Source organism: Ornithorhynchus anatinus, chromosome X1 (assembly GCF_004115215.2).
Source record: "Ornithorhynchus anatinus isolate Pmale09 chromosome X1, mOrnAna1.pri.v4, whole genome shotgun sequence".
Lineage (NCBI taxonomy): Eukaryota > Metazoa > Chordata > Mammalia > Monotremata > Ornithorhynchidae > Ornithorhynchus > Ornithorhynchus anatinus.
In genome coordinates this window covers 6,477,460-6,549,548 of record NC_041749.1, presented here as the reverse complement: position 1 = coordinate 6,549,548, position 72,089 = coordinate 6,477,460, and the positions used below count along the sequence as shown (strand labels likewise).

Sequence of the window (72,089 nt, the reverse complement as noted above, 5' to 3'; positions counted from 1 at the left end):
ATGGAGAGTTTGGCTACGCATAGAAGATTTCTGAGCCTAGACGAAAAACCACCTAAAAAGGAAAATTTATTTTTGAAAGAAAGACGGTTTCACCTGAGCGACCATCAATTTTCTATTTATTCTTCATATTGTACACACTTTGCAATTCAATAAGCTTGGGTGAATAGTGTTAATGGTTCTCATTTGTGCATCCTGAATCCCCGACTGTGGAAATAATCCTTCCAGAGCTCCTGAGCATCTTGTTGAGGGTAGTGTTATTTCATAGGAGGAGATGAAATTTTCTATTCCAGTCCTCTTCCCCCACCCCCGGTCTTCACCCCCTTTCCTACCACATTCCCACAGTTTAAGGCTTATTTTAAACTTTCTTTCTTTCCCACGTTCTTGTTTCTTTTAGATAACGTACATGTAATTGGGAAAATAAAAGAAGGCCAAAGGGTGCCTTTTGGAGTGGTGGAAGCATCGCAGAACAACCTAAGTTTGCATGAGATGCTATTTCTCTTCTGCGATATGTTTTTGTTTATACTGTGGGAATGTAGAAATAGGACTCTGGAATATTTAGAAAATAATGTTCTGTGCGAATTAGATCTACTGGGATGATTAGTTTACTGGGAGCAGAGGTGCAGTTTCTCCAAGCGTCGTATTTGTCAATAGGCTTTAGATTGCCTTAATTTGATTCAAGATCTTCCTTAAAGCTCTCAATTTACAGATGGGGAATTCTTTCATTTTGTTTTCAATTTTTTTTCTAATAAGCAGCAAATTCATGATTGTGTCGAGCAAGGAGGTAAAAAGAAATTCCAACGAAGCTCTTTCCAATGGATCTTGGTGCTTATCTTCTGCTATTTCATTCAATCAGTCAAATTAATCCAATTGAAGTTTTTTTTTATGTCTCCAGCTGCCTACCCCATATGAACAAAAAACAAATTTTTCTTTCCATTTTTTTTTTTTTTGTCCATAACCAAAGACAAAAATAATCCCAGGTCTCAGATGAAGGCATATTAAAGGCCATGGTGTAGAATGACAGAATTGGGACTTGTAGAAGTGATACTAATAGTCAAGAAAACCTACTTTGATCAACTAGTCACTGACAGGGGAATAAAAGTTTTACATTTCTTTTTGAAAAATAATGTATTAGTCCTGAGTTTGATCCTAGGAATACAGAATCCCAGGTTAGGAAGTATCCCCCAAACCTCCCTCAAACACACCACAGTCATGTTGCTTACCACTCTGTGGTTTCTTTAGCAATTCATCCTGAAAAATTGGAGATTCTCATCTGTAATCTAAATCCTCCCTACTGTAATTTCTATTTCCCTACTTACCATTCTAACACAATGAGAGATGTCAAAGAAAAACTGATCACCATTTCTCTTATAATAATCCTTTGAATAATGGCCTCAGTTACCTCATTTGTAAAATGGGGATTGAGACTGTGATCCCCATGGGGAACAGAGACTGTGTCCAACCTGATTTTCCTTTTACCTCCCCAGTGCTTAGTATAGCGTCTGGCACAAATATCATTATTATTAACGACAACGACATCTTTCAGCATTCTCTTCTTTAATAAAGTAATCTTGCTTTCTTTGAGTTTTGTGCCAAAGTCTCACTTCATCCCATATATTTCTTTTTGGTGGGGGGATTGTCTTCAGATTCCCCACGTCTTTTCGAAACTGCAAAAAGAGGGTAGTTCTGGATTAAAGACACAGTTAATACCAAGACAGAAAGACGTTGTCACTGCATAACACCGATGGCACACTCTCGTATTAAACAACTCTTCCTGTGAGTGCAAATAATCAATCGACCATATTTATTATTCATAATAATAATGATACTACTACTAATAATGCTATTTGTTAAGGGCTTACTATGTGCCAGGCACTGTACTAAGCTCTGGGGTAGATACAAGTAAATTGGGTTGGATGCAGTCCCTGTCCCAAATGGGCCTCATAGGCTCAATCCCTATTTCACAGATGAGGTAACTAACTGAGGCACAGAGAAATGAAGTTGCAGACAGGTGGCTGAGAGATGATTAGAACCCATGCCCTTCTGTTTCCCAGACCCGTGCTAAAGAGCCCGGGCTTGGAAGTCAGAGGTCATGGATTCTAATCCCGGCTCCACCACTTGCCAGTTGTGTGACTTTGGGCAAGTCACTTAACTTCTCTGTGCCTCAGTTACCTCATCTGTAAAATGGGGATTAAAACTGTGAGCCCCACATGGGACAACCTGATCACCTTGTATCCCCCAGGGCTTAGAACAGTGCTTTACACGTAGTAAGTGCTTAACAAATACCACAATTTATTTTTTATTTATTCACTTAAGTGGCTACTTACTGCGTGCAGAGCACTGTAGTAAATACTTAGGAGATTGCGGTCGTGCAGATTTCGTAGACATGTTCGCTGCCCACAACAATCATGGTTTCTAAAATTTTAGATCAGTGAATGTGACATTCAGGGACATTCAGTCTGGGAGCACCTAATACATGCTTCCTGCTGGTGAGGATGAAAAAATGTCACTGACATTTTTTACATTTTTATCTCAGGATGAAGCAACAAACATCGGGCAGAATTTTTATGAGGGAGAAATCAACTTCCGAGAAAGTCAACCAAATAGGTCACTGGAGGAATTTCAACAGGATTAAGAGTGAGAGCTGAAATTCAATTTCTCAGAATGCCTTTTACCTGGAAACACCCTCTCTCTGGACAGCAGTCATTGTGTTCATGGTATCCCTGCTTCCCAATCCTCCTCCTCATCTTCATCATCATCAAGGACATGAAGTACCCGCCCCGCCGCCAAGAAGAATCAATCATTCAGTTGTATTTAGTGAGCACTTAGTGTGTGCAGAGCACTGTGGTAGGTACTTGGGAGTGTATAATACATTAGAGTTGGTAGACACGTTCCCTGTCCACAGGGAGTTTACAGTCTAGGGGGGCTTACAGATACAGTCATTTTCCTTGAGGGCTTCACAACTGTGGAAGGAAAATACTCACCACTGTCAGGCTAAACTGCACCTTGGAGCCATTTGATCTGTAAACGCTTCCATTCGATTTGAATTCTTTAGCCAGGAGAGAGCAGGTCAAGGCTGGAAGATACTTCTGGGATACTCCCTACCACAGTTAAATGACCTTGGCGGTTGCTGAGGTGAGGAAAGCGAAATAGTATCAAGTGACTGAACACTCGTTTGTTCACATGTGTAAAAGCTCCCTGCTTGCTTCTTTCAGTGGGGGAAAGCAGAGGGAAAAGGGGAATTCTCCGAATTCCTTCTCCCCATCTTGCAATTGCTCCAAAAAAGACTTTACTTGCTTCTTGATCAAACAAAAGAGAGGAGTCTCTGTTTTTTTCCATACGACCCAATGATAGCATTATGTTCAGAGCCAAAGAAGCAGCGTTTAACTGTTTCCTGTATGATCCTGGGAAAGCAAAGCGGAATTAAAAAAGATCCACTCATATCCTAATTGTCAGAAAGTAATGTAGAAATTACTCTGGAGGACTGCTTACCCAAAGTTCTGCTTCTTGGAAAAATCAACTCTATCTCAAAAGGACCCATCTTGGTTCAGTCTCAATTAATTGAAGGAACAAGAGTTCACCTATAGAAATAGAAGATTCTTGTAAGTGGATGCCAAATAATACTGAATAAGATATGTTCCTTTACCAGAAATAACAGTTCAATCAATCAATCATATTTATTGTTTACCATGTGCAGAACATGTATAGGATAATTTTCTATGGAAGAAGTCAACTCCCTTAGTAAAAGTGAACTGTGCGATATTTGTATCCTAAGGCATATTTCTAAAGAAATCTTGTCAGTCATGGCTTTAATAATAATGTTGGTATTTGTTAAGCGCTTACTATGTGCAGAGCACTGCTCTAAGCACTGGGATAGATACAGGGTAATCAGGTCGTCCCACATGAGGCTCACTGTCTTTGTCCACATTTTACAGATGAGGTAACTGAGGCACAGAGAAGTTAAGTGACTTGCTCACAGTCAAACAGCTGCGAAGTGGCAGAGTTGGGACTTTACAAAGTACAACCAAATTGATCTGAATAAGGCCATGGCTACTCATTAATTGGTGTGTTAGCGTCATCCTCGTTCATTCAGTCATATCCATTGAGTGCTCACTGTGTGCAAAGACTGTCCTAAGCGCTTGGGAGAGTACAACAACAAACAGACAGACACAATCCTGCCCACAGTGAGCTCACAGTCTAGAGGGGGAGACAGATACTAATATATGTTAATAAATAAATACAGATTACAGGTATATACCTACGTGCTGTTGGGCCGGGAGGGAGGATGAATGAAGGGAGCAAGATGAATGAAGACAGCAAGACAGGGTGACACAGAAAGGAGAAGGAGAAGAGGAGAGGAGGCTTAGTAGTAGTAGTCAGAGAATACTGCTTGGAGGAGATGTGCCTTCAGTAAGGCTTTGAAGTGGGGGAGAGCAATTATCTGTTGGATATGAGGAAAGAGGGCATTCTGGGCCAGAGGCAGGATGTGGGTGAGAGATTACATCTCAGAATGAGAGAACCACCAGACATTCGGTCACCTAACCGGAAAATCTCCAATTTTACAAGTGGACTCCGTATTTCCCTTAGTAAGTAATAATTACGAGGATAATGATGCTGATGATAATGATGATCTATATTAAGTGTTTCCTGTGAGCTAAGTGCCAAATCATCAAATTGTCAAAGCGGTTTCTGTCCTTTGAGAAATTCAGCATCTAAGAGAGAGAAAGAGCAGTGATTTTATTTTGATTTTCTTAAGAAACTGGAGCCCTGAGAGGTTAAGTGACTAGTCCAAGGCCACACAGCAGGACGGTGAGGGAGGTGGGATTAGAACCCAGTCCTCATGGTGTCTAGTCTCACTCATTCCACTAAGCCCCTCTGTCTCCCAGAGTTCTTTTTGCTGAACAAAGCCTTCTGCTTCCCTGGATAGTTAGAAAGTACACTTCAAGGTTGACTATATATATATCAATCATGAAGAGTCGAGAAATGGGAATAGACTTTACCCCAACCTCTTAGGTGCTTACATTCCTTCCAGCCATTCCCTGCTCGGAGATGTGAGCATGGGCAGGCCTCCGCTTCATCCCGTCCTCGTTTATTCACGGTTGAGCAGAAAGTAGAGGGAAGTGAATCACTTCTGTATCTCCTCAGCTCTTCTAATAATAAATTCCCCATCAAACCATGGTTAAAATCAAAGCAGTCACTTCCCAGGCAGGTTCCTGGAATATTAACTCTAAAATGCTCTAAACTCTTAGGCTTCAGTGGCTAAATGAAAGGCTTGGTAATATTTTGTCAAATGGACAAACAAATCCACACATTCTCTTGGGCAATAGCAGTTGAGACAAAAAAAAAAAAAGAAGCCAAGTTTCTGATGTCGAAGGTACCATGCTAAATCCCTAGTCATGGATGAATCCAATGACAGTGGATATAATAATAATAACGATGGCATTTGTTAAGTGCTTACTATGTGCCAAGCACTGTTCTAAGCACTGGGGTAAATACAAGGTAATTAGGTTGTCCTACGTGGATATCACAGTCTTAATCCCCATTTTACAGATGAGGGAACTGAGGCATAGAGAATAATAATAATAATAATGTTGGTATTTGTTAAGCACTTCCTATGTGCAGGGCACTGTTCTAAGCACTGGGGTAGATACAGGGTCATCAGGTTGTCCTACGTGAGGCTCACAGTCTTGATCCCCATTTCACAGATGAGGGAACTGAGGCCCAGAGAAGTAAAGTGATTTGCCCACAGTCACACAGCTGACAAGTGGCGGAGTCGGGATTTGAACCCATGACCTCTGACTCCCAAGCCCGGGCTCTTGCCACTAAGCCACACTCAATCATTCAACTAATGACATTTATTGAGTTCTTACTGTGCACTAAGCCCTGAGATAACTGAAGCCCAGGGAAGTGAAGTGACTTGCCCAAGGTCACATAGCAGACATGTGCTGGAGCCGGGATTAGAACCCAGGTCCTTCTGACTCCCGGGCCCGGGCTCTATCAACTAAACCACGATGCTTCTCACTAGCATGGCTCATCTGTAAAATGGGGATTAAGACTGTGAGCCTCATGGGGGGCAGGGACTGCGTCCGACCTGATTTGCTCGTATCTACCACAGACCTGGCATATAGTAAGCGCTTAACAAATACCACAATTATTATTATTAGCTGCAAATCTGCTCTACAAGAGCAATTTTGTGAAAGCATGTGATCTAAGAATGGAAGACCCCTAGACCCCCGAACAGAAATCCAGAGTATATTCTCACCCAAAAGACGTTGGGTGTCCTAGTGAAAAAAAGGTTGTTTTTAATCTGTGACAGAAATCCTTTTTGACAGCAGTGTTGACATAAGGGAGAATGTCAGGTTGGCAGGGCCACCCTGAGGCTTATTTACAGCAGAAACCTTTGAAATCAACTTTGTTTAGATAATGTCTCATGCAATCAGAGAAGGTTTACACAAGCAGCTTTCAGGGGACTGTAAATTTAGTGATCACTTCGGAATTGCGTTCTAAAATTTTCAATTTTCGCACTGAATTCAATCAGACACATTGTTACTGTGGTTTCAAATTTCTGAGTTTCACCTTGACAAGTGAGAGTCCCTAATGGGAAGCCTGTGGGGCTCATGTTCATTTTTTTATGGTATCTATTAAGCACTTACTACGTGTAAGGCACTGTACTAAGCACTAGGATAGACATAAGCAAATTGGGTTGGAAAAAGTCGTTGTCCATCTTAAGGCTCACAGTCTTAATCCCCATTTTACAAATGAGGTAACTGAGGCACGGGTAAGTTAAGTGACCGGAACAAGTTCACATAACAGACAAGTAGCTGTGTCAGGATTAGAATCCAGGTCTTTCTGACTCCCAGGCCTGTGCTCTATTAGGCCACACTGGTTGTTCACTTCGGATCAGCATGTCTGGTGGTACTAATAGAATCCTTTCCACAAAAGGAAATGGATGGTCAGAGATGAGAAAACATCTCCCTCTTTGTATCTGACAGATATTTACTCTCCCCCCCTTCCAAGCCTTATTGAAGTCCCATCTCCTCCAAGAGGCCTTCCCTGATTAAACCCTCATTTCCTCTTCTCCCAGTCCCATCTGTGCCACCTTCACTCTTGGATTTACTCCCTTTACTCACCCCTCCCTCAGGCCCACAGCACTTACGTACATATCCCGAATTATTTTTTATTTATACTGATATCTGTTTCTACCTCTAGACTGTAAGCTCGCTGTGGTCAAGGAACGCGTCTACCAATTCTGTTGTATTCATTCACTCAATCGTATGTATTGAGTGCTTAATGTGTGCAGAGCACCATACTAAGAGCTGAGAAAGTACAATTCAGCAAAGAATAGAGACAATCCCTACCCAACCACGGGCTCACAGTCTAGAATGGGGGGAAAATGTCACCGAAACAAGTAAACAGGCATCAATAGCGTCAATATAAATAAATAGAATTATAGATAAATACATGTTATTAATAAAATAAATAGAATAATAAATATGTGCATGTACACACGAGTGTTGTGGGGTGGAGAAGGGGGTAGAGCAGAGGGAGGGAGTCGGGGTGATGGGGTGGGGAGGAGGAGCAGAGGAATATTGTTATATCATAATCTCCCGAATGCTCACTACAGTGCTCTGCCTAAGGTAAGCACTCAATAAATACGATGGATTGTTCTCCTCCCTTCAGTCACACTAATGATGTGTCTCCTGGTAATATTCTTAATGGAGGAGACATGTAGAGCATGTGAGTCTGTGACTGGGGAAGACAACACCTTTCTGTCCTTACTGTCATCAGCATTTTAGGGAAAATGTGGAGCTTCCATTTAACAGGGAACAAGCTTTAAAGCCTGTAAATTAAGGCCCTTTGATGTTATCTGCAGCAAGGAACAGTGGCTTCCTTTATTTGCTCCTTTCCCTCTGATGTTTGGCCAAAGAACATCTCTGAGTTGATTATGGAAACAATAGACTAAAGGGTTGGGAGGCCGCAATGCCCAGTGATGGATGGAACAAAAATTCCTTTCTGAATTTACCTTGAAGTGTATTTTTCAACCCAACCAGAGAGGTCCTGAATGCTTCTGAAAAAAAAAAAATCATATGATAGAAAATAACTGCTATAGATTTATTCTGTAAAACACCATTTTAAATTAATAACATGTGACATAGTAAATGAAATTATGAGGAGTAAGATGTGAGGTGGTCGTATTTTCAGGAAGGTATAGAGGGATGGGGGGAAAACATAGATCAGAAAACATGAATGAAAAGAAATGCTTGGGAAGGTGGGAGGGAAGAGAGAGAGAATTTATAGAGGGAGGGAGAAAGGGAAAGAGATAGGAAAAGAGAAAGAAAAGGGAGTAGGGAAGGAGGGGGGGAGAGGGGGAGCAGAGACAAAGAGAAAGACAGAGACAGACAGAGACAGAGAGAGAGTGCCATTCCAATCAAAGCAGCATGGCCTAGTGGATAAAACATGGGCCTGGGAGTCGGAAGGACTTGGGGTCTAATTCCGGCTCCACCACTTGTCTGCTATTTGACCTTAGGAAAGTCACTGCACTTCTATGTGCCTCAGTTACATCGTCTGTAAAATGGGGATGAAGATTGTGAGCCACATATGGGACAGGGACTGTGTCCAACCCAATTACCGTGTAATACTAATAATAATAATGTTGGTATTTGTTAAGCGCTTACTACGTGCAGAGCACTGTTCTAAGCGCTGGAGTAGATATAGGGGAATCAGGTTGTCACAGTTAATCCCCATTTTACAGATGAGGTAACTGAGGCACAGAGAAGTTAAGTGACTTGCCCAAAGTCACACAGCTGACAGGTGGCAGAGCTGGGAGTCGAACCCATGACCCCTGACTCCGAAGCCCAGGCTCTTTCCACTGAGCCACGCCGTTTCCCCAACACTTAGTACAGTGTGTGGCATGTGGTAAGTGCTTAACAAACATCATAATTAAATTAAATCAATGAGAGAGATAGAAAGAGAGGAAGAGGAAAATATATAGAAGGAATAGGGAGAGATGGACTAGGGAGAGATGGACCTTGGGCAAGCCACTGAACTTCTCTGTGCGGCAGTTCCCTCATTTGTAAAATGGGGATTAAGACTGTGAGCCCCATGTGGGGCCAACTTGATTACCTTTTATCTACCCCAGCGCTTAGAACAAGGCTTGGCACACAGTAAGCACTTAATGAATACCATCATTATTATTTTTATTAGATGGAGCCAGAAAGTAAAAAGGAGGGAGGGAAGAGAAAGATTGTAAACTCATGCAGAACAGTGATTATGTGTCACTAATAAAAATAATAATAATTGTGGTATTGGTTAAGTGTTTACTATGTTCCAGACACTCTTCTAAGTGTTGAGGTAGATACAAGATAATTGGGTTGGACACCGTCCACGTCTCACATGGGCTCACATTTTTAATTCCCAATTTACAGATGAAGGAACTGAGGCCCAGGGAAGTTAAGTGACTTGCCCAAGGTAACACAGCAGAGAAGTCCTTCTGACTCTCAGTCTTGTGCTCTATCCAGCAGATCAAACTGCTTCTCTTCAGACCAGTTACTGAACATCACTACATCTCAATGTCCACATCTGTAAAATGGGGAATAAACAGACTATAAATCACTAATGGGATAGTGACTATGTCTATATTTTATCACCTTGTATCAACCCCAGCTTTTAGCACATAGTAGGCTCCTAATAGACTGCTGAGAGGCAGTGTGGTGTAGTGGGTAGAACACAGGCCTGGGAGTCAGATGGTCAGTGTCGGCATAGTAAGTGCTTAACAAGCACACTTAAAAAAAACAAGACAGGGGTCTTTGGGTCATGAAGGAATTGACCGTTTTGAAGAATTTTCAGAAACCCATCAATAATTGATGCCAAGATATTTTGGAATAATAATAATAATGATAATAATAATGTTGGTATTTGTTAAGCACTTACTATGTGCCGAGCACTGTTCTAAGCGCTGGGGTAGACACAGGGGAATCAGGTTGTCCCACGTGGGGCTCACAGTCTTAATCCCCATTTTACAGATGAGGTAACTGAGGCACCGAGAAGTTAAGTGACTTGCCCACAGTCACCCAGCTGACAAGTGGCCGAGCCGGGATTCGAACCCACGAACTCTGACTCCAAAGCCCGTGCTCTTTCCACTGAGCCACGCTGCTTCTACATGATAATAATAATAATGGTATAAGTTAAGCGCTTACTATGTGCCAGACACTGTACTAAGCGCTGGGGTGGATTCAAGCAAATCAAGTTGGACGCAGTCCCTATTCCACGTGGGGCTTACAGTCTCAATCCCCATTTGACAGATAAGGTAACTGAGGCCCAGAGAAGTGAAGTGACTTGTCCAAGGTCAAACAGAAGTGGTGAGCTGGGATTAGAACCCATGGCCTTAAGACTTCCAGGCCCATGCTCTAACCACTACACCATACTGCTTCTTTACAATAGCATTGTATCTAGAAAGAGACCTCCCAGGGGAGAATAAGTTTCTCTCTTTCCCATCGTCCTGAATCAGAGCTGACAGGACCGTTCAGAATTTCAGTATGGTTCTAGCAGGGGAGATATTAATTATAGAATTTGTGTGACCTTTAGCTTTGCTGAGATATTTTAGCCAATGAATGGTCATGTTATTAAGCTTTTTAGATGAATTTTCCTTTCAATCTGTGAAGTTTTCTTTATTCCTTTATGAGTAGCAGTGTCCATCGTAGTGCGTAGCTCAGTGCTCTACCCACGGTAAGGTCTCAAAGTAGTGTGGCCTAAGGGGTAGAGCACTTGCCTGAAAGTCAGAAAGACCTGGGTTCTAATCGCTCCACAACTTGCCTGCTGCGTGACCCTGGGCAAGTCACTTTGCTTCTCTGTGCCTCAGTTACCTCATCTGTCAAATGGTGATTAAGACTGTGAGGCCATGTGGGACATGGACTGTGTCCAACCTGATTAGCTTATATAATAATAATAATCATGATGGTATTTGTTAAGCATTTACTATGTGCCAACCACTGTTCTAAAAGCTGGTAGAGATACAATGTAATCGGGTGGTCCCACATGAGGCTCACAGTCTTAATCCCCGTTTTACAGATGAGGTAACTGAGGCACAGAGGAGTGACTTGCCCAAAGTCACACAGCTGATTAGTGGCCGAGGTGGGATTAGAACCCACAACCTCTTCCACTGAGCCACGAGCTTAGTACAGTGCCAGGCATGTAGAAAGCACCGAATAAATACCATTTAAAAGAATAAATACCATCGATGGATTAACGAATGTGTTCCATTAGTGGTTCACACCGAAGGCTGTCATGCAGAAGAATCCGGGCATGCCTCTGTTTATTGGTTCATTGTACTCTCCCAAGCACTTAGTACAGTGCTCGGCACACAGTAAGTGCACAACAAGTACACTTGACTGACTTAGTGGGGAGCGGTGATGCTCTCCCCCAGCTTCTGTCTAGATCGGTTAGTCTTCTTAGCAGCTTTCAGGTATGTAGAAGGACTTCTTGACGCTCGGAAAACACTTGTCTCCATTCCATCACTGGTGCTTACTAAGCGCTTACTCTGTGCAGAACTCTGTACTAAGCATTTGGGAGAATACAAACAGTAAGTCAACACAATACAGTCTAACAGGGAGACTCGCATTAGCCTTCCACCCCAGAGTCTTCCTCAACATTTAATGCCCCCTCTGTGAAATCGATTTCATCGTAGGATGAGTGCTTTGGACCATTCTCCTTCTTGCTCCCACCGCTGACTCTTCCCTGGAACCTTTCCTAGAAAAGCAAAGGCAGGATTTTCTAACCTAGTTTACAACCTCAGAGACCAGCTCCGAGCCCGGAGCCTGCCATTCATCTTGATTTATCCGAGGATCGGTCATTTGAGGAAGGCGGAAATGGTCAAAACACAGGCCGTGCGCTTCCGCCTTGAGAATCGTCACTAGGAGTCCGACATCAGTGTTCTTTGATCACTTTGTCAGAAACGTACTCCTCAAAACCCGACCCTGCCCTTGAAGCGATCCTCAGAGAGCCTGCTGCCTTCCAAACACATTCTGTTTATTGCTTTGCAAGGCAGTATGTAGATACTCTGGTTTTAAACGAGCACGATGCTAAATCAGACTCCTGTTGACATTTCCAGCTCTGTCTGCGTGTGTTGAAGGATAGCCTCTTCCAACTGTTCCTCAATTCTCCAAGCACCTGTGCTTTGAAGGCCTTTCCTCTGTGGTTCTCCGCAAAATCCCTGTCCAGAGCTCGCTTTAAGTCTGTTTATCGAATTGCCTTAAAGAGCTTCACCATACAATCTACACCGATTCAATCTTCTAACCAAATTATTTCTCCCTACATAAGTGGCCAGGTTTTAACGCACTTACAAATGACTACATCCTGACCGAGTTACCATTGAAATGTCTAGGTTTCATCTTTAGACTATTCTGAAACTGCTGTTTTCCTTCTCTCTGAGAAATTTCAGGGTAAAGAATTTGAACAGTGATGCTGGGTCTTTCTGAGTAAATTAACTGCTATTTGGAGAGATGGTTTTCCTTTTTATATTTGCATTTTAATTTTTAGGGAAAATGCAGGAAAGAGAGGATTAGGTCCACTTCTTCGATTCATTTTCTGTCAACATTATAGGAACACTTGCAGTGTTGTTCTTTAATTTTTTTCAGTATTTCATTTTCACACTAGGAAATTTGTCATTGCATTTACAAATGTAACAGGAACAAAAGAAAGCAATATTTTCTATGTGGCTCGGACAATGAATATAGAATAATATTATTATTAATTTCATTGGCATGAAGATCTTTGAAATTTGGGATTTGTGTGAAGTAGAATTTTCTTTACTGGTGTAGGAAATCATTTTCATTTTTTTCCCTTCCCTAGGAAAAAATTATTAAGATTAGCATCCTCTGCTCCTCTGTCAGCCTTAATACAAAGAAATGGTTAACTTCAGCCATTAGGAGAAAGATGAGGTTGAAAGGCAACACACGGGAAATATATGACAAGACTAATATTGTTATTTTATAGCTTAAAAACTCCCCATAGAATTATTTTAGCTTTAATCAAAGGCATATTACGGGCACGCACAGAGACCTAATAAAAGGAAGTGACTCAAAATTTGTCTCGAACCTTTTCAGAGCTGCTAAAAGTTAATGAGGTCATTATAAACATTAGAAAAGCATTGCTTGAAAAAGGCCATTTTGAGCCCCAAACCCAATGCATATCAATATGTGCTCCATGGGGAAATCCAATATAAAGGAAATTAGGATCACTAGAATTAAATATCCAAAAGGAAACTCCAGATTTAGTAAAATTGATGTAGGAGCTAAAGCATTCAATGCCTTCTAGAGACATAGGTTACTACATTTTTGCATTCTTTTATTCTGAAATGCTGAAATCAAAGACTAGTTGCAGATTCAGAGATGAGCAGTGCTTGACTCCAGTCACAAAGGATGTTTTCATTAGAATTTCAGTTGAGGAAAAGCTTGTTGCCTTTGAACTAAAAATCCCCTAGCTGATAAGGGGCCCCGTGAATGAAAACCACGATCAGTACGTTTTAAATGGACTGGCTACGATTGTTCTCCGATAACCCCATGGATATGTACAAATGGATGGAGTGAATGTTTTCCTGAGCATACAGCTTTTATTCTAATGGGCTTTTCATGTGGATTAGGAGAAAAATATACTTTGAAGTCTTTCTGATGAAAAACCCTCCAAAAACGCTCCCTTCCTCCTCATGCGTGAACTAAGTTCTTCTCTTAGCTCGAGGCACTTCTTTAAAGCATTCCAACTCCTAAAACATGATGAAGAAATGTTTGATTGGATTTTTCAAAATGTTTATAAGGGACAGTGGGTCATGAAAACAATTATATCTAACCTCCCAAGTTACTAATTTCTCTACGTTTCATTAGAGTGGAAGTTTCTTGTGGGGAAGTTTCTGGCCTGCTTTGTTCTTCTCTAGCCATTCTCACAGTGTACTGCACCCCAGCGCGTGGTCCACGATGGCTATTACTACTCATCTTTCATTCGTTCATTCAACTGGATTTATTGAGCGCTTACTGTATGCAAAGCACTGTACTAAGTGCTTGGAAGTTGTGTAATAGAACAATAAACAGACACATTTCCTGCCCACAAGCTTATAGAGTCTAGAGGACAGACAGACGTCAATATATAAATAAATTTAATTACACCTGTGAGCGAGTAGCTGCTTGCCTAGTAAAGGGACCACGACAGCCTGTCAGATTCCACTTCTTGATGAAGTTCCTGGGGTTCCGTGTTTATCAGACTCACCTGTGTCCAGGAATGTGGAAGTCAGAGGACAGGAGTCCTTATCATGGCTCCACCACATGTCTGCTGTGTGACCTTGGGCAAGTCACTTCGCTTCTCTGGACCTCAGTTCCCTCATCTGTAAAATGGGGATTGAGACCGTGAGCCCCATGTCAGACAGGGATGGTGTCGGACCTGATTAGCTTGAATCTAACCCAGTGCTCAGAACAGTGCTTGGCACATAGTAAGTGTTCATGCTTATGTGCAAATACTACAATTATTATTATTAGCTAGGGCTGCCCTCGCCATGCCTCCTCCCAATTCCACCCTCCCCACTCTCCTCCTCACTCTTCTTCCTTGCCACCTAACTTGCCCCAGACTATTCTCTGAGCCTCTCCCATCTCCCTCCCTAGACGACAAACTCATCTCCTAACTACCACCATCCCTGATTGAAATCCATCTCACAGTCCAACTCCATATGATTCTAAAGTATTGGATGGAACTAGTAAAAACCGTACTTCTTCTGGGAAGTTATCACCGTAATACCTGCCTTTTATTGGCCTAGAAATCCCCCCCAAATGAGTGTATCCTTTCATTCATTCATTCAGCTGTATTTTTTGAGCACCTACGGTGTGCAGAGCACTGTACCCTTAGAAAGTACAATTCAGCAGTAAAGAGAGACAATCCCCGACCGTATCCATCCAATAGCCACGTGAAGCATGGACGGGAAGCAGCATGGTCTAGTGAATAGTGCACGGACCTGGGAATCAGAAGGAACTGGGTTTTAATCCAGGCTCTGCCGCATGTCTGCTGTGTGACCTTGGGCAAGTCACTTAACTTCTCTGCAAAATGGGGATTAAGACTGTGATTTAATTACCTTGCATCTAACCCAATGCTTAGAACAGTACTTGGCACATAGTAAGCACTTAATATGATATAGTATCATTATATCCTTTTATTCTGTTGCTTCCCTTATCTGTAATTTACATTAATCTCTGTATCCCCCTCTAGATTTTAAATTGGTGTCTACCAACTCTCTCGTACTATACTCTCCCAAGCACTTAGTAAGTGCTCAAAAACACCACTGCTTGATTGTGACTAAACACCCAAAGAATCCACCCTGTTAAAGAGAACTCCCCAGCCACATTACTTTTACCATGTTCACGCCATAACCAGTTTCCTCCCTGATTCTTCCACGGCTCCTATCGAAACTTCAGCGCGGCCCGACTTACCCGTAGGCAATCGTATTTGGGCAGCACAAATTGCAGAGGAGAATCAGGACACGACACAAACCATGAGGTCACAGTGACTCCAGTCCAAATCTGAGGAAGGCTGAAAAGTATTATACTGGGTTGATTTTTTTTTTTTTAAAGATTTCAGGATGAAAAATGAATCTGGCAATTCTTTCCATAAAGTGATTTCCAAGTGGAGTGAATTTCTGAAATAAAAGTCCCTCTTCACCATTTATACTACTACGACTACTAATAATAATGACAGGGTATTTCTTAAGCATTCATTCATTCATTCATTCATTCATCCATCTGCATTTATTGAGTGTTTACTGTGTGCAGAGCATTGAACTAAGCGCTTGGAAAGTACAGATCAGCAACAAAGAGAGACAATACTTTCCACCACACACAGTCCAAAAGGGGGGAGACAGACATTAAAGCAAGTAAACAGGCATCAATAGCACCAATAAATAGAATTATATATATATATATATATAAAATAATAATAATGTTGGTATTTGTTAAGCGCTTACTATGTGCAGAGCACTGTTCTAAGCGCTGGGGTAGATACAGGGTAATCAGGTCGTCCCACGTGAGGCTCACAGTTAATGCCCATTTTCCAGATGAGGGAACTGAGGCACAGAGAAGTGTAGTGACTTGCCCACAGTCACACAGCTGACAAGTGGCAGAGTCGGCATACGAACCCATGACCTCCGACTCCCAAGCCTGGGCTCTTTCCACTGAGCCACGCAGAACAAGTAAAACAGGCATTATTATAAATAAATAGAATTACGGATACAAGTGGCAGAGCCGGGATTCAAACTCATGACCTCTGACTCCCAAGCCCGTGCTCTTTCCACTGAGCCAAGCTGCTTCTCTTAAGAGTACAACAGTGAGCAAATTCCCTGCCCACAACAAGCTTACAGTCTAAATATTACGACATTTATTAAGCGTTTCCTATGAGCCACAACCCTGTGCTAAAGTACTGGTACGGACGCAGAAAATCAGATCGAACATTGGCCTTGCCCCACATGGAGCTCATGATCTAAAAGGTGGGAAGAGCGACCTTATCCCAATTATAGAGATGGAGAAACTGAGATCCTAAACTCTTTCCACTACACCAAGCTTCTTCAAGGAAAGGACGAGTGGTGAGAGGCTTTGAAAACAATAACGCTATTTGCTAAACCTACTCCCGGATCGTGCCAGATGGTACCAATTTTCCCGGGAGAATCGGAAAAAATAAACTTTACTTTTCATAAATGTGCCGGTCGGATGCAATCACAGCCATCGTACGGCAGAAGAAGCACTGAAAACTGGCTCTTTTAAAGTTTCCTTTAGATCCTTGTTCCGGATCATTTTCTAACTTGGATAGTAAGGAGGCCCCTACCCATTCAAGGCTGCGAGCAATCAAAGAGGCTATCCAAATAAATACTTCAATTTCAAATATGCTTTGTGCTAGCTAACACCTATCCCATTTCTACTTTATGCAGCTTGATGGAGTGATTCCCGCAATGTCACAGATTTCCCTTACTCCCTTTCCAAACTAAAGGTTTGCTGTTCATGGCATCCTCCTTAAACCTAAAATAATAATCAGAGCTAACACGTTCATTATAAAATTGCAGAACATACGCTGTCAGTTTTCTATCACCTGACAGAAGTGAAAAATCAGTGGTGAAAATTTAAGTTGAAATAGAATATTTATTACATATTAAATGCTAAGTACTATACAATCTCAATAAATTATAAACGCAATAAATTTTTCAAATATATTGAATAAATTATTCAAATGTAAAGTTTGTACATCATATGCACCTAGGTTGATCTTTTCTATACCCGATTCTTAAATCAGAACAGTTATCACAAAAGAATTTAAATATTTCTGAAGAGATCATCGTTCGTTATGTATTCCGCTATTCATCCATTCAGTCTTATTTATTAAATGACTACTAGGTATGCTCTTCCACGGCACAGGATTGCTTTTGAAAAAACACATATGAATGATGCTTAATTCATGGTAATGTAATTGGCCGGGAAAATACCCGTTTGGCCACGTAACCTTCCTTCCCACCAATCAAAATGTGACGCTGTTTTTGAGAGAACTGTGATCTTGTCTCCGGCTTGGAAACTCAAGTCACCGGGATGCTGTCCCTCAAAAGAGTAGAGAGCTGTTGCTTCTTTGGGTCGGCTTGAACTTCCTAAAATAAGAAAAAGATTGGTTGCAACTTCAATTTAATCAATCCCTAGTATTTATTAAACACCCATGCTGTGCAAGAGCACTGTACTAAGCACTTGCAAATGCATAATGGCGTTATTAGGCAGGCTCCCTGACATCTAGAAGTTTGTAGACTATTGAGGGGAGAGAAAGGGACTTTTTGTAACATATACACCTACTAGCAATGAGAATGTAAGGTCTTCAGCTTCCAATTAATTAACGGGTGCAGGAGGGGACTTGAAAAGTTTTTTTTTCTTCCAGAGTCCTGCTTCGTTTACTCAATTGTCACTTGTTTCTCACTGTGCAGAGAATACTTTTCCATGTACACCATGCTACCTGCTGTGATGGAGTTTCCCCGTCACAGATGACCGGGGGGCCATAAGCAGAACGGACATTTTGGCAGTCTCGATGAATATTCAATCGATAATATTAATTGAGTGTTTAGAATGTGCGGGATACAGTACTAAGTGCTTGGGAGAGTACAACACAATAATATAATAGATATACTGGCTGCCCACAAAGAGCTTACAGTCTAGAGCGGGAGACCGACATTGATATAAATAAATTAGGGGATATGGACATTAGTGGCGTGGGACTGGAAATGGAAGGTGGTGAATAAGGGGAGCAAGTCAGGGCGATGCAGAAGGGAGTGGGAAAAGAGGAAGTGAGGCCTTATTCCCTCCCTAAAGTCAGGACGGCAAGCAGAGGGTTGGTCTGACTTTAGGGAGAGAATATACATTTGGACTGCCAAAACTTCAGTCACGCTTACACGTTCTTAGAGGGACGTGGGGTCTCCGAGCATACCGATGGCAAACTTGATACGAGTTCAGCATCTGAATTACGAGCACGACCCTTCTCTTTAAATAGACATTTTATTAGCTCTAACACCCCACTCTACATGACCTCAGGAGTTCTGAATTTGCCTCTTCCCTGGAGAAGGACGTTTCACTCCGTCAACTTGGGTTCGGCAAGGCAAATTTAAGTTAAACTCGGCAGTGGGTTAATCTGGGGGAAATGGCAAAGAAGACGGAAAATGAGAAAAAGCAGCAGCCACCTTATCGCTGAGTGCCTTAACCACACTTCTCTTGCAAGCGTCAAACTGTTTCTAGCCATTAAGCTTTAAATAAAAATAATCAATTGTATTTACCAAGAACTTCCCGTTTGTAGCGCACTGTATGAAGCACTTGGGAGATCAGAATACATCAGAGTTGATCGATAGGATCCCTCAAGGAGTTAACAATAATAACAGCGGTATTTATTAAGTACTTACTATATGTCAAGCACTGTTCTAAGCACTGGGGTGGACACAAAGTAATCAGGCTGGACACAGTCCCTGTCCCACATGGGGCTCACAGTCAATCTCCATTTTACAGGTGAAGTCACTGAGGCACAGAGGAGTGAAGTGACTTGCCCAAGGTCACTCGGCAGACAAGAGGCGGAAGCGGGATCGGAATCCGCATCCTTCTCACTCCCAGGCCCGTGCTCTATTTGGGGAAGCAGCGTGGCTCAGTGGAAAGAGCCCGGGCTACGGAGTCAGAGGTCATAGGTTTGACTCCCGGCTCTGCTACTGGTCAGCTGTGTGACTGTGGGAGAGTCACTTCACTTCTCTGTGCCTCAGTTACCTCATCTGTAAAACAGATGTAAAATAAAACTGTGAGCTTCACGTGGGACAACCTGATGACCCTGTATCCACCCCAGCGCTTAGAACAGTGCTCTGCACATAATAAGCGCTTAACAAACACCAACATTATTATTATTATCCATTAGGCCAGGCCACAATGTGCCTTGATCTCATCTCTCTCACCACCAACTCCTTGCTCACGTCCTCCCTCTGGCCTGCAAACTCCCTCCCCCTTTCATAACCAAACAAACACCACTCTCCCCATCTTCAAAGCTCTACTAAAATATCTCCTCCGAGAAGCCTCTCTCAACTAACCTCTCCTTTTCCTACATTTATCTCCCTTCCCTTGTGTGTTGTTAATGAACTTGGGTCTAAAGCCTTAAAGATTTTGCTCCGCATCCCGTCACCAGCCTCACAGTGCTTATGTACACAACACTATACTATGACACTTCCCCTATCTGTTGTATATTTTATTGTATATTTAGAAAAGCAGCGTGGCTCAGTGCGAAGAGCCCGGGCTTGGGAGTCAGAGGTCATGGGTTCGAATCCCAGCTCTGCCACTTGTCAGCTGATTGTGGGCAAGTCACTTCACTTCTCTGGGCCTCAGGTACCTCATCTGTAAAATGGGGATGAAGACTTGAGCCTCACGAGGGACAACCTGATTACCCTGTATCTACCCCAGTGCTTAGAACAGTGCTCTGCACATAGTAAGCGCTTAACAAATAACATTATTATTATTATTATATTTTAACGTCTGTCTTCCCCACTTGATCATAGCAGCATGGCCTGACCTAATGGATAGAGCACAGGCCTGGGAGTCAGAAGGACGTGCGCTCCAATACCGGCTCCGGCCCTTGTCTGCTGGGTGACCTTGGGCAAGTCATTTCACTTCTCTGTGCCTCAGTTACCTCATCTGTAAAATGGGGATCGAGAATGTGAGCCCTGAGGGACAGTGTCCGACCTGATTATTTTGGGTCTACCCCAGTGTTTAGAACAGTTCTTGACACATAGTAAGCACTTAATACCATAATCATAATTATTATTATTACCCTCTCTAAGTCACACAAGCAGTGCTGCCATGAGATAGGGAAGACGGCAGAGTTGGGGGGAAGATAAAGATAAATGGTATTTGTTAAGAGCTTACTATGTGCCAGGCACTGTAGTAAGCGCTGGGAAAGATACAAGCTAATCAGGTTGGACAGAGTCCCTGTCCCACATGGGGCTCCCAGGCTTAATGCCCATTTTACAGATGAGGTAACGGAGGCACAGAGAAGTGAAGTTACTTGACCAAGATCACAAGGAAGAAAAGTGGTGGAGCTGGGATTGGACCCAGGTCCTTCTGACTCCCAGGCCCTCGCTCTATCCACTACACCATGCTGCTTCTCTAAAAAGAGCAAAATAGTAAATAAAAAAAGAAAAAAGAAAAGACAAGAATAGGCTGACCCGTCTCTCGTCTCCCACATTCACTCTAGGAACTCCACGTGTCAAGTTTTTAATAAAAAACTGGAAGGGTAATGAAACCTAATACCTTATTCCCCAATACCTATGGAATCCAAAAAACTGATTTCACAAAGATTGGTATCTCCACAGGTGCAGGGTTTTATTGCATGGAAAGCTATTGCTTTATTTTATACGCTTAAGTGCTTTAATCCTGGGGAGGGGGCTGGTTTTGCTCCTCGCAGTGTTTTGTCACAGAGTTATCTTTAAAAATCCTTGAAATACTTTCTTCATAGACTTTAATGATCTTACACATTGCCTTCACATCTGATCAGCTTGCATTTTTGCAGCCCAAAAACTAGTCCTTAGCCATTTCCCAACTGCTTTTGGTCCTCTGTTTATTTTCAGTTTTCACCTCTCATCATCAGGACTGTGACAATCCCCGCCAATAGCATTTAGGATTCCATATCTTCTGTGTCTCTCTTTTCAGGACTGGATTATTTTGAAGTCTGGGAAATTCTCTCTGTGAGGCGTATGAATTGGGTTTGGAGGGAGAAATAAAAGGGGCTACTTTCGTATATAAGAAAATAAAAAGAAAACTGAGAAACCACAAAAGGAGGTTAAACTTGCAAACGCTTAAAATGCCATCAGGTCATTGATATTTCGACACCCTCAGGATTTCTCCCATTTCCAATCCAGCATCCTTTGGTGAAGTCAGTATTTGTCCGAGTGTGAGCCAACCATATTTTTGAGGTCACTGGTGTCAAGGACACAGAAAATCATGATTTTGTTTCCATTTATTAGAAGGCTTTCCCAAAGGATCTCCACCCCACACAACTTTCACACCCTTCAAAATGACGAAGGTTTGTGTTGTTTTCTGAGCTACTGCATATAAATATATATATTGGAAAGTAAACAATGCACTGAAAAGAGCAATTAGTTTGTGTGCCTCCGTATTTTACTCTAGGCAAAAAGTACGCTGAATCAGTACCGAAGACAAAAAAAAAGATACTGTAAGATCTCTTAATATAGTAATCATACTACATGTATGAGATGATCACAAATAGAATACATTTCAGCTATGCAATTTTATGAAATAATTGGAAACGCATTAATGCCTGTATTAAACGCAGCAAGGTAATGGGTTTAGAATACCCCACCTCACAGTATGACAATCAATGCCACCCGAATGCTCCTTGAACGTTTTAAACCATTCTAAAATCTAAGAGTCCGAGTTACAATCATGATGAAATTATGTTACAACCTATAAATGTTATAGCTCACACAAGATGGTGCTACAGTGCTTTGGAAAGACTGTACTATCTAGATATTTAATTCTTAATTCAAGTTAGTAATACATTGATTTGCATGGTTAAGGATGCTGATCTTACTGCTCTATCTATAATACATACTCCTAAAATGAGTAAGCTCATGGATTGATATGAGATTCAATATAAGAATATTTTAACTTAAAACTATTAGCTTATTTGAAAGGACGAAAAAAGAATATAAAATCAGGATGATGTCACGGGAACTTTTAAATCTGAAAATGATTCACTAATTTCAACGGCTTACAGGCAGGTCTTCTTAAAGTTAAGGGAGAGTCTGCGGCATGGCTATAATAATGGAATCTGACAGTGTACGTGGAGTCTTCATTTTTTTGGTGAGCAAAATAGCTGGTAAACATCTTCTTCAAATTATAATCAATATCCATTCCAACTCCAAACCATATTATTAGGCCAAGGACTACAAAAGTTACATATAAACCATGAGCACAGAATATTTTCCTTTCTGCCTCTCTCGCCATCTCAAAAAATATGAAAAAAAATGTGATATGGATGAGTACACTCAGGAGACGAGGAAGTGTACAACAGACTGTTCCTGAGACGATAAAAAATTCCCTCCGCAGTTTAAAACTTGATTACCTTGAAATCCTTCTCAACTCCGCCGATCACACTGTTAATAGAAACTCGTGCGCATACATCATAAAATTTAATATCTAGGGAACTGTGTGATTTCTTTTGAATGAATAAAATATTAATGAAAAATGAGCTGCTTCTGGCCAAAATGACTCATCTTAAGCTTCTAGATATTCACGTGGATTTTCTTTTCTATTCTAAAAAGGAACAAAACATAAAGACCTTTCAGGTGCAGGCTGAATGTCCAATAGATATAGATCTATACTTTCAGAAAGAGCACTTTATGCTATTGCTAAATTCCCCCAGGTATAAAGTGCGCTTTGCAACAATTCATATGCCACAAAATACCTGATATTTCAACAGAAATGGATTATGTAGGAAATACATAAGGAAATGCTGAATAGTAATAATAATAATTATGGTACTTGTTAAGCACTTACTATGTGCCAAGCACCGTTCTAAGCACTGGGGTAGATACAAGTTAGTCAAATTGGACACATTTCCTGTCCCACACAGGGCTCACGTTCTTAATCCTAATTTTACAGATGAGGTAACCGAGGCCCAGAGAAATGAAGCGACCGGCCCAAGGTCACACAGCATACATGTGGCAGAGCCAGGATTAGAACGCATGCTCTATCCACTAAAGCCACGCTTGCTTCTCATCTATAAGCCCGTCAAAGGGCAGCAACTGTCTCTATCTGTTACCGATTTGTACATTCCAAGTGCTTAGTACAGTGCTCTGCACATAGTAAGCGCTCAATAAATACTATTGAATGAATCTATAATATGAGATTACAGCAATGGAAAGTGGTAGAATTTTGAAGGGGAAGCCCTTCATAGGTTGAAAGTAGTTCAGCTGATTTACATTGATTGATTGATTCATTCATTCAATAGTATTTATTGAGCGCTTACTATGTGCAGAGCACTGTACTAAGCGCTTGGAATGAACAAGTCGGCAACAGATAGAGATGGTCCCTGCCATCTGACGGGCTTACACTCTAATCTGGGGAGACGGACAGACGAGAGCAATGGCAATAGAGTCAAAGGGAAGCACATCTCGTAAAAACAATGGCAACTAAATAGAATCGAGGCGATGTACATTTCATTAACAAAATAAATAGGGTGATGAAAATATATACAGTCGAGCGGACGAGTACAGTACCGAGGGGAGGGGAAGGGAGAGGGGGAGGAGCAGAGGGAAAGGGGGAGAAAAGAGGGAAAGGGGGGGAAAAGAGGGTTAAGCTGCGGAGAGGTGAGGGGGAGCGGTAGAGGGAGTAGAGGGAGAAGGGGAGCTCAGTCTGGGAAGACCTCTCGGAGGAGGTGAGTTTTAAGTAGGGTTTTGAAGAGGGGAAGAGAATCAGTCTGGCGGAGGTGAGGAGGGAGGGCGTTCCGGGACCGCGGGAGGACGCGGCCCGGGGGTCGACGGCGGGACGGGCGAGACCGAGGGACGGTGAGGAGGTGGGCGGCGGAGGAGCGGAGCGTGCGGGGTGGGCGGTAGAAAGAGAGAAGGGAGGAGAGGTAGGAAGGGGCGAGCTGACGGAGAGCCTCGAAGCCTAGAGTGAGGAGTTTTTGTTTGGAGCGGAGGTCGATAGGCAACCACTGGAATTGTTTAAGAAGGGGAGTGACAGGCCCGGATCGTTTCTGCGGGAAGATGAGCCGGGCGGCAGAGTGAAGGATAGACCGGAGCGGGGCGAGAGAGGAGGAAGGGAGATGGGAGAGAAGGCCGACACAGTAGTCTAGCCGGGATATAACGAGAGCCCGTAGCGGCAAGGTAGCCGTTTGGGTGGAGAGGAAAGGGCGGATCTTGGCGATACTGTAGAGGTGAAACCGGCAGGTCTCGGTAACGGATAGGATGCGCGGGGTGAACGAGAGAGACGAGTCAAGGACGACACCGAGATCGTGGGCCCGAGAGACGGGAAGGACGGTCGTGCCATCCACGGTGATAGGGAAGTCTGGGAGAGGACCGGGTTCGGGAGGGAAAATGAGGAGCTCGGTCTCACTCACGTTGAGTTTTAGGTGGCGGGCCGACATCCAGGTGGAGACGTCCCGGAGGCGGGAGGAGATGCGAGCCCGAAGGGAGGGGGAGAGGACGGGGGCGGAGATGTAGATCCGCGTGTCATCCGCGTAGAGATGGTAGTCGAAGCCGTGAGAGCGGATGAGTTCACCGAGGGAGTGAGTGTAAATGGAGAACGGAAGAGGGCCGAGAACTGACCCTTGAGGAACTCCAACAGTTAAAGGATGGGAGGGGGAGGAGGCGCCAGCGAAGGAGACCGAGAATGACCGGCCAGAGAGATGAGAGAGAGAGAAGATTTTCACTCGGCCCAATAAATTTGTCATCTGGTTAGCCGTGAGGCGTAGTTGCAAGGGTGCAAGACTGGGAGGAAGGCGACCTGGGTTCTAATCCTGGCTCCATGTGCCTTCTGAATAATCTTGCGCAAATTACTTCACTTCTCTGAGGATCAGTTTCCTCATCTTTCAAATAGGGATTAAATATCTCTTCTCCCCGCTCTTTAGCTATGAGCCCCTTGTGGGAACAGAGACTGTCTGATTTGACTGTACTGTGTCATTTGTATTGTGAAGCAGCATGGACTAATAATAATAATGATGACATTTGTTAAGCGCTTACTATGTGCCAAGCACTGTTCTAAATGCTGGGAGAGATACAATGTAATCAGGTTATCCAACATGAAGCTCACAGTCTTAATCTCCATTTTACCGGTGAGGTCCCTGAGGCACAGAGAAGTGAAGTGATTTGCCGAAAGTCACACAGCTGACACGTGCAGGATCCGGGATTAGAACCCATGACCTCCGACTCCCAAGCCTGGGCTCTTTCCACTAAGCCATGCTGCTTCTCAATGGATAATGGACTAACGGATAGAGTGTGGGCCTGCAAGTCTGAAGGAACTGGATTCTAATCCTGCTTCACCTGTCTGCTGGGTAACCCTGGGCAAGTCATTTCACTTTTCTATGCCTCAGTTACCTCATTTGTAAATTGGAGGCTAAGATTGTAAGCCCCATGTGGGACAAAGACTATGTGTAACCAGAGTAGCTTGTAACTTTCCCTGTGCTCAGTACAGTGCCTGGCACATTAGCAAATACTTATATAACATAATAATATGGTATAAACAAAATAGTGTTTAGCGCATAGTAAGAACTTAAATACTGTTATTAATCAATAAGATTTATCTTAGCCAATAACTCAATCTGATTTTTTTTGCCATATCCCTGAATTCTAATCCTGGCTTGGAAAGATTAGACCTTTACATCCATGTAACTATTGTAGGTCGTATTTGTCAAAGGAGTAAGAGAGCTAGCAATGAAAGTATTTTGTGTTCATGGTTTATCTGTTACTTGGATGTCCTGTCCTTGTAATATGATTTGGGGCTAAAATGGACATTGATTAATTCCTGCAGACCAGGAAGAACGACAGGGAATATTTCTTGTGCTTATGTTGAAATTTTCCAAGTGCCTAGAAGACACGGCACTTAGGAGACGCCTGATTAATTCCATTCCTTCTAAAATGGAGTAATAATTTACATGATCTTATCTCCAAACTATTACAAATGTATAGCTTTGGTCTATATCTACTGTACTAAATAGTATGTCTTGCTTTACACTGTCGAGTCGTCTCCGAATCATCGCAACATCACGGACACATCTCTTCCAGGACACCCCACCTCCATCTGCCATCGTTTTGGTAGCGGATCCACAGAGTTTTCTTGGTAAAAATCCAGAAGTGGTTTACCATCCTCTCTTTCGGCGCAGTAAACTTTGAGTCTCCGACCTCGACTCTCTCCCTTGCCGCTGCTGCCCAGCACAGGTGAGTTTTGACTCGTAGCCGATGGCCCGCCACTCGCTAGCCGCGGCTCGAGCTAGGAATGGAACGGACAGGCCTCTGCCTGACTCTCCCTCCCGTAGTCGAGACTGGTAGACTACCGGAAACTCTGCAGGTGCGATAATATAGAAGTGCTCGAAATCTAAATACCTGGGAGGATCAGGATTTTAGTCCTGGGGGCTAATTCTGCCACTTGCCTGCTCTGTGACCTCGGGCAAATTGCTTAACTTCTCTGTGTCTTAGTTTCCTCATCTGTAAAATGGAGATTAAATACCTGTTCTCCCTCCCCCTTAGACTGGGAGCCCCTTGAGACACGTTTTCATCCACCTTTAGTACGGTGCTTGGAATATGGTAGATGTACAATATCACAATTACTATTATTATTACACCTCCTGGGTATTTGTTAAGTACTTACTATGTGTCCAGCACTGTTCTAAGTGCTGGGGTAGATAGAAACTAATCAGTTGGACACAGCCCCATCTTAATCCCCAATTTACAAATGAGGTAACTGAGGCAGAGATAACTTAAATGTCTTGCCCTAGGTCACAAAGCAGAGAAACGACGGAGCTGGGATTAGAACCTATGGCCTTCTGACTCCTAAGCCTGTGTTCGATCCACTAGGCCATGCTGTGTGGAATAATGTTAGAAGGGACCTTGCTCTTTCTCTGTGACTCAGTGACCTCATCTGTAAAATGGGGATTGAGACAGTGAGCCCCACGCGGGACAAGGACTGTGTCCAATTCCATTTCTTCGTATCCACCCCAGTGCTTAGTATAGTGCCTGGCACATAGTAAGAGCCTAACAAATACCACAATTATTATTATTATCCAGACCACAACTACTTACTGGGTCCTGAGAGCTCTATCTTCGGTTCTTTAATCAAAAGTATCGAGTGCTGATTGTGTGCAGGGCACTGTACTAAGCACTTGGGAGGCTACCACAGAGTTAATAGACACGTTCTCTGCTTAGAGTGATAGGGATGTATCCAAGTCAGCCCGGAAAGACAGTTCCTTCTCTTTGAAGACCGCGGAGACTGAGGATGTGTGAGTATTCGCCTCTGACTTTTTTACTGGACAACAATGGTTTTCATCTCAGCCCCCCCCAAAAGTTGTATTTGTTAAGTGCCTACTACGTGCCATTCATTCATTCATTCAATAGTATTTATTGAGCGCTTACTATGTGCAGGGCACTGTACTAAGCGCTTGGAATGTACAAATCGGTAACAGATAGAGATAGTCCCTGCCTTTTGACGGGCTTACAGTCTAATCGGGGGAGACAGACAAGAACAGTAGCAATAAATAGGATCAAAACTTCACTTTTCAGTGCCTCAGTTACCTCACCTGAAAATGGGAACTGAGACTGTGAGCCCCACATGGGACAGGGGCTGTGTCTAATCCGATTTGCTTGTATCCAACCCAGCACTTAGTGTAAGAGAAGCAGCGTGGCTCAGTGGAAAGAGCCTGGGCTTGGGAGTCTGAGGCTATGGGTTCGAATCCAGACTCAGCCACTTGGCAGCTGTGTGACTGTGGGCAAGTCACTGAACTTCTCTGTGCCTCAGTTACCTCCTCTGTAAAAGGGGGATTAACTGCGAGCCTCACGTGGGACGACCTGATTACCCTGTATCACCCCCAGCGCTTAGAACAGTGCTCGGCACATAGGAAGCGCTTAATGCAGGGTCATCAGGGGGTCCCAGGTGAGGCTCACAGCCTTCATCCCCATTTTACAGATGAGGGAACTGAGGCACAGTGAATAATAATTAGGTTGGTATTTGTTAAGCGCTTACTATGTGCAGAGCACTGTTCTAAGCGCTGGGGTAGACACAGGGGAATCAGGTTGTCCCACGTGAGGCTCACAGTTAATCCCCATTTGACAGATGAGGGAACTGAGGCACAGAGAAGTGAAGTGACCTGCCCACAGTCACACAGCGTACTCTCCCAGCTGCTTAGAACCCCTTTCAGGGTTGCACCTGGAGAGTTTCCAGTTTTCTACCGGTCTTGGCTATGGGAGGGAGAGTCAAGCAGAGGCCCATCCATTCCATTCCTAGCTCGGGCAGTGGCTAGCGAATGGAAGGCCACCCGCTCCAAATCAAAACTCACCCGTGCTGGGTAGCAGCGGCAGGGGAGAGAGTCGAGGGCGGAGACTCAAGTTTACTTCGCGGAAGGAGGCGATGGTAAACCACTTCTGGATTTTTACCAAGAAAACTCTATGGATCCACTACCAGAATAACCTGCAGATGATGGAGGTGAGCATTCTGGGAGAGATGGGTCCATGGCATCGCTACGGGTCGGAGACGACTCGACGGCAAAGACAGGACAACTGCTTAGTACAGCGCTCTGTACATATAAGCACTCCGTAAATACCACTCATTGGTTAGTGATGACAGTGACAATACGGATTATAAAATCAGCAAATACATTCTGATTCTAGGAGAATTTTAAAAAGATGAGAAGCAGTGTGGCTCAGTGGAAAGAGCCTGGGCTTTGGAGTCAGAGGTTATGAGTTCGAATCCCAGCTTGGCCACTTGTCAGCTGTGTGACTGTGGGCAAGTCACTTCACTTCTCTGTGCTTCAGTTCCCTCATCTGGAAAATGGGGATGAAGACTGTGAGCCTCATGTGGGACAACCTGATTCTCCTGTGTCACCCCTGTGTCACCCCAGCGCTTAGAACAGTGCTCTGCACGTAGTAAGCGCTTAACAAATACCAACATTATCATCATTATTATTATTATTATTATTATGATACAAGAGAGGTGGAGGGTTCACTAAGTAATTTTAGATCTTTTCTATGATTCCCTATAGCCTCTGGACGTATTTCAACTTTCAGGGATGAGTTGATGCAGCTTTAGTGAGAGTTGCAAATACGCGTTTCACTAAAGTTTTAGAATTCATAATATCAGAACAAAAATTCACTTTAAATATGTTCACCTTAGTTATTTAAAACCTGAAAATATGTAGTTTCATGGAATTTTTTTTTTAAATAATTTCAAAGTTAGCTTTCTTTAAGATCCCACAGAGTCAATCACACAAAAATCTCATTAAATATTCCTGAGATTTTTAAATTAAATAACTAAAAGCAATGAAACTATGAATATAGAGGGCACCAGATGAATATTTTCTGGACAAAAATAATGAGAAAAGAGTAAGCTTCCATACAGTACCAAAAAATTATGTACTTTCTAAGCGTATAATAGTATCTACTAAATTTTTCATGACCATACTGAATTTATACTATCTTATGTTATTCTCTGAAAAGGTCTTATTAAAAAAAAATCAATATGCTCACAGCAAATGTCACTGAGCCAACTCGTTCTTGTAGGTGAATAAGGGTGTTATAAAATGGTCTTTTCGATGATAATAAAAACCTTCGGTTTCCATTTTTTCCTTGGTGAATTGCTTCTGTTGGACTGTGATGTAAGTTCGGTCACCTGGATTAGAACCCATGACCTTCTGACTCCCAGGCCTGTGCTCTATCCACTATGCCATGCTGCTTCCCCAGACACATTCCCTGCCCAGAACCAAGCAATATTCTCTTTAAACCACAAACGCACTTTTCCCAAAGTTTGCCCGATAAGATAAAGTCCGACCAATTAAATACTATTACGGTTAAATAGATATGGATTATTTTTAATGGGTGGCTTTTTATACTTACGATTATCACAATCAAGGGGAAGTTCGGGATAAAGCTTGCGGGCATTTCGGTTATCTGCAGGACAAACAATATAAATCACATCAGCTACTCTGTGAGGGCCTCAGCCTAGAAAATAAAATTCCAAATGACACCAGTCCTTTCATTGCTAGGGAAGATAATTTCACATTATGGAGGTGTAACCAACACCCACTATATGCCTTGCCCACCGTGGGCAAGGAATGCGCCTGCTTATGTTGAATTGTAAATAATAATAATTATAATAATCATGATGGTATTTTTTAAAGTGCTTAGTATGTGCCACTTCTAAGCGCTGGGGTAGATACAAGGTGGGATGTCCCCCGCAGGGCTCACAGTCTTAATCCCTATTTTACAGATGACACAACTGAGGCACAGAGAAGTAAAATGATTTTTCAAGGTCACACAGCAGTCAAGTGGTGGAGCTGGGATTAGAACCCACCTCCTCTGACTTCCAAGCCTGTGCTCTTGCCACTAAACCACACTGCTTCTCTACAAGCATTTAGTACAGTGCTCTGCACACGGTAAGCGCTCAGTAAAGACAACGGAACAAATGATATTAAAGGAGATGAAACTGATGAGGCTACAAAATTAGCCACAACACCAAGACAGATAGTAGGCCACAACAAACTATATTTAAAGCATAAAGCTTCATGTGGCCTTATGCTTTTACACTTTGTGCTTATCATCTAAAATAAAAAATAAATTGTGGTATTTGTTAAGCGCTTACTATGTGCCAAGCACTGTTCTAAGCGCTGGGGGATACAAGGTAATCAGGTTGTACCATGTGGGGTTCACAGTTTTAATCCCCATTTTACAGATGAGGTAACTGAGGCACAGAGAAGTTGAGTGACTTGACCAAAGTCACCCAGCTGGCAAGTGGCGGAGCCGGGAGTAGAACCCACGACCTCTGACTCCCAAGCCCGGGCTCTTTCCGCTGAGCCACGCTGCTTTGAGTTCTCCATTCTTTCTGTTTGGACTACGCTCAAGCGCTTAGTATAGTGCTCAGCACATAGTAAGCACTCAATAGATATAACTGAATGAATAAATCCACGGTGAAAGTTTCTACTCAAAGATCATCTTAGGACATCCCACTAGCACGAGCATCCATTCTCCACAGTCTTCAGTCTCTTTCCAAGTTCCTGACGGGAGAATCCAGCGCATGTTTGTAATTATTTTAAGCAATTTCATATGAGTAAAACTGACATTTAGATACTAGGTCCATGATAATAATAATAATGTTGCTATTCATTAAGCGCTTACTATGTGCAGAGCAATGTTCTAAGCGCTGGGGTATACCAGGTAATTAGGTTGTCCCACACGAGGCTCACAGGCTTAATCCCCGTTTTACAGATGAGGTAACTGAGGCCCAGAGAAGTGAAGTGACTTGCCCACAGTCACACAGCAGACAAGTGGCAGTGATAGAGTCACCGTATTTATTCAGTGCTCCCTGTGTGCAGAACACTGCACTAAGCATTTGGGACAGTACGATATAATAATCAACACATTCCCTGCCCACAGTGTGCTTACAGCCTAGAGGAGAGAATAATAATAAATATGGTATTTGTTAAGCGCTTACTATGTGCCTAGCCCTGAGATAGATACAGGCTAATCAGGTTGGACACAGCCCCTGCCCTGTCCCACACAGGGCTCACACTCTTAATCACACTCTTAATTAGACAAGCAGCGTGACTCAGTGGAAAGAGCCCGGGCTTGGGAGTCAGAGGTCATGGGTTCGAATCCCGGCTCTGCCACTTGTCAGCTGTGGGACTGTGGGCAAGTCACTTCACTTCTCTGTGCCACAGTTCCCTCATCTGTAAAAGGGGGATGAACACTGTGAGCCTCACGTGGGACAACCTCATTCCCCTGCATCTACCCCAGCGCTTAGAACAGTGCTCTGCACGTAGTACGCGCTGAACAAATACCCACATTATTATTAATCCCCATGTTGCAGATGACGTATGTGAGGCCCAGAAAAGTTAAGTGACTTGCCCAAGGTCACACAGTAGACATCTAGTGGAGCTGGGATTAGAACGCAGTTCCGTCTGACGCCGAAGCCCGTGCTCTATCCACTAAGCCAGCAGTGTAACCTGGCGGTAAGAACACAGGCCTGGGAGTCAGAGGACCTGAGTTCCAATCCTGACTCCGCCACACATCTGAGATGTGACTACACGGTGGCCCATCTTCACTTGCTTTGTGGCCCACGTTGACACGTTATTTCACCGCCGAGGCAGCAAAATGCTCTGTGTTGCTATTCTAGTCCCTTTAGTGGTGGTGGTTTGGGGAAAGGAGGGGGAAAGACACCCTGGAGACCCCATCCCACCCATTCAATGGTATTTCTTGAGCGCCTACTGTGTACAGACCATTGTACGAAACATTTGGAAGAATACGAACAGAGAATTCAAAGACATGATCCCTGTCCTCAAGGAGCTTATGGTCTAGTTGGGGCTGGGCGGGGGGACAGATATTAAATGGGATGAGTATCAAAGTGCTTAAGGGGTATAGGCAAGGTTATAGGTGACAAAGGTAGGGCAGCTAGGAAGGGGAAATGAGAGGTCAGTCAGGGAAGGCTTCTTGGAGGAGAGTCCTAGCCAGTCTCATGCTCTTCATCCATCTCCCTCTTCCCAAATGTCAGGGCATCTCTCTCTCTCTCTCTGCCTGGGAATACCGGCTCACCCCATTTCAATTTGCCGCTGTTAGTCAATCGTATTTATTGAGCACTTCCTAGGTGCAGAGCTCTGTATTAAGCGCTTGGAAGAGTACAATATACCAGGCACATTCCCTGCCCCCAAAGAGCTTAGGGTCTAGAGGGGGAGACAAGCATTAATATATAAAAATTACAGATATGGACCCAAGTGCTGTGGGGCTGGGAGCGGGGATGGTCTTAAGTGGATTTTGGCTTCTCAGTTCCCAAGGCTCGGCCACTCCCGTCCTACGTGGGTTCATCAGTCGGAGACCTTCCCCGATGAACAGTCATCATCATCGGTGGTATTTACTGAGCACCTACTGTGTGCTCCGCACTGAATCACGTCATTGGACATTTTGCTAATGGCTGGAAAGTGGGACGACAACGAGGCCGCACCGCTTCCTAAATACTCGTCGGTGCTGATGATCTGCCTCCAAAATGACTTCGTTTTCTGAGCTATCCGCTTCTAATCCCGGCTTCACCACTCGTCTGCTCCGTGACCTTGGGAAAGTCATTTCACTTCTCGGGACCTCAGTTCCCTCATCTGCAAAATGGGGAAGGAGACCGTGAACCCCACGTGGGACAGGGACTGCGTCCAACCCGATTTGCTCGTGTCCAACCCCAGTGCTCAGCACGGTGCCTGGCACAGAGTAAGCGCTTAACAGATACCATTATTATTATAATTATTGTGAAATGGTAAGCAAAATGTTTACTTTGTGAGCCGGATTTCTGCTGGCGAGATGCCGATGGCCTGTGTGACTGTGCTCTAGTCACTGGTTTCACAGCTAGGTCTTTGGCCTGGAAAGAGAGACAAACTATACATCACATTTTGGCTGTGGATAATATTAATGATGGCATTTAAGTGCTTACTATGGGCCAAGCACTATTCTAAGCCCTGGGGTAGACACAAAGTAATCAGGTTGTCCTACGTGGGGCTCACAGTCTTAATCCCCATTTTACAGATGAGGTAACTGAGGCACAGAGAAGTTGTGACTTGACCAAAGTCACACAGCTGGTAAATGGCGGAGCCAGGATTAGAATCCACGACCTCTGACTCCCAAGCCCAGGCTCTTTCCACTAAGCCACGCTGCTTCTCAACGTGCTTCTGTTTCTGTGGATGATGAAACACGTTTGATTTTTTTTTTTCTTATATAAAACAAACCCTTTTTCGGATACAGATTATCAATCGGAAGGGTTTCCCGTGGGCGCTCGGAGCAGAGGCCTTTCCCCACTAATTCGTCAATGCTACCTCTCATTCTCTTTCAGTGGATAAACACAGAAAACAGACATACCCTCCCCAGCCTCTTAGTGCATCTTCATCCGATAACCCAGGTAAGGCTGTTCTAAATAAATCACAATTTTCTAAACTGGGAAAGCTGTAAAAATAGAGGTTAAATGTCTGCTCTCCCTCCTATACAGACCGTGAGTCCTGTGGGAGACAAGGACTGTCTCTAGCTTGATTATCTTCTACCTACCCCAGCCCTCAATGCAATCCTTTGCACATAACAAGCAGCGAGAGAAGCAGCGTGGCTCAGTGGAAAGAGCCCGGGCTTTGGAGTCAGAGGTAATGGGTTCGAATCCCGGCTCGGCCACTTGTCAGCTGTGTGACTTTGGGCAAGTCACTGAACTTCTCGGTGCCTCAGTTACCTCATCTGTAAAATGGGGATGAAGACTGTGAGCCCCACGTGGGACAACCTGATTCCCCTGTGTCTTCCCCAGCGCTTAGAACAGTGTTCGGCACATAGTAAGCGCTTAACAAATACCAACATTATTATTATTATAACAAGGCCATTAGTATTAGTATTACTATTATTGTTTCAAATAATAATGAAATAATTTTAGTTCAACAGTGTTCTATAAAAACTAAATGTGACATTTTTATGAACATTATTAAAAGATCAAAATGACAATGATGATGGTGATAATGATGAAGTGATATCTGTCAAGCACTTGCTATGTGCCAAGCACTGAACTAAGCCCTAACTAAGATAGATCGGGCACAGACCTTGTCCCTCGCAGGGCTTATAGTTTAAGAAGGAGAATGAAGAGGCATTGAATTCATTCGTATTTACTGAGCATTTATTGTGCACAAAGCACTGTATTAAACGCTTGGGAGAGTGCAATATAACTCCCATTTTACAGAGGCAGCATAAACTAGTGGAAAAAGTACGAGGCCGGGAGTCAAAGGACCTGGGTTCTCCCCCAACTTACACTGCTAGCCTCAGTGGGGCAATCTTATCTGATTATCATATACCTGTCTCAGCGCTCGGCACAGTGCTTAGCATACATTATTATTAATATGATGAAGGGAAGCAGAACATATCACGCTCAGGTATTCCCTAGAAAGCTGAATGGGAAAAAGAGAAAATTTACACAAACCTTCCTCTGCTCCCTGGCTGCTTTCCTTGCATTGATTCTCTGCCATTCATTATCATATTTTTCAGTAAAGGATTCAAGAATTTCATACAGATCCTCAGCTTGAGCAGGGCGAGGTATGTTGCCAAATAAAATGTCACTGGCACGAATATCCTGGCAGTAGAATCTAGCAAGAAAATCCACATCGATCACATGGGAGAATGAGAACATTTAAAGGACATTTTACCCTAAAGTTAAGGACAAGAGAGATAGTTATCCTTTTTCACCTAAATGCCCAAAATTGCCCATTCTTCACAAAGAGCATAAATTGCACGGAAAAAAAAAACATTTTAAAGTATTCAGTTATGACATTCTTATTTAAATACTTCCATCACTCAACTTCTAGGTTTGCACAGGGCACATTTACCTCTGAAGAAACATTTTAGTTTAAAGAGAACGAGCAGTTTTAACTTGAACTTTGCAAGGGTCGTGTCAAAAAGAATTTGCAGTAAATCCCTTGCTAATTGGTGTTAGTGAGCAAGTTACCAATAGCACCACGGGGAATTTCTTACATTTCTTCAGTCCCGAGGCTCATTCTGGGCAGAAAAGACCAATGTGTATTTTGAACATAAACATCCTGAGAAGAGTCAAAAGCTCCTTTTTGCTATTTTAACTCAGATCCAATTATGTTTCAGCCAAAAGCGTAATGAAAGCATTATGGAAGAAAGGTTATTTTCACCAAGACAGCTGAGATTATTCATCGGACATTTGTGCTGTTAAGAGACAGTCCAATGATTGTGGAGCACAAATTGGGTTCTGAATGGTAGAAAATTCAAGATAGACGTCAAATTATTTTTTTCCTCAGTGCTCAGTTTCATCAATTGTGGAAAGGATTCCAGCTTCATCGGAAACCAAGAGGGACTGCTGAAGAGATGACGATACCGCTTCGATATTCTCCTGAACACATCTTTCTTACTTTCATCAACAGGTGAAGAAATGACACTTTTCTATTGTTGGAGAAATCCTCACAGCAATCAATGCTATGCACTGAGTGGTTACTGTGTGCAGAGAGTTGTACTAAGCACTTGGGTGAGTACAATACATCTTACTTGGTAGATCTGATCCTTGCCCACAAGGAATTTACAGTCTAAGCGGGACACTAACATTAAAACAGATTAGGGATAGAAGAAATAATAGAGTACATGAATATTTACATGGGTATTGTGGGGCTGGGGAGAGTATCAAAGTGCTTAAGGGGAAGTTTTACCCAGAAAACTCTCAGGATCCACTACCAGAACAACTGCTTATGGAGGTGGGGTGTTCTGGGGGAGATGCGTCCACGGGTTCGCTACGGGTCAGAGACGACTTGACGACATAAGACAAGACACAGGTGGGGAGAGTGGTGGACTGTTAAATATGAAGGACGTGGGAGTTCCAGGCCCGAGGGAGAATGTGGGCAAAGGGACAGTGGTAGATGAGTTGTGAAAAATGGTAAACACCTGCACTCTAGGCCTGGAGCGGGCAGACGGCTTAAACACTACACAGGTTCTTCTCCAACTTATACAACTCTTGCTTGGTGTGTGACCTTGGGCAAGTCACAATTTCTGTGCCTCAGTTTCCTCATCAATAAAATGGAGAGAACAGTCCTTCTTTCCTTCCCTCGGGCCGTGAGACCTCCGTGACACAGGAAATGTATCCGATGATATTATCCGACAGACAATTACTCTCCTCCCTCTTAAAAGCCTTAGTGAAGGCCCATCTCCTCCAAGAGGCCTTCCCTGACTAAACCCGCCTTTCCTCTTCTCTCAATCCCTTCTGCGTCGCCCTAACTTGCTCCTTTCGTTCATCCCCCCTCCCAGCCCCACAGCACTTATGTCCTCATCTGTCATTTATTTATTTATATCAATGTCCATCTCCCCCTCTAGACTGTAGGCTCACTGGGAGCAGAGAATGTGTCTGTTTTTTGTTAGACTGTACTCTCCCAAGCTCCCAGTGCTTTGCACAGAGCGCTCAATAAGTACGACTGAATGAATACCCTCCTCAGTGCTTGTCACATAGTAAGTGCTTAACAATGATCACAGTTACTACAATAGAATAGCAAAGATGTCACCATCATTACCACCTTCAAGAGGAAAGCCTTCAGCAATGACTGTCTTTTGACATCAGCCACCGGACATTCTTGCTGTCGTCTCGGAACCATATTGCTAGTGTTCTTGTCTGTCCGTCTCCCCCGATTAGACTGTAAGCCCGTCAAAGGGCAGGGACTGTCTCTATCTGTTACCAATTTGTACATTAAGTGCTTTCATTCATTCAATAGTATTTATTGAGCGCTTACTATGTGCAGAGCACTGTACTAAGCGCTTGGGATGAACAAGTCGGCAACAGATAGAGACGGTCCCTGCCGTTTGACGGGCTTACGGTCTAATCGGGGGAGATGGACAGACGAGAACAGTGGCAATAAATAGAGTCAAAGGGAAGCACATCTCGTAAAAACAATGGCAACTAAATGGAATCGAGGCGATGTACAATTCATTAACAAAATAATTAGGGTAACGGAAATATATACAGTGGAGCGGACGAGTACAGTGCTGTGGGGATGGGAAGGGAGAGGTGGAGGAGCAGAGGGAAAAGGGGAAAAAGAGGGTTTAGCTGCGGAGAGGTAAAGGGGGGGTGGCAGAGGGAGTAGAGGGAGAAGAGGAGCTCAGTCTGGGGCTTAGTACAGTGCTCTGCACATAGTAAGCGTTCAATAAATATTATTGAATGAACATGATGGAAAAGACTCAGTAAATGTGAAATACAGTGCTCCACACACAATTAATGCCACTGATCGAATGAAGGAGCAACTCTATGGCCTGTGATCACTTCAGATATTCCTACCTCACCTCGTTCCTCTCCTACTTCACCCCGGCCGCACACTGCGCTCCTCTACTGCCAACCTACTTGTTGTACCTCCATCGTGTCTATCTCACCACCGACTTCTCATCCACACCCTAATAATAATAATAATTATGGTATTTGTTAAGCATTTACAGTGCCAGGCACTGTAATAACTGCTGGGGTGGATACAAGCAAATCGGGTTGGACACAGTCCCTGTCCCACTTGGGGCTCACAGTCTCAATCCCCATTTTACCGATGAGGGAACCGAGGCATCAAGAAGTAAAGTGACTTGTCCAAGGTCACAAAGCAACCAAGTGGCGGAGGGCGGGATTAGAACCCATGACCTTCTGACTCCCAGCCCTGTGCTCTTTCCATTACGCCATCCTGCCTCTGGCCTGGAATGCCCTCCCTCTTCATATAAATGACAGACCATTACTCTGCCCACTTTAAAAGCCTTATTGAAGGCACATTTCCTCTTCTGAGCAACCAGAGGCATAAATCCATCCTAACATTTAGAAATGTGTAACTCTCCAACTTTCCTATCTACGGTCTTAATTTTCTTTCGAGTAAACTTCTTGAATGTGTTTCTTGCACATTTTTATCCAAACTTCTCCTGAGTCTTCTAAGATTTTTGGCCTGAAAAAGGTCCTGTAGTAAATTCCATATGCTCACTATCTGCCACGTTTCTTTTCATTTCTTGGGAGCATCTCATCTTCAAGTGTCATTCGTTATCCCTTATAGTCAGATATCAATGAAGAAAAATTTTGCATCTGGCCTGATCAAACAGTTCATGACATTGTAAATTTCAATCATGTGTCTCATCTTTTATCTTTCCAGATGGAAGAGTCTTATCTCTATCCATCTGACAAAGCCAACGGACAACTCCTTAGCTTCTTGATTTAGTCTTAGGGCCAATGCACTAAATCTTGACTTCTCTAGTTTGTTGCAAAGCTTTACATAGAGTGCTGCTTGATACAGGATCCAGAGGTAAGCTGGAATTGAGGGAATGGAAGATGCGGTGTTTTGGTTTTTTGGGTTTTTATTTGAAGGAGTGGAGGGGAATCAGCGAACATAAACAAATGTGTGGCTACACCTGCTGAAAGACTTTCTATTCCAAAAATGACAACAGCCAAAGGAGTAATAGTGAATGAACAGCTGGTTATTTTCCTCCTTAAAGTTGCAGTGGAGGTATCAAAAACCCCCACCAGTACTGTACTCACTTATTATTAACTATTTTACAGGATAAAATATCCTAAGCCCAACAGGCCTAAACCGCAACTCGATACACTGTTCCAAGATTTCTCCTCGCCGTTACCAAAATCTTGCATTTAAGATACTCACGTTAAATGCTTTTTCTAATCACTTGGCTCTGTTTCATCGGTTCTTCCAGGAATTAATCTAAATATTTTGAGCTGGGGTAGCACTTACTTGCGATTCGTTTCTTTCCGTTCAATTAAACAGCTTCCTTCTAATGAGACCCCGGCGAATAGCCCTCGGGATTTGCAATAAGTGTAGACGGCAGCAGAACTTCGCAAAGCAACATCACCTTCTAAATTCCTATAAGGCAGAAGATTCCCATAAGGCCCGGACACAAATTATTATCGAACTTTTGGTCAGAAATAAATTCACCACTTAGTTCTGTAATTTATAATGAGAGTTTGCTCTATTTTCTCCTAGCTTGCACTAAAGTTTGTTTCGTTAATAAAACATGTTTGGAGGCAATAATAAGCAGCGTGGCTAAAGTGGAAAAAGCACGGGCCTGGCAGTCAGAGGACATGGATTTTAGTCCCGGCTTGGCCACGTGTCTGCTTTTTGACCTTGGGCAAGTCACTTCACTTCTCTGTGTCTCACTATCTCAATCTGTAAAATAATAATAATAATAATAATGTTGGTACTTGTTAAGCGCTTACTATGTGCCGAGCACTGTTCTAAGCACTGGGGTAGACATAGGGGAATCAGGTTGTCCCACGTGGGGCTCACAGTCTTAATCCCCATTTTACAGATGAGGGAACTGAGGCACAGAGAAGTTAAGTGACTTGCCCACAGTCACACAGCCGACAAGTGGCAGAGCCTGGATTCGAACCCATGACCTCTGACTCCAAAGCCCGGGCTCTTTCCACTGAGCCACGCCAATGGGGATCAAGACCCTGAGACCCATGTGGGACAGCGACTGCGCCCAACCTAATTACCTTGCATCTACTCCATCGCCTAGAACAGCGCTTTGTGCATCGTAAGACTTAACAAATATGATTATTATTATTATTAGAGCCCAATAAATTACAGAGAAAACACACAAACCTAGGTGATTGTCTCATACATATTTAAAGAATGTAGTCAGAAACTATTTCCCTATATCTGACCTTATTTTTCTAATTTAAAATATTGGATATTCTAATGATACCAAGTATCCAATCAGTTTTTTTTTATATATGTGTATTGCACTTCCATGGCCAATGAAAGGAACCTTTTAGAGGACTATACTTTATGAGCAGGTTACTTATAATGTCGGCAAAATCCATGACTAATTCAAATCCTCTATAACAATTCCACACTGTTCCTCTACCAAAGGTCACTCTTACATTGGTGACGTATTAAAAAAGGAACGAGTACATGTATCACCATCACTGTAGTCAGCAACGCTCTTATAGGCTTTTTCGTCAGAGGAACACGAGGTGTCCTATAAATTTAAATAATCCGAAACATATTCAAGAGAGACATTTAATGGCAAACTCACCTTCCTAAAGGCCCAACTGCTACTGTACAATTCCCACCAAGAGTCAAATTGCCACCTTTCGCAAAAGCCTCAACCGCTCTGTCGTAATTCAATATTATTACCAAGTCTGACACCTGGAAATTAAAAAAACAAAACTCTAGTTTTCTAAGGAATTTTATTTCTTACTCATGCATATAAATGCAATATTTAAAATATAAAATTAACCAGACATCATTTACGGTAGGTTCCCTTCCAGAGCATACGCAGAAGAGAATTAGGAGGAATGGTTTCTAATACAGGAAAACTGAAGACCTGAGTGAATGCTAAGTGTTGATAAGGATGCAGGTGGTAATAGGACGAGGAGGATTTATACATTAATATTACCTTCTGAATGAAGTTATCTAACCTTGCCAATTATTTAGAATCAAATTAGGAGGGGCCCAGTATCAAGCGGCGTGGCCTAGAGGATAGAACTCGGGGCTAGGAATCAGAAGATGTGCTGTGTGACCTTGGGAAAGTCACTTCACTTCTCTGTGCCTCAGTCACATCATCTGTAAAATGGGGATTAAGACTGTGAGCCTCATGTGGGTCAAGGACTGTCTCCAAACTGATTGGTTTATATTGATTGATACATTTTGTAGGCCCTATGGTTGACTCGAATAGTAATTTATTCAACAGGCCTAAAAGCACTAGTATATTACTTGGAGAATTAGCAGATCGACTACATCGTACTAGTACGTCAGCTGTTGAAGAAAAAATTCACATTTTTGTTATTTCAAATTACTGGAAATTAGGAAAACTATAGGAATATAACCTATAACGAATACCATATTTCCCCAAAATTAACCTTAAAAGTAATTTCAGTAGGGAGCTTAACATTTGCCTGACCCGAACTACCAAAATTCCCCAAAAGAAGGAATCTGAAGGAATGTCTGCCGACAACATTCTGTCCACATGAGGGAGATCTTCTCAAATACCTTTGGCAAAAGCTAAAGAAAATGACCCATACGCGCCAATAATTCCAAGGGAAAATGAAAAAAGATGCCAGAGAAAGATACCAGACTACGATTTCTACAGCAACAGCGATGAGAGAAATCCAAGCAAAGCTGCAGCAAGAGTTATTAGAATTACTTCCTCTAACAAGGCAGAGAAATTTAAAACCATGGCAACGGAGAAACCTCACAAGGCCAACAGCTGAAGAAGCAATCTGATTGAGACATGAGCAGAAAATACAGACTTGTAATTCGAAGGCAGCAAGTATTAGGAACCTGGACTCACTAATTGCTTGAACAGCGACAGAGAAATGGAACTGAAGTATTAATGTTAAGCTTAATATATACAGTGAGGGGTTCCTTCAGGTGAACAAAGAGAAAAGGGAAAACTTTATAGAGCTTATATATCCATGAGACAACTAACAGTAGAGAGCTATTAAATAGAAAGAAACACTTTGGGGTCAACATTCATATCTTGCAAATGAATCTAGACCTGCAGTGATTTGGATACCAGAAATCTCAAGAACCTCTCTGGAAAAAGCTGTCTCAATTCCCTATTTTTGTTTTCCCATCTCCAATAGGACCCCCAATTTGGCCGCTTTAATTGGAGATGGATAAGATACAGCACGGCCTGGTGGAGAGAGCATAGGCCAGGGAGTTGGAAGGCTGTGGGTTCTAATCCCAGCTCCGCTACTTGTCTGCTGTGTGGCCTCGGGCACGTCACTTTGCTTCTCTGAACCTCAGTTACCTCATCTGTAAAATGGGGATTAACACTGTGAACCCCATGTGGGACAGGGACTGTATCCAACCCGGTTACCTTGTATCTATCTCAGCGCTTAGAACAGTGCCTGGCACATAGTAAGTGCTTAAATACCATAAAAAAAAAGATGACTTGTGATATAATCAATCAATAGTATTGAGAGTCTCCTGTGTGCTAAGCAGGGTCTCAGGAGAGTTCAATAGTTATTAGATATAGTCCCTGCCCTAGAGAAGCTTACAGGATATATTAAACACCTTCTTGTCTGTGGCCACAGTGGTCCAGTGATATACCAATCAATGGTATTTATTGAACGCTTACCCTATGCAGAGCATTACTGAGATCACTTTGGAGGGGACAAAACACTAGACTCAGCAGACACAAGTTTACAGCAACTGAAACAACGCAGACCTCCTAGTGCACTTTTGTCTGGATACATAATGACAAAGGGGAATATGACAGTGAGTGATATATTTTGGGGGTTCAGCTAAAGACAGAACTAAGTCCATTATGGCAAAAGGTGGCTTCTTCACCACCTGCAATCCCGTGGTAAAGAGGAGAAGAAATATGAAAAGGCAGGTTTAAAAAGAAAAATAATCATAATAATAATAATAATATTTGTGGTATTTGCCAAGTGCTTACTATATGGGCCGGGGATGGTTCTAAGCGCTGGGGTAGATAGAAGGTAATCGGGTCGGACACAGTCCCCGTTCCACATGGGGTTCACAGTCTTAATCCCCATTTTACAGATGAGAGAACAGGGGCCCAGAGAAGTTAAATGACTTTTCCAAGCCCACACAACAGACAAGAGACTGAGTCAGGATTAGAATCCAGGTCCTTCTGACTAGAACAGAGGGAAAATTCCTGAATATTGCCTGGAAAGCAGATGTTTTTCCCTTTAAGAGCACAGCAAGCTTCTAATAAACTAGTATACATACCTCAATTCCAATTTCAAATCCACCACCAAGACCGGCTATCCCTATTGCAGAAGGAGCAGACCACTCTGAAACAAATAAAATTGGCTTTAGATGGTTTACGATCAGGTTACGCCAACTGAGAGATGTAGCTAGTAAAGGAACCTATCTTTTGATAGAGTCCAGACCCCAGACGAACACAATCCCAAGCCTTACACATCTCCAATCTGCTGTACTTAAATGGCTTCAATAGTCCTGACACTTTCATTGTACCTGAAAGTGTTTCACTTAGTAGTTCTCAGAAAACTTTAGACGCTCTTGTTAGATTTGACCAATTTCAGAATGGAGAAGAAACCATGTTCCTTGTCCCAAACTTTCTGACCTGAAATATTAAGTTGTTGACCACCCAGAGAGCTCCCGGGTTATTATCATTTAGACTGTGAGCCCATTATTGGGCAGGGATTGTCTCTATCTGTTGCCAAATTGTACATTCCAAGTGCTTAGTACAGTGCTCTGCACATGGTAAGCGCTCAAGAAATGCTATTGAATGAATTAATTTGGTCCTAAGAGATGAGCCACTTTTCCCTACAAACTTAAAGCTGAAAATTGAGTTAAGTACAAGAATTCACAAAGAGATGCTTAATGGCCAGCTTTCTCTCATAAGTGGTGCTTCAAGTAAATGACAGTTGTAAAAATAAAAGCAAGGTCAACTGTGCAAAATGCTGACATACAAATAAAGCCAAAGTTAAAATCATTTTTGGATGAGAATTTGGATTTCAAAAACATTGTAAAGTGAGGGTAATGAGCGAGATGGAGATCGTCACACTTAGGGAAGCAACATGGCTTAGTGGACAGAGCACGGGCCTGGGAGTCAGAAGGAACTGGGTTCTAATCCCGGCTCCTCCACCGGTCTGCTGTGTGACCCTGGACAAGTAATTTACTTTCTCGGGGCCTCAGTTCCCTCATCTGTAAAATGGGATTAAGAATGTGAGCCCCAAGAGGGAAAGGGACTCTGTCCAACCTGATTAGATTGTATATACTCCAGAGCTTAGAACAGTGCTTGGCACATAGCCAGAGCTTAACAAGTGCTACACTTATTATTATTATTATAATGAGACTTGCTCAAAACAGACATATAAGAGATCTGGAGCAGATTGATGGACAATCTCTGAAAATAGAGGTCTTCATCTACCATCTATTAAGATTGTGAGCCCTGTGTGGGACAGGGACCGTGTCCAAACCGATTATCTTGTATTTACCCCCGCGCTTAGAAGAGTGCCTGTCTGGCACATAGTAAGCGCTTAACAAATACGACAATCAGTGTTATTATTATTACCACAACCCAAGCTCGGTTTTCTCGCTGCAGCTCAGTTGGGTCGGTGAGGAACAATTCTCCAGTTAGGAAGGGCCAGTGGAGCTGATCGGATGGCTAGAGGGAACAGCTGGGCTTACGAGACTTGATCAAAGGTTGGCCGGCTTGGGATCTCGGAGGCCAGCAGACAGTCTCCTGGGCTTCTAAGAGAAACTCCAGAGTTCTCCAACTCTTCAACCTTTCTGATTCAAACCATCCCGACAACTGAGGGGCCAGCCAGAGAAGTCCAGAAGGTCTTGGGAACCTCCAGTCAGGAGATTTTCTGAAAAAGAAGACTCGGGGTCCCATTCGCTGAGGACCCCCACTGGAACAACTCTGCCTTTGTTTGGTTTCATCGCTAAGTAAACTGCTCATGAGAATTAGGGGAAAAATTTTGAAAAGAGGAAAAGGAGTGTGGTTTCCCTAGCTGTCGAAATAGATGCGGTAACAGCGACTTCATCCAGTCACTGACAGGGATTTTGATTGGAGCCAAACCTTCACTTGCAGTGAAGCCAGATGTGAGGATAATAATAATCATGGTATTTGTTAAGCGCTATGTGCCACGCACTGTACTAAGCGCTGGGGTGGATACGAGCAAATCAGGTTGGACGGCCCTGTCTCTCGTGGGGCTCCCAGTCTTAATCCCCATTTTACAGATGAGAGAACTGAGGCCCAGAGAATTGAAGTGACTTGCCCAAGGTCACACGGTGGACAAGTGGCAGAGCTGGGATTAGAATAAGTCGTCCACTGCTGGTAAAATGTCTAAGTTACTGCCACTCAACTTTCTCCCGCCAAATCATTTAATGCCATTTTCCTGTACCGAATCATAGGCCTCAACTCAGGTGGGTGGATAAACGCATGATTAGACTCTAAGATCTTTGTTGGCAGCAAATATGACGACCAACTCTTACACTGTACTCCCTCAGGAGCTTAGCACAGTCCTCTGCACATAGTAAGCACTCTATAAATACCACTGATTGATGATTACGGATATTTCCTGAACTCTTCACTAAGAGAAATGAATAAAACCCAGGTGGCTATCAAATGGAAAAACGGTTTGAATGAAGTAAAATATCTTGAACTTAACTTCAAATATTGCAATACTCATCCTTCTGATTGTAAGGTTCTCTATGAAATATTACTCTAGGACACCCCCATCATTGAAATGAAAGTTGCAATCCTGTCATTTTAGAAGTGCAACGCTAAAGTCTGAGACATTCCAAAACAGCGTGTGGTTTTGACGGAAATGGATGAAATCTCCTATTTCATTAATTTTGTCGGTCTCTTCCTCTAGCAAAGACTCGTTCCCGGCTCCATCCCTACCTAACATATGATTTGGGCCAAGTCACTTTTTAACCTTTCTAGGCCTCAGTTTCTTCATCTGTAAATGGAGAAAAAAATACCTTACTCTCGTTCCTTCTTAGAGGGTGACCCCCTTGTGGGATGGAGATTGTATTTGATCTGATTGGCTTATATCTACTCCAACATTTAGCTTATAAAATGTCAAGTTGGATTAAAAACACCCGAATGTTCATAGGGCAAACCAAACACAAAGTACGAATTTAAAATTAGTGGGTGTACGTGGGTCATGCAGACAACATCTCTGCTCCCGAGGCCAAAAACCAATGACTCCTCAGACATATCAGGATCACTTTTCCACCACCAAGCCCTACAACTCTCTGACCCTAAAGCCTCAGGGCAACCCTCAGAACTAGGAAGCAGTTTGGCCTAGTGGATAGAGCAGCTCTGCCACTTTCATTCAATCATACTTTTTGAGCACTTAACTGTGGCAGAGCACTGTACAAAGCGCTTGGGAGAGTACGATACAACAATAAACAGACACGTTCCCTGTCCACAATGAGTTGATGGTCTAGAGAGGGGGAGACAGACATCAACACACTTCTTGCTCTGTAACCCTGTGCTAGTCATTTAACTTCTCTGGGCTTCAGTCACATCATCTGAAAAATGGGGATTAAAACTGTGAGCCCCGTGTGGAAGTTGGGCTGTGTCCAAGCTGATTAGCTTGAGTGGCTTGTATCCACCTCACCGCTTAGTATAGTGCCTGACACATAGTAAGTGCTTAACAAATACCACAATTATTATTATTTATTCATTCAATAGTATTTATTGAGCACTTACTATGTGCAGAGCACTGTACTAAGCGCTTGGAATGGACAATTCGGCAACAGATAGAGACAATCCCTGCCCAATGACGGGCTCAGTCTAATCGGGGGAGACAGACAAAAACAAGACAACATAATCACGATAAATAGAATCGAGGGGATGGACACCTCATCAACAAAAGAAATAGGGTAATAAAAAATATATACAAATGAACACAGTGCTGAGGGGGGAGGTGTAGAGGGAAAGGGGGCTTAGTTGAGGGGAGATTATTAGCTTGTGTCTACCCCTATGAAAACTACTTGGGATATAAATAGGAAAGGAAAGGATATGCTCTAATTCTCCAAGTGAGCAACTATCAACTTACTTCCATCTGGAAGACGAGCCAATACAATCCCGCTACCTCCTCGGGCGGTGACCAAAAATCCAGCTTTTATCACTGACAGGATTACAAGGCCTTTAGCTTTAGCGATTACATGGGCTGCAAACGATGAAACAGAACCTAATTAAGGATCACTCGGTACACATGTATTTTTTAAACAGGATAGAAAAATGAGGTTAAATGAAGGTAACATATACAGAACGTTGAGATATTTGAAGCCCATCTTTTATCTTATTTTGTTAAATAGTAATCTGCTACAAATCAAAACTCCCCTGTGCTGGGCAGCAGCGGCACGGGAGAGAGTCAGGGGCGGAGACTCAAGTTTACTGCGTGGAAGGAGACAATGGTAAACCATTGCTGGATTTTTACCAAGAAAACTCTCTGGATCCACTACCAGAGCGATTGCTGACGGAGGTGGGGTGTTCTGGGAGAGATGTGTCCATGGCGTCGTTATGGCTCGGAGATGACTCGACGGCTTAAGACAAGACATTTAAGTGCTTACGATGTGCAAAACACTGTACTGTGCATTGTGTGCACTGTGGTAGATACAAAAATATCAGGATGGACAGAGTCTATGTCCCACTTGGGGCTCAGTCTTAATCCCCACTTTACAGACGAGGTAAGTGAGGCACAGAAAAGTTAAGTGACTTGCCTAAGATCACACAGCAGACAAGTGGCAGAGCTGGGATTAGGACCCAGGTCCCCTGATTCCTAGGGTCCATGCTCTTTCCACTAGACTACCCTGCTTTTCATAAATGTTCTCATGATTGTTGATGAAAAGTAACAGTCATGAACTGAAACTCAAGCAACTGAATGCATTAAAGTAACTTGTTATGGGCAGGGAACATAGACATTCAATTCAAATTCTATTGTATTGGACTCTCCCAAGTGCTCAGTACAGTGATCTGCAGATAGTAAAGCACGCAATAAATGATTAATTGATTAAAACTCTCTCCTACTCAGACTGTGTGCCCCAAGAGGAACAGGGACTGTGCCCACCTGATTATCTTGTTTCTACCCCAAGTAAAAAGTAATTGTTTAACAGAAGTTTACAGTCTAGAGACGGAGAGACAGACATCAACACACTTGCCTGCTGTGTGACCTTGGGCAAGTCATTTAACTTCCCTGGGCTTCAGTTACCTCACCTGTAGAAAGGGGATTAAGACTGTGAGCCCCATATGGGACAGAGACGGGGGTCCAACCTGATGAACTTGTATCTACCCTAGCACTTAATATAGTGCCTGGCAAATATGAAGCTCTTAAATACCATAAATAAAAACAAGCTTACAGTCTAGAAACAAGCTTAGGGTCAGAATTTCTCTTTAGACTGTAAGTTCATTGGGGGTAGGGAATGTCACTGTTTATTGCTGCACTGTACTTTCCCAAACCCTTAGTACAGTGCTCTGCACACAGTAAGTGCTCAATAAGTACGACTGAAGGAATGAATTATGAATGAATGAATTGCTTGGCTATGGAGCAGTTGGGGAATGCCTTGGATATGTGCTCTATCCCATCCCAGAGTCAGAAGCCCCAGATACCAACGAGCTACATCTTCCCCTGCCATCACCCCCTATATCGAAGTCATTCATTCATTCATTCAATAGTATTTATTGAGCGCTTACTATGTGCAGAGCACTGTACTAAGCACTTGGGATGAACAAGTCGGCAACAGAGACAGTCCCTGCCGTTTGACGGGCTTACAGTCTAATCGGGGGAGACGGACAGACAAGAACTATGGCAATAAACAGCATCAAGTCCTCCTATTTTCAGTTTGAAACATATTGAAAATTGTTTTCTGCTCAACAGCTTCAGTAGACATTCCAGTGAAAACATTCAGGAGAACGCTGCTGTAAACACAATCCAAATAATTCTATTTATTTTATTGATATATACATCTCTCTAGTTCTATTTATGTATTTTGATGTAATTGATGCCTGTCTACTTGTTTGGTTTTGTTTTCTGTCTCCCCCTTCAACACTGTGAGCTCACTGTGGGGTAGGGATTGTCTCTAGCTGTTGCCGAATTGCACTTTCCAAGCGCTTAGTACAGTGCTCTGCACACAGTAAGCGCTCAGTAAATATAGGATTAGAGCCTGGTGGTCTGTTGTCAGGTGTAACCTTTTCCATGTTGACTGGGCCACTGGAATCTCTTGAAGTAATTCAATCTAATTATGTAAGGATGGTGGTATAATCTGACATGGATTGCCTTTTTATTTTAATCGGTCCAAGGGCTTACTGGGCATTCAGCACCAAAATAAATGCTTAGGAAGGTACTATAAAAAAAGACCTGATTTCTTAACCTTGAGGTGCTTACAATCTAGCCAGGGGAGTTAACAATTTAGTTAGCTTTCCCACAGTAGGAGGTGAAACACTACATACGGTCCTCCAGTGTTGTTGCATGGGGGAACAACCTGCCAAAAATTAAATTCCTCAAGTTCAATCACTGAAAGTTATAACAGTTGATGTTGCCAGAAATCACAACCAACACTATGTCAAATTAGTGTGATTATTTTTAGCTCCAGGGATTCCTCCCGCTTGTGGGGAGAACATAGCCAGAAAGAGCGATACTTAGTATCCACACAACAAATTTCATTCTTAGATTAATTTTCTATACCCCAAATGGGGGCCGTTAATAACAAGGGCACACTGAACTTTTCTTTAGTTCTTAGGAACACACAAACTTACAAGTGGAAATTTCTCTCTTGAATTTCTTCAGACAAGCAGTAGTTAAGTTTGCCTGAAATATTTAGTCTTTATGTAACATTTTTTTTTAAACAATCAGTGATATATTCTGAACTCACTGTTTGACTGTTAGAAAAGTAAAGTCTTTTGTTTACCTACCAGGAATAATCTTATCAGGTCCATTTCTAGAAGTTATTTCTGTGAATTCTCTTAATATCTTAGCTGCTTTTCTGGCTTCAGATTTCAAATTGGACGGTATAGGGTTATTCACTGAAAAGTAAAAACAGGTGTTACGCATTTCGCAAAATTAAATTCAAAAGTGATTAGAAATCCACACATCTCCTCTAATATGAATTCACTCCCTGCATTGCCTTCCATTTTCCATATCTATAAATATTTATTTACTTCCCTGAAATACTGGGCAGTTTTATTTATAAATAAAATCTTTTAAAATCTATTAAATAAGAGTCGAGAGGTAATCTGTGACTGGTACGAGATCAAGTAAAAGTTAGCCAAGACAATTCAAGATAGCTTTAGCACAACCTTCTGAGGTCACTCAAAGAATACGCTATGCGTATCTACACACAGCATACACACTGAAACACACTGAAACACTCAACTCACTGTCAATTTTTCATCCTATTAATCTGCAGTAATTGGCTGAAATATGGATTAAGGTACCGGTTTAAGGTTATAATTCTGAGACAAAGTTTTCATGCAATCACTGGCTTGGAAATAGTAGCTTTATGGCTATCCAGTCATCTCTGCTTCTTTGACACCAGGACAAGATATTGTTAGTGTCAATCTAGGCATTAAATAATAAATGCAATTCACAGATACAATTCATTCATTCAGTCATATTTATTGAGCGCTTACTGCGTGCAGAGCACTGTATTGTGCACTTGGGAGAATAGAATACAGCAATAAACAGTGACATTCCCTGCCCACAATAAATTTACAATCTGGGGGGGGGGGGGGGGGGGAGACAGACATTAATCCAAATAAATTAAATTACATATACGCATGGGACTGGGAGGGGGACAGAGAGCAAAAGGAGCAAGTCAGGGTGATGCAGATGAGAGTGGGAGAAGAGGAAAGGGGACCTTAGTCTGGGAAGGCCTTTGGAGGAGATGGGTCTTCAATAAGATTTTGAAGGAGAGGAGAGTAACTGTCTGTCGGATTTGAGGCGGGAGGGTGTTCCAGGCCAAAGGCAGGAAGTGGGACAGGGGTCAGCTGCGAGACAGGAGAGATGGAGGCCCAGTGAGAAGATTAGCACTAGAGGAGCAAAGTGTGTGGGCCGGGTTGTAAAAGGAGAGAAGTGAGGTGAGGTAGGACGGGGTAAAGTGGTAGACTGCGTTAAAGCCAATGGTGAGGAGCTTTTGTTTGATGCAATGATGGATAGGCAAACACTGGAGTTTTTTGAGGAGCGGGGTGACAGGTCCTGAATGTTTTTGTAGAAAAATGATCCAGGCAGCAGAGTGAAGTATGGACTGGAGTGGGGAACAACAGGAGGCTGGGAGGTCAAGCAAGGAGGCTGATGCAGTCATCCAGGCGGGATAGAATGAGTAATTGTATTAACTTGGTAGCCGTTTGGATGGAGAGAAAAGGGTGAAGGTGGTACTGACAAGACTTAATGATGGATCGACTACGTGCGTTGGATGACAAAGAGGAGTCAAGGATAACGCCAGGGCTAAGAGCTTGTGAGACAAGAAGGATGGCGGGACCTTCTACAGTGATGGGACAGGCAGGGGGAGGATAGAGTTTGGGTGGGAAGATAAGGACCTCTGTTTTGGATATGTTAAGTTTGAGGTGACAGGAGGACATCCAAGTAGAGATGTCTTGAAGATAGGAGGAGAAGTGAGACTGGAGAGAGGGAGAGAGATCAGGGCTGGAAATGTAGATTTGGGTATCATCGGAACAGAGGTGGTAGTAAAAGCCATGGGAGTGAATGAGTTCTTCAAGGGAGTGGGTGTTGATGGAGATTAGAAGGGGACCCAGAACTGAACCTTGAGGGACCCCCACAGCTGGGAGGTGGGAGGGGGAGAAGGAGCCTGCGAAGGAGACTGAGAATCAACAGCTGGAGAGATAAGAGCAGAACTAAGAGAGGAGAGAGGCAGTGAAGCCAAGGTTGGATAAGGTTTCCAGGAGAAGGGGGTGGTCCACAGTGTCAAAGGCAGTTGAGAGGTCAAAGAGGATTAGGATGGAATAGAGGCCGTTGGATTTGGTAACCTTTGAGAGGGTGGTTTCTGTGGGGTGAAGGGGACGGAAGCCAGATTGGAGGGGGTCAATCGGAGAGAATCGGAGGAGAGGAATCGAAGACAGCAGGTGTAGACAATTTGCTCAAGAAACTTGGAGAGCAATGTAGGAGAGAGATGGGGCGATGGGGAGATGGAAGCTGTGGGGTCAAAGGAGGGTTATTTTTAGGCTATTGGAGATGTGGACATGTTGGAAAACAGCAGAGGGAAAGCCACTGGAGAGTGAACAGTTGAAAATGGCTGTTACGGAAGGAAGAAGGGAAGGGGGTGGAGGGTTTTGTTAAAGTGCCAAGGGATGGGGTCAGATGCACAGGTGGAGAAGGTGGTTTTTCAGAGGGGGCAGGAGATCTCCTCTAAATATACTGTTGGGAAACATGGGAATTGAAGAGGGGGCTGGAAGGGGGAAGGATTGAGGAGGGGCAGGGGCCATTTTACGGAGCTCACACTTGATGGTGTCAATTTTCTTAATAAAGTAGGTCACTGGGGGTAAGGGATGGGGAGGCAGGAAACAGGGAGCCTGTTGAGGGAGTTAAATGTCTGGAAGAACTGGCAAGGGCGACAGGCATGGGTGTCAATAAGGGTGGAGAAGTAGTTTTGCCAGGCAGATGAGAGGGCAGAGTTGAAGCATGAAAGGATCAACCTGAAGTGGGCTAAGTCGGCCTGATACTTAGATTTCCATCAGCTGCGCTCTGCCCCTCGAGCACAAGAGCAAAGGAGGCAGACCGTGCAGGTGATCCAGGGCTGTGGGTTTGTGGTACGGGATCGACGGAGGGATGGGGAGAGAGCGAGTTGAGTTCAGTAAAGATGGTGGGTATAGAGAACATCTTTTTGTCATCAAAGGAGGGAATGGAGGCTAAGTGTAGTATAACGAGTTGAGAAAATTGGATGGGGTCCAGAGATTGGACATCTCTGTGGGAGAATAGTACAGAATTACGGGGAGGAGGTGTCCGGGAGAAGAGGAAAATGAGGAGGTTGTGGTCGGATAAAGGGATTTCAGAGTTGTTGAGGGTAGAGATCGTGCAGTGGTTAGAGATGATGAGATTGAGTGTGTGTCCAAGTTGGGGGAGTGAGTGAGGTGGGGTGGAGAAGGGTGTCAGCGGAGTAGAGGAGTGTTAGAAAGTGGGCAACAGAAGGGTCATCAGGAAAATCTATGTGGATATTGAAGTCCCCAAGGATCAATGTGGGCATGGAGAAAGAGAGAATATGAGAAAGGGATCAAAATGGTTAAAGAAGTTGAAGGTGAGACCTGGGGGAGGTAGATGACAGCTGCTGGACTCTAGAGTCGGTGGTAGAGGCAGATGCCACGGGCTTCAACCCGAACTGCTCCTGTGAACTCTTCTGAAAATCGGTTAATAATGATGGTATTTGTTAAGTACTTAATATGTGTCAAGCACTCTTCTAAGCACTGAGGTAGATACAAGCTAATCAGGTTGGACCCAGTCCCCATCCCACATGGAGCTCACAGTTTTAATCCCCATTTTACAGATGAGGGAACTGAGGCCTAGTGAAGTGACTTGCCCAAGGTCACACAGCAGACAAGTGATAGAGGCGGGATTAGAACCCAGATCCTTCAGACTCTCAGGCCCGGGCTCTATCCACTGGCCACGCTCATCCAAGATTATATTTCAGAGGCATAACCTTGAGACGCCATATCTAAATAGAGTTCCGTGTCTACAACCTGGAAAAAAGTTATGCATAATTTTTTAAAAAAGCATCACGCATTGTCTTTGGGAAAAATATAGGTGACTGCATTCCTAACGGGGAATGCGTGCCTAATCGGTAGCTTGTTGTCGGGCTCTGAGTTAACACGCTAATGATATATGATTGTTTATTTTGTATTCCATCTGTGATCGAGGAAAAAAAGATGTAGTAAGGCATAATCAGACAATAATTTCTATCAGGACGGTGTATGCGATTGATGGATTCTGAACGCCGTGATTAATGAACGTTCAGCTGGGAGCAAGTTTCATTTCCACCGCTGATTGCCGCGGAGGGGAGAAGGTATGGGACCTGTGTGAATCAGCAACAAACACCGCAGAGGAGGGTATCACAGGAACACGGACAGACTCCTTAATTTGTGAGTTTATAAAGCAAGTGCGTCAACAGCTGTAATTTGCATTATGACTAACTAATGTATTTTGTTGCCTGGCTCTTAGGTGAAATCTAGGAAAAGTGATATGCCCCTTAACTCTCACACACTGGCTGCATGAAGCTTTGGTTCATTTTTTTTTTTTTTTAAGTATTTGTTAGGCGCTTACTATGTGCCAAGAACTGTTATAAGTGCTGGGGTAGATACAAGGTAATCAGGTCCCACACGGGGCTCACAATCTAAGCAGGAGGAAGAACAAGTATTGAATCCCCATTTTGCAGACAAGGGAACCGAGGCCCAGAGAAGTTAAGTGGTTTGCCCAAGTAAGTAGTGGAGCTGGAATTAGAACCCAGGTCCTCTGACTCATTCATTCATTCAATAGTATTTACTGAGTGCTTACTATGTGCAGAGCACTGTACTAAGCGCTTGGAATGGACAATTCGGCAACAGATAGAGACAATTCCTGCCCAATGACGGGCTCCCGACTCCGAGACCCTTGCTCTTTCTAACAGGCCACACTTACTCTGAAGACATTCCTTTGTTTCCAGAAGAAACTGAAAAGTTTTGCACTTTCAGTACTGTGGGATTTCAGGCTTCACTTTCAATTAGAGAAGATAAAAAGTATTGACTCTCTGCCACTTATCACTGTGCTTTTCCTTGCAAAAGTTCAAAGTGTTCATTAACACTCCAAACCACTTCTGAAATCACATCTCTAATCTCCCCATTTAATATCCCGACTGCCACTTAAAACATTTCCCACCACCTAAAATACTTGGAGGTCTCAGTTAGCCTCTAATATTACCTATTATTAGGGTACTTTTGAAGCTCTCACTATGTGGCTAAGAAGCCATAGAAGCCACTAAGAAGCAGTGTGGCTCAGTGGAAAGAACCTGGGCTTGGGAGTCAGAGGTCATGGGTTCGAATCCCAGCTCTGCCACTTGGCAGCTCTGTGACTATGGGCAAATCATTTCCCTTCTCGGGGCCCCAGTGACCTCATCTGTAAAATGGGGATTGACTGTGAGCCTCACATGGGACAACCTTTTCATTCATTCATTCAATAGTATTTAGTGAGCGCTTACTATGTGCAGAGCACTGTACTAAGTGCTTGGAATGTACAAATCGGTAACAGAGACGGTCCCTGCCCTCTGACGGTCTCACAGTCTAATCGGGGGAGACGGACAGACAAGAACAATGGCGATAAATAGAATCGAGGGGAAGAACAGCTCATTAAAACAATAGCAAATAAATAGAAGCAGGGTGATGTACATCTCATTAACAAAATAAATAGGGTAATGAAGATATATACATTATCTGACAACCTGATTACCCTGTATCTACCCCAGTGCTTACAACAGTGTTCTGCACATAGTAAGCGCTTAACAAATACCACCATTATTATGTGCCAAGCACTGTTCTACGATTTGGGGGTACATACAAGTTAATCAGGTTGGACACAGTCCCTGTCCCACATGGGGCTCACCCTCTTAATCCCCATTTGACAGATGAGGTAGCTGAGGCACAGACCTGAAGTGACTCGCCCAAGGTCACACAGCAGACACGTGGCGGAGCCAAGGAAGCAGCGTGGCGCAGTGGAAGGAAGCAGCGTGGCGCAGTGGAAAGAGCACGGGCTTTGGAGTCAGGGCTCATGAGTTCGAATCCCAGCTCTGCCACTTGTCGGCTGTGTGACTGTGGGCAAGCCGCTTCACTTCTCTGTGCCTCAGTTCCCTCATCTGTAAAATGGGGATTAAGACTGTGAGCCCCACATGGGACAACCTGATTCCCCTGTGTCTACCCCAGCGCTTAGAACAGTGCTCTGCACATGGTAAGCGCTTAACAAATACCAACATTATTATTATTATTATTAAGATTAGAACCCAGGTGCTTCTGACTCCCAGGCCTGTGCTCTACTCACTAAGCCACGCTGCTTGCAATAAGCAGCGCCACACTCTCTCCCCTTCCACTTGAAATTCACGTACAGAGCTTTATAATCTATTATGGTCTCCTATCTGCAATTTAGTTTAGCACCTGTCTCCCCTGTAACAACTTGATTAGAACCACTGATCCTATTGTACTCTCCCAGCAGGATAGTAGAGTGTTCTGTTCTCAAACGTGCTCACTCAAGTGAATACTGAACACCCCATCTAACATTTAGGAGTAAATGTAAGGCGGCCCTAGAGAAGGAATATTTTAATTTAGCTATTGAGTTAAACTCCTACCCCTACAATACAGAGGCCTGGCATTTCCGTTTCAAAGAAAGCTGCTTCGGGGAGAGGTCGAAGGGGAGCAATTAGGCTGCTCCCAAGCACAAGGTAAGGTTAATGATACTAATTATTGTATTTATTAAGGGCATCCTATGTGCCAAGCACTGTTCTAAGCACCGGGATAGATACAAGGTAATCAGGTTGTCCCATGTGGGGCTCACAGTTTTAATCCCCATTTTACAGATGAGGTAACTGAAGCACAGAGAAGTTAAGTGGCTTGCCCAAGATCCCACAGCAGACCAAGTAGTGGATCAGGATTAGAACCCAGGTCCTTCTGACTCCCAGGCCCGTGCTCTAACCACTATGGCATGATTCTGGTGGGAACTCACTACACACCCAAGCCATCACACAAAATAATTTAATCTCAGAAAAATAAAAGCGATGCAAAAAAAATTATCTTTCCCACCATCCGTGTCCCCACCAATTAGAGTCAAAAGACTGGGGTTCTAATCTCAGCCCCACCTGTCTGTTGGGTGACCTTGGGCAAGTCATTTTACTTCACTGGGCCCTGGTGTCCTCATCAGTAAAATGGAGACTAAATCCTACACCCTCCTACTTCGACTGTGAGCATCATGTGGGAGAGGGACTGTGGACAGTTTATCTTGTATAAACCCTAGTGCTTACTGCAGCGTTTGGCACATAGAAGGCGTTTAACTACCACAATAATGATCATTTACCCCACTGACGACCAAAATTTGTCTGTTTTTTTTAAAGGTAAAAGTTGGATTTAAGAGCCATCTCTCACATCTACCTTTCAGATCAATCAGTGGCATTTATTGTGCACGGCTCCGTACCAAGTACCACACAACGGAATTGGGAGACGTGTTCCCTATCCACAAGGACCTTGTGGTTCAGAAGGGGAGACTGACATGCAAATAAATGACCGATATGTACATAAGTGCTGTGGGGCTGAGGGGAGGGTGCGTATCAAGTTCCTAAAGGAATCATTCCTAAAGATTCCGGTGAAGGAGAGAGGAAACAGATTCCTGAGCTGAGGGCTACCACCGCAAACATCCTGCCGTAAAAAGGTCGTGGCCTTTCTCATAAACATAGATGGAGAAAGATGGCCTGAAATTTCACTTGAAAAATCAAAATCAACTCTGCACCACTTCAGATCCTCCAGACCTGATCTCTCTCTCCTGCCAGAGGCATTCTGGAATAAATCACTACCTTCCTGGTCGCGTCACACCAACGGCAATACTGTTTCAACCGATCGATTGCATTTACTGAGCACTTACTATGCGCAGAGTACTGTGCTGAGCACTTGAAAGTACAGTACAGTAGAATTAGAAGGCAGTTGCCCTGCCCATGATGAGCTTACAGTCTACAGGGGAGGATGGATCTTAATATAAATAATTTGTAATATGAAATTTAAAGGTGGGTACATAAGTGCTATGGGGTTGGGGTGTTTATAAATAATAATACCTATAGTATTTGTCATGTGCTTACTATGTGCCAAGCACTGTCCTAAGCACTGGGAGGTCACAGATCCAAGTGTATCAAGTTGACCCAGAAAGGAAAAGCAGCCAGGGAAAAGAAGGTTTAACCAGGAAAGGCCTCTTGGAGGAGATGTAATCTCACAGGGAATTCTGTAATTCTTTCAGGAAAGCAGTGTGGCGTAATGACTAGCGCACCGGCCCGGGAGTCGGAAGGTCATGGGTTCTAATCCTGGCTCCAAGACTCGTCCGCCGTGTGAACTCAGGCAAGTCACTCCACTTCTCTGTGCCTCAGTTTCCTCATCTGTAAAATGGGGATTGAGACTGTGAGCCCCACGTGGGACAGGGACTGTGTCCACCCCGATTTGCTTCTATCCACCCTCGTGCTTTGAACAGTGCCTGGCACATAGTGAGCGCTTAATACCATCATCATTATTATTATTAATCATTTATGTATACACATTTATTTCATTTACTTTGCCAATCTGTGTTTTCACTTATTCTCATTCTTCATAGAACTGCTGTTAGCGCTTGTATCTCCATATTTCTTTCTGTTCGCACTGCACAAATATAGCCTGTGTCTGCCTGTATCCTCCATTTAATAATAACCGTGGTACTATATGCCACAAGCACCGGAGTAAATACAGTGGGGCTCAAGTCCCCATTGAATCCCCCATTGAACTGAGGCCCAGAGAAGTTAAGTGACTTGCCCAAAGTCACACACCAGAGAAACGGCAGAGTTGGGATTAGGACACAGGTACCGTGACTCCCACGTCTCAGGATGGCACCTGGACTACGGGAGGGAGAGTCAAGCAGAGGCCCGTCCATTCCTCTCCTAGCTCGGGCAGGGGCTAGCACATTCATTCAATTGTATTTATTGAGCAATTACTGGGTGCAGAGCACTGTACTAAGCGCTTAGAATGTACAATTTGGCAACAGATAGAGACAATCCCTGCCCAACAACAGGCTCACAGTCTAGGCAATCTGCCACAAGTCAAAACACACCCGTGCTGGGCAGCAGCGGCACGGGAGAGAGTCGAGGTCGAGAACTCGAGTTTACCGCGCAGAAGAAATCTCCAGATTTTGACCAGGAAAACTCGCTGGATCCACTACCAGAACTATTGCAGATGGAGGTGAGCTGTTCTGGGAGAGATGTGTCCACGCAGCCACTATGGGTCGGAGACGACTCGACGGTATAAGACAAGACTCTGATCCCAAGGCCTCTGTTCTTTTCACAAGGCTGCAGTGTTTCCCATTTTACTGCAAGACTCTTGTGGGCAGGCACCACATCCTCGGCTTCAAAGATGCTCTCCCAAACGGTATTTTTCACATAGTAGAAGCTCGATAAATCCATAAATTGAATCAAAAGCAACCTAAGCACTGGCAGCAAAGGACAGTTTGCTTCCTTCCGCATAGCCTCGACTCACTCCCTTTCTTTGCTCTCTTCCCCCCACCCGCCCCACAGCACTTCTGTATATATAATTCTATTTATTTATATTGATGCCTGTTTACTTGTTTTGATGTCTGTCTCCCCCACCCCCCTCGCCAGACTGTTGTGGGCAGGGTTTGTCTCTATTGCTGTATTGTAATAATATTTGTTAAGTGCATACTATGTGCCAAGCACTGTTCTAAGCACTGGGGTAGATACAAGGTAATCAGGTTGTCCCACGTGGGGCTCACAGTCTTAATCCCCATTTTACAGATGAAGTAACTGAAACATTGAGAAGTGAAGTGATTTACCCAAAGTCACACAGCTGATAAGTAGCGGAGGTGGGATTAGAACCCACGACCTGTGACTCCCAAGGCCGTGTTCTTTCCACTAAGCCATGCTAGCACTCAGTACAGTGATCTGCACCGGTAAGCGCTCAATAAATATACATTCATTCAATAGTATTTATTGAGTGCTTACTATGTGCAGAGCACTGTACTAAGCGCTTGGAATGTACAAATCGGCAACAGATAGAGACGGTCCCTGCCCTCTGACGGGCTTACAGTCTAATCGGGGGAGACGGACAGACGAGAACAATGGCAATAAATAGAGTCGAGGGGAAGAACATCTCATAAAAACAATGGCAAATAAATAGAATCAGGGTGATGTACATCTCATTAAACAAGATAAATAGGGTGATGAAGATATATACAGTTGAGGGGACGAGTACAGTGCTGGGGGGTGGGACGGGAGAGGGGGAGGAGGAGAGGGAAAGGGGGGAGAAGAGGGTTTAGCTGCAGAGAGGTGAAGGGGGGGGGGGGTAAATATGATTGACTGACTGAATGACATTTCACCCTTTTATCCTTTACCTCACAAGTGCTGGAAGAGATATAGTCAGTCTAGGAGCATAAGCACTGGAGAAGGAGCAAAAATCAACACCAAAATTCCCTTTCTGCTTTCCCTTAGCCCGTCTCCAAATGTTTCCAATCTTGATGATGCCTTCGGCTGAGTGATCACTATGTCACCTTATAAACATGTGATTAGTCACCCCTGCCACCCCAAACCCGAATCTCAAGACACAGAGATGAAAATGGCAGTTAAAGAAAAGAGGAAGGATGTAAAGTTGAAGACACCCAGAGAGGAAGGACAGCATTTCTCTTTCTAAAGGGAAGAAGTGTGGCTTAATGGATAAAACATGGGGTCTGGAAGTCAGGAGAGTCTGATTCTCATCCTGGCTCCACCACTTGCCAGCACGGTGATCTCAGTCCAGACACCAAACTTCTCTGTGCCTCAGTTTCCTCATCCGTAAATAGAGATAAACTCCCATTAAGCTCGCTGTGGGCGGGGAGTATGTCTGCCATCTCTGTCCTGTTGTGCTCTCCAAGCACTTCGTACAATGCTCTGCACAAAGTAAGCATTCAACCAACACCACTGATGCTGATGGTGATGAGATCAAATACCTGTTCTCGTCCCAGTTTCTGAGACCTGTGTGGGACAGGGATTGTATCCAATCTGGTTATTTTGTTTTTCCCCCAACCCCTTAGCACATAGTAAACATTTAAGGCCATTGTTTTCTATTTTATTACTATTGATGAGCATTATGTTTTAGTAGGTTTGTTTTAAATCTAAGGTCACTGTGGATTTTTTGAAGCGAAGTTGTAAGAATATGATTTTTTTTTTGTATGCTCTGCCAGGTCTACTGTAATGCTTTAAGCCCCATGAATACTCAGGAAATACTGCTTGTAACTGAGTTCTGAAATTTTAAAACAACCTTACACTCTCTTTAAGTGATAGTGTATTGATTAAGACTTTTTGTCAATGTTAAAGCCACAAGATGACCCTAAATACACAAAAATGTTTGGGGCTTACTATATGCAAAACAGAACTCATCTTTCCAACCAAATCCTGTCCTCTTCCTGACTTTCCCATCACTGTAGGCACCACCACCATCCTCCCTGTCTCACAAGCCAGTAACCTTGGCATTATCTTCAACTCATTTCTTTCTCATTCAACTTAACACCAAATACTGTCAGTTCTCCCTTTGCAATGTTTTCTAAGCTTCCATGCCCATCCAAGCGCTTACCATATACTGCATCAATCTCACTTACCTCCCTGTCTCCTCTCTCTCCCCACTCCAGTCCATACTTCTGCTGCCCACATCATTTCAATTTAAAAAAAATACATTTCATGCTTCTCCCCTCCTCGGAAGCCTCCAGAAGGTGCCCATCCATCTCTGCATTAAACGGAAACTCTTTACTATTGTTTTAAGGCACTCAATCAGCTCCCTCCCCATGCCTTATCTCACTGATCTAATAATAAGAATTCTGGTATTTGTTAAACACTATGTGCCAAGCACTGTTCTAAACACTGAGGAAGATACAAGGTAATCAGGTTGTCCTACATGGGGCTCACAGTCTTAATCCTCATTTGACAGATGAGAGAACTGAGGCACTGAGAAGTTACCCAAGGTCACACAGCAGACAGGTGGCAGAGCCGGGATTAGAACCCACGTCCTCTGATTCCCAAGCCTGTGCCCTTTCCACTAAGCCACGCTGCTTCCCTACACTTGCCCAAGCGCTTAGTACAGTACCCTGCACACAGTAAATGCTCAATAAATACTACTCATCTCCTTCAAGTGGTCCTCCCTGATTAAACCTTCATTTCCCCTATTGCACTGCCTCTGCCCTTGGATCTGTACTCCTTGTCAGCTGTGTGACTTTGGGCAAATCACGTTCCCTCATCTGTAAAATGGGGATTAAGATTGTGAGCCCCACATGGGACAACCTGATTGCCTTGTATCTCCCCCAGCGCTTAGAACAGTGCTTGGCACATTGTAAGCGCTTAACAAATAAAATCATAATTATGTAGATAGCTTTAGTACCTCCAATTTCCCCTATCTATAATGTATTATGTCTCTTTCCCACTCTAGATGTAAATTTTATGAGGCCGGGGTTTGTTTCTTCCAACTGTAATGTACTGAGCACAGTGCTTTGCAGATGGTAAGCGCTCAATAAATATCATTGATTAATGTGAGATCCACCCAACTCTCAAGTCTTATTAAAAACACATCTTCCCCGACTAAGCCCTCACTTCCTCTTCTCTCATGCCCTTCTGCCTCACACTTGTTCTAGGATCTGCACTTTTTATTCGCCTCTCCTTCAGCCCCATTGCCCCGATGTACACAACTGTAATTTATTTCTATTGACGTCTGTCTCTCCCTCTGGACCGCAAGCTCCTTGTGGCGGCAGGGAACACATCTACCAACTGTTAAACTGTACTCTCCCAAGTGCTTAGTAAAATACTCTGCACACAGTGGGTGCTCAATAAATATGACTGATTTTCCATACTGAGCCCAGGGTGTGATGGGGACTGTATCCCTTCTGATTAGCTTGTGTCTACCATAGCTTTTAGCCCAGTGCGGTGGCCAGTAATTACGTAATAAATGCCATCATCAGTATAAGCAGAAGGTAGATAGCTGCTCTTGAAGAAGAGTAATTTCAACAACCAGTCTCAGTTTAGTGGGACGGAGGTGTTCTTGACAAAACCTTGCATTAAGGAAAACATATACTGTCTTGTAACCAACGATTCTGATCTCACACACATAAATGGTTTCTTCGATTTTGCACCACATTGAGCCTACATAGACTGTAAACTCATTGTGGGCAGGAATGTGACTGTTGTACTCTCCCAAATGCTTAGTACAGTGCTCTGCACCCGATAAGTGCTCAGTGAATACCACTGGCTGACTGAATAGTATTGTGATGTTGGAAGAATGCTTAGATACTTAATCGCGTTGTAGTCAACAAAGCACACTGAAAACCCATGTGATAGCAGAACTGAACATACTTATAAACTGTTCCTCCAAAAAGTAACATGTCATTATCAGTAACAGTATTGAAACTTCTGTGCTCTGGGAACTTTGACTTTTAGAACAGAAAAATTTTCATTTGGTGCCAAAGATTTTTCCAAACAATCTCGTTTGTCTCCACAGATCCACGTTAGGTCAGAAGGGAAAACATTTAGTACAGTGCTCTGTGCACAGTAAGTGCCCAATAAATAGGATTGAATGAAACGAAAGCAAAAAAGGTAATTTTAAATGCCACTTCATTGATGGCATTTGGAGGACACAAGTGATTTGAGCAAGTTTGCTCAGTGATTCCTACTTTAGTGGTGGGATTAAGGTCTTTGATTCAACTGTCACTGTCATTTTTTTGGACAACTCCATTACCGAAGAGCTGAGGAGGGTCAGGTAATCGGAGAGTTCCGCCAGTATCTAAGCAGACATTCAGCCTTGGTATCTCCCTATTTGGAAAACATATCTTGTACCCCCTCCGAAGTCCATTCTGCCCTGACAAAGTGAAGCGATGATTGTTTTGGAAAGCGCCTCACTGCTGGGAAATGAATACAAACAAGAAAAAACCCTCATGGGAGTTTGCGGCTGTGCGTAAAATCTACCCATCAGGTCAGTGGGAAGCGCACAGTGCTCTGCACAGGCTAAGAGCTCAATAGATACGACTGATTCTCCACAGTGAGCCCAGAGTGGGGGAGGAACTGTGTCCTTTCCGATTAACTTGTGTCTACTACAGCTTTTAAGCCCAGGTCCTTGGGAAGTGTGGATGGTGCCTCTAAAACCAGAGTGGCTACACCAGTGCAGAATCAGCTGACTATCTGGATTCCTCGCCTCATGCTTCCCGCTAATTCCCACCATCCAGGAAGTCTCCCAAGACGAAATGTGATTTTCAATATCGATCGGGAACCTACTGCGTGCAGAACACATGCTAAGTGCTTGGGAGAATACAATAGAATTAGTAGACACTCTGCCCTCAAAGAAGTTAAAAAAGAAAAAAATGATCCATCTAGCCCAAGGCCTACGCTACCGAAATCCAGTGAAGAAAATGGAGGTGTTTCTGCCTCACTCTGCTGCGGAATCTGGATGGAATCGACTCCTAATATCTCACCTCTAGATTTCCTCCTAAGTTGAGAATGGCAACAGTGAATTACTTCATGAGGTGTGGTGCAAAATAAATAAGGTGACTGTAAAACATTTTGTGAACATGAAAGCACCAAACTATGCTAAAACATTCTGAAAGCATCTGCTTTTAATGTTGACTTTTTAATCAATCAATGGGATTTATTCAGCGTTTAGTACACTATCTGGCACATAGTAAGAAATACCAAAATAATTATTACTGAGCACTGACTGTGTACAGAGCACTGTACTAAATGCTCAGGAGAGTACAACAGCATTGTTTCGTAAGTGAAAGGCTATATTTTCAAGAAGGACTGATCACGGGGAGAATAATAATAATGCTAACAAAAATAATGGTATTTGTAAAGCACTTACTGTGTGCCAAAGTCTGTACTAAGCTCTGGGGTAGACACAATATAGGTATCACATGGGGCTCACAGGTAATTAGGAAGGAGAACAGACACTGAATCCTCATTTTGCAGATAAGGGAACTGAGGTACAAAAGTGGAATGACAGGTAAACACTGTGGTAGATAGATTTTGGAGAACGATGGCTCTTCATTTATTTGCTTTCTCCTTACTAAATATTAAAGTTTTTATGTGCTTAGCAACTACTTTTCCAATGCCCAGCTGAATCAAAAGTCCTTTCATCAACATATTTCTTCATGCCTACCTGAAACTCCTCAGTTCTAAAATGCCATATCCCAAACCCCTTTAAAATCTTTAGCTTTGAAGTGCTTTTCCTCTTCTTTTTACAGTGTGATGCTGACAGACTGCAAAAACAGCAGGAAGGGACCTACATTTACTTACACCTAATAGTGTTTTAAATAAAATAAAAATTTAACGATATAATCCAAAGGGAAGGAAGGCGTTTAATATAGTCACCATTCATCCAATCAGGCAGGTTTCCCCCAACTTTTTCATAAGCCTCAATCAATTGTATTTATTGAGTGTTGACTGTGTGCACAACACTGCACTACACACTTGGGAGAGTAGAATATAACAGAGTTGATAGACACGCTCCCTGCCCACAGTGAACTTACAATCGAGAGGATGAGCTTACAGTCAGGATATAAGAGCTTTGGGGCTGAGGGAGGGGTGAATAAAGGGTGAAAAATCCAAGTGAAAGGGAAACAGAGAGTAGGAGAAGAGGCAATGAGTGTCTAAATCGGGGAAGACCTCTCAGAGGAGACGTGCCTTCAAACCAGTTTCTCCTCATCATGCTGATTTAAATAGAACAAAAAATTGGAGACGTTTCGCCAATTCTTGAGGATAAATCAGTTCTAAAAGGTAAAAGAACTCCACTCTATATTAGCCGTGGCTATGAATGTATGCTAAAACACCACTGAATAATTGATTAGAATTGTGTGTCGTGCTATCAGAATCTGAAGAGTTGAAGTGTATACTTAATAATGTATCATGTTACTTAAGTGAATCTTTAGGAAAATAATTACCAATAAGAGGGACACAGTTAAGGATGATGAAATAATTATTCTTACTCTCCACACTGGTCATACCATGTACAGTTGCAAAAAGCATCATTTATAAGAGTGTGGAGATCTTGGAAAAAGATTCAAAAGACGGCGGTAAGGATTAACAAAAACTTAAAAATAAAATGTACACAGACATCCAGTTTACTTTGAATTCCAGAAGACCCAAAAAATGATGAACTACATCTTCAAGTAGATGAAGAATTGTTATATGGTGGAACGAATGGAGGAAATCTGTTTCATCTAAATCCCTTCTGCTTAGAGTAATAGAAATTTCCTAAAAGTGAAAATTGCCATGTTTCAGAGTTTGCCACCAAGGCAGCGGAGAATCCCTTACTTTAAAATTGCATAAGCCTGATTAGGAGAGTTTACTTAGGTTTCGCCTACTGGCATAGGGATTGGATAAGAGCAGAATATATCCAAAGGTATTGCTTTGTAAGAACCATCTGTCCAGAAGGTAGTCTCCCTTCTAAACACTAAGCTCCTTGTGAGCAGGGAACACGTCTACCAAATCAATCTGTCGTATTGTACTCTCTCAAGCGCTTTGCCCAGTGCTCTGCACACAGTAAGCGCTCGAGAAGTGCAACTGATTGATCAGGATAATCACAGGGCCTAATAGCCAGCCCTCACACAAGCCAGAGAGGACCTGTCAGTGTCTTCTTCAGGGGCAGTTTTCCCTGATCCTATTTCATCACTAATGCCGTCCTTCTAACTCTACCGCCATCTCGCTCGTCTATCTCATCACTGACCTCTCGCCCACGTCCCGCCTCTGGCCTGGAACACCCTCCTTCCTCATATCCGACAGACAGTGACTCTCCCCGACCTTCAAAACGTTACTGAAGGCTAAGCTCCTCCAAGTGGCCTTCCCTGACTAATCCCTCTTTTCCTTTTATTCAACTCCCTTCTCTGTCACCTGGACTTGTTCCCTTTATTCATCTCCCCTTCCAGTCCCACAGCCCTTATATACGTATCTGTAATTTATGTATTTGTATTAATGTCTGTCTCCCGTTCTAGCCCGTAAGGACCTTGTAGGCAGGGAATGTGCCTGTTACTTTGTTCTCTCCCAAGTGCTTAGTACAGCGCTCTGCACACAGTAAGCACTCAACAAATATGACTGACTGATCACTGGTATGCTGAGCCATTAAGATGGCACCTGTAAACCTTGCCGACTTAAATGGTACCGTCTGGACAATAAAGCTAACAACATGTGGCTCAGTGGAAAGAGCACGGGCTTTAGGAGTCAGAGGTCATGGGTTCGAATCCCGGCCCCCCCACTTGTCAGCTGTGTGACTGTGGGCAAGTCACAACTTCTTTGTGCCTCAGTTCCCTCATCTGTAAAATGGGGATTAAGAATGTGAGCCCCACGTGGGAAAACCTGATTCCCTTTTGTCTACCCCAGCACTTAGAACAGTGCTCTGCACATAGTAAGCGCTTAACAAATACCAACATTATTATTATATTCCCGCCTTCTAGACTATGAGCCTCTTGTGGGCAGGGACTGTCTCTATTTGTTGTTGAATTGTACTTTCCAAGCTCTTAGTATAGTGCTCTGCACACAGTAAGTGCTCAATAAATACGATTGAGTGAATATTCCCTTTGACCTACATCAGTTCTTTTTGGTTAAAAGACGATTCAATTTCAATCCACTCAAAACAAAACTGCCTTGTGAAATAAGATGAGTTTTAACCACACTGCTGTTCCTAAAAAGGTATCTATTTTAAAATTAGAGATGGGAAAATGTACAAGCTTTACATGTTTACATACAGCACAAAGGCATTAATCAATGGTTTCTGAATTCCCGTGTAACTTGTTTGACTGTTGTAATTTGTAAACACTTCCACAGTTAGTCACTTTATACGTATTTTTAAAGGGGCAGAGGATTGAAGTAAATAGCTCTTTAAGCTCAAGCCCTAATATTTCAGTGAATTATGGCAGCACAGGCTTACTTATTAGTAACTCATTAATTCAGGAGTTTCCTCGTTCTCCAACCATTCAATCATCCATGATCACAAGAACAAGAATGTGGGATGCAAAACTGACAAGAATGAGACTATGAAAGGCTCTTCCAAAAGGAAACAAAAATGACCTGTTGCAATCAGTCTTTCAGAAGAAATTCAACTAAAATAGGAAGGTTTGCCTTCCGAGCTATTAAGTCCAACAAGTTTAAAGAGAGTCGTGTCCTCACATATGAAGAACAAAATTTTATCTAATAATTTTGATCTATTTTACCAATACCTAAACTGTGTTAAAAAAAAATCTAGGATTGGGCTCAAAATTCAATAAATTCATTCATTCATTCAATAGTATTTATTGAGCGCTTACTGTGTGCAGAGCACTGTACTAAGCGCTTGGAATGAACAAGTCAATCCCCTCACTAGTCCTAGTTTCCTCTCCCTTCTGTGCCATTTCCTCTATTCGTCCCCTCCCTTGCCCCTTTTTACATCGTTTATGCGCTTGAATCATTTTCACCCCAATCAGTGAAGTCAATAGCATTTGAGCTCTTACTGTGAGCAGTTGTCTCTATTTGTTGCCGAATTGTACTTTCCAAGCGCTTAGTACAGTGCTCTGTACACAGTAAGTGCTCAATAAATATGACAATGAATGAAAGCACTGTTCAAAACACTTGGGAGAATAATAATAGTGACGGTACTTGTTAAGCGCTTACTACGTGCCAAGCACTGCTCTATGCGCTGGGGTAGATATGAGTTAATCAGGTGGGACACAGTCCCTGTCCCTCATAATAATGTGAGCCCGTCTATCTGTTGCCGAATTGTATATTCCAAGCGCTTAGTACAGTGCTCTGCACATAGTATGCGCTCAATAAATACTAATGAATGAATGAATATCTGTTAAGTGCTTGCTATGTGCCAAGCACTCTTCTAAGTATTCTTAATCCTCATTTTCCAGATGAGATAACTGAGGCCCGGAGAAGGGAAGCGACTTGCCCTAGATCACACAGCAGACAAGTGGCAGAGGCAGGATTAGAACGCAGGTCCTTCTGCCTCCCAGGCCCGGGCTCTATCCACTAGGCCACACTGCTTCTCAGTACAATACAACCAAGTTGTTAGACACATTTTGGGCCAAAAGGGAACTTCCAATCTAGACGCCATTCCCACAGCACTTGGGCACATACCCATCTGTAATTGATTTTAATATCCGGGTACTCCCTCAATCCAAAAACTCCCTGTGTCCCGGGCTGGGTCAACCAACTTTGTTGTGTTGGACTCTCCCTGGTGTTTAGTACAGAGTTCTGCACACAGTAAGCACTCAAATACCATTACCAAGCAAATTTGAATACTTCAAGAGCTCATGAATACACATTTAATTCATTCAATGATACTTAGTATGTGCAAAGCACAAAATCCAACAACAGACACCTTCGCTGACTACGAAGAGTCAGTTTGCTTCTCCAGTTGTGCAAGGGGAAGATTCATTTGCACCTCCTAGGTCACATTCATTCATTCAATTCTTATTTATTGGGCACTTACTGAGTGCAGGACACTGTACTAAGCATTTGGGAGAGCACAATCCAATAAGAAATGGACACCTTCCCTGCCCACGAGTTTGCTTTTCTAATTGTGCAAGTGGAAGAATCATTTGGTATCACTTTTGGTATCACTTTCCCCGGGGTCAAATTCATTCATTTCCTCCTATTATGGGGCACTTACTGTGTGCAGAGCATTGACCTAAGCGCTTGGGAGAGTACAATACAGCATTAAACAGACACATTCCCTGCCCACATCATGCAGCAAGCAGTGAAGTCCCAATTCCCCCTAACGAGGAATGCACGCACAGTGGGGCCAAAGGGTGATAAACCTGTTTAGGGTTGTGTCGTGGGTTCCCAAGTGCTTAGCCCAATGCTGTGCACCCAGTAGGCGCTCAAGAGATATGATTCAACGGATGAAGGAACGAGAAGCCCTCCCACGAAACCCATGGCGGTGGGGAAGGGCCGCTTCAGTGGTGGGCATTGAGTCCTGCCTGCCGGGAAGGGGGTTTTTCTGGGGAGAAATGAAAATGGGGAGGGCCCACAATAATAATCACATTTGTTGAGCGCTTCCTATGTGCTAAGCACTGCTCTAAGCGCTGGGGTAGATATGAGTCAAATTGGACACAGTCCGTGTCCCACATGGGCTTACGCTCTTAATCCCCAGTTTACGGGTGAGATAACTGAGTCCCAGAGAAGGGAAGTGATTTGCCCAAGGTCACCCAGCAGACAAGTGGCAGAGCTGGGATCAGAAGCCAGGTCCTTCTACCTCCCAGGCCCGGACTCTAACCACTAGGCACACTGCTTCTCGGTACAATACAACCGAGTGGGCAGACGTGTTCTGGGCCAAAAGGAAACTTCCAGCGTAGACTCCGATCCCCACAGCACTTGGGCACAGATCCAACGGTAATTGATTTTAATATCCGGGTATCCCCTGGATCCAGAAACTCACTTCACTTCCCTGGGTCTCGGGGACCTCACCTGTAAAATGGGGATTAGGGCTGTGAGCCCCACCTGGGACCACCTGATGACCTTGCCTCTCCCCCGGCACTTAGTACAGTGCTTGACACATAGTAAGCACCTAACAAATAGCATTACTATGATGATTATTAGGCCACCCTGCTTCTCCACATGAGCTGCGGGTGGCCTGCTGCCCTCCCTGGCCCTTCCCGGCAGCCTCCCTGCCTCCCCCCGGGAGCTGCCAAGGCCTGGCGCTTTCCCCATAGCGTTTCAGCCTCTCCCGGGGCTCGACGCCCCCCACCACTGGATGCGCAGGACTGCCCCCAGCCCCAAAGACTGGATCCTCCCCAGGACTAGATCTCCCAGGACTGCCCCCTCCGCTCAGCCCCCAAGGACTGGATCCTCCCCAGGACTGGGCCCCACCCCCAAGGACTGGATCCTCCCCAGGACTGGATCCCCAGGACTGCCTCCCCGCCCCCCCCCCCCCCCAAGGACTGGATTCCCTAACAGGACTGGGTCCCACCCCCGCCAGACTGGCTCCTCCCCAGGACTGGATTCCCCCCCCAGGACTGCCCCCCACCCCCAAGGACTGGATCTCCCCCAGGACTGGATCTTCCAGGACGCTCCCCCCACCACGCCAGACTGGCTTCTCCCCAGGTCTGGATCCCCCAGGACGGCCCTCCCTCCCAAGACTGGATCCTCCCCAGGACTGGATCTCCCCTAGGACTGACCCCCACCCCCAAGGACTGGATCTTCCCCAGGACTGACCCCCACCCCCAAGGCCTGGATCTCCCCCAGGACTGACCCCCACCCCCAAGGACTGACCCCCACCCCCAAGGACTGGATCTCCCCCAGGACTGACCCCCACCCCCAAGGACTGGATCTCCCCCAGGACTGTCCCCCACCCCCAAGGACTGGATCTCCCCCCAGGACTGGATCCCCCAGGACGATCCCCCACCCCCAAGGACTGGCTCCTCCCCATGACTGGATCCCCTAGGATGGCCCCCCACTCCCAAGACTAGCTCCTCCCCAGGACTGGATCCCCAGGACGCCCCCCCCCCCCCCCTCCAAGGACTGGCTCCCCCCAGACCTGGCTCCTCCCCAAGGCCTGGCTCCTTCCCAGGCCTGGCTCGTCCCCAGGCCTGGCTCCTTCCCAGGCCTGAGCCCGGGCTAACTGTACTCACTTTTGGGGGCGGCCGTTGGGATCCCGCCCCGCACATACCCCCAGCCCGGGACCCCGGGGAGGACGATGGAGGGGGGAGGAAAAGGGGGGAGCTGCTGGTCTTACTGGTGCTGCCGGTCTCCCGCTCCCCAGGCCGAGCTCCGCCCCCCAGGCGGGCTGGGGCCTTAAAGACGCACACCTGGCCCAGGTGAGGACGCTGCCCCTCCCTCCTCCCCCCTCCCCCCCATCAGCCTCCCCCTCAGCCTGCTTTCTCCAAGGGGGCCCGCCGCCTGCCTTCGCTCGCCTTGGCTTGGGTCCAGGTCAGGGCCGGGGGCCGGGAGGAGGAGAGGGGAGGTGGGGAGCAGGGGGGAAGGGAGGAGGAGGAGGAGAAGAGGAGGGGGAAAGGGGGGAGGAGGAGAAGAGGAAGGGGAAAGGGAGGAGGAGGGAGAGAGAGAAGGAGGAAAGGGGGGAGGAGGGGGAAAGGGAGGAGGAGGAGGAGGAAGAGAAGAGGAGGAGAGGAGGGGGAAAGGGAGGAGGAGGAGGAGAGGAGGGGGAAAGGGACGGGGAAAGGGAGGAGGAGAGG

At 43.9% G+C, this 72,089-nt stretch overlaps 1 protein-coding gene across 6 annotated transcripts; it reads right to left on the bottom strand.

The window, feature by feature from the left end:
• Positions 1-17,133: 17,133 nt before the first annotated feature.
• On the bottom strand, positions 17,134-71,681 carry SH3YL1 (SH3 and SYLF domain containing 1). 6 transcript variants are annotated; one of them, XM_029052274.1, is made up of 10 exons: positions 71,633-71,681; positions 50,132-50,242; positions 47,277-47,390; positions 43,462-43,526; positions 40,796-40,908; positions 39,490-39,618; positions 35,208-35,370; positions 33,542-33,626; positions 30,128-30,181; positions 17,134-17,650 (listed from the first exon to the last, which is right to left on the bottom strand). In XM_029052274.1, coding segments are annotated over exons 1-10 (1,026 nt in total). In that variant the 5' UTR covers positions 71,634-71,681; the 3' UTR covers positions 17,134-17,459. The 6 variants fall into 6 exon arrangements, with proteins under 6 accessions (XP_028908107.1, XP_028908106.1, XP_039766316.1 ...); XM_029052273.1 differs by lacking the exon at positions 71,633-71,681 and adding an exon at positions 71,529-71,604; XM_039910384.1 differs by lacking the exon at positions 17,134-17,650 and adding an exon at positions 18,521-18,672.
• Positions 71,682-72,089: the final 408 nt, after the last annotated feature.

What these genes read in the sequence shown, in the direction of transcription:
- SH3YL1 (XM_029052274.1), bottom strand. An exon ending in CAGCCAGGGAGCAGAGGAAG is followed by an intron (nt 33,627 to 35,207) that starts GTTTGTGTAAAT and finishes CTCTCTTTCCAG; the next exon opens with GCCAAAGACCTAGCTGTGAA. An exon ending in TCCCCTTGATTGTGATAATC is followed by an intron (nt 17,651 to 30,127) that starts GTAAGTATAAAA and finishes TTCTTATTTTAG; the next exon opens with GAAGTTCAAGCCGACCCAAA.